The sequence below is a fragment of the Amblyomma maculatum genome, chromosome 4 (assembly GCF_055883805.1).
Source record: "Amblyomma maculatum isolate TAMU_Amacu chromosome 4, ASM5588380v1, whole genome shotgun sequence".
NCBI classification, from domain to species: domain Eukaryota; kingdom Metazoa; phylum Arthropoda; class Arachnida; order Ixodida; family Ixodidae; genus Amblyomma; species Amblyomma maculatum.
In genome coordinates, this window is record NC_139347.1 from 74,870,142 (window position 1) to 74,931,089 (window position 60,948).

Genomic DNA, 60,948 nt, shown 5'->3' on the forward strand with positions numbered 1-60,948 from the left:
ACACAACAAAGGCCCGGAAAGAACAACAGAAAAAAAAATACGGAGGGGGGGATTCACGTATAATGTTTGCCTAAAGATGAAAGCCGTGTTAAAATGAAATCATTTCGATGTTTTTCTTACGGCAAAAGACCTACAAATACGGCCATGTTGTTAGGAAAGTGCAGATTTAATCAGTGGCTGTGAAGTTAGCTTACAAGCAGCTATCCACAAGTACCATTCAAATTTCTTTTTTGCGTGTTTTATAATGGGGAACGTCAGTGGACTTTATGTTAGGACAAAATCCGTGCGGTGGAACCAGCTTCAACCATTACGCCCGTTTGCATAAGAACATGCAACCTTTAAAGCGTGCTTTTCTGTTAGACAATTGTGCCTAAAGACGAAGCCAACCCAAGAACCTCCATCATTCAGCAAAGCAATGAATTAAGCTCGTTCTGTAGGCACACTAGTTTTAAAGCTAACGAACGTGAACTTTAAATCTTGTAAAGTTTACTGCTGTTTCAATGATACAATCTGTATGAATCTGAACCGTTAATCAATGAACACTATTAGGCCTAACATGTTACTTTTCCATTGCGCTCTTTTACAGCCATGGAGACAGGTGGTCTCGATGTGACTGCGCTCCCTCGACGCCCGTTTACGTCAACGAAGGCGGAATAGAGAAGTGTGTCCGACGTGAGTCAGTGATAAGTGAAGAAATAATAACAGAGAACTTCTTGATGTTTCACCCACTTGGATTATGTATAGCATGGCTACCTCAATGCCGCACGCACTTTCACGGCGCGTTGCAGATTTGGCGCGCGTTCATTTCGATTGTTTTTTTCTTTCAGCCAAGGACTTCCACGAAGCTTGCGTCAGTGACCAGGAGTGCAGCTACAATAATCCTAACGTCCGGTGTGTGAACTTTCTATGCAACTGCTCACCGCCCTTTGAAATGACACTGGAGAAGCTCTGCGAGCTACGTGAGTTGACTTCGACCTGTCTCAAACTACTCTGGCCAAAGGAACAACCCCCAGTCCCGTTATTAACTTTACAGAGAACGCCAGAAGCATTGCCTATAAAAACAATTCAGACCAGTTTATTCTTTGTGAAACTAACTTCGATGTCGCAAGCAGCTTCAAGAACCGAAAGTGCCAGTCGTCCTAGTAAAATTCGATTAGCTACAAGTTCGGATATGCAGAAATAGCATAGCAATCCCACTTTTCGGGCATTAAAAAGTGGAATTGACAAAAACAGTTTAACAGCTTTACCATCTCTAGCCAGCTGTGAAGAACTTAAAAGCCCTCTTAAGGCTATGGTATTCATGACATGTTGCCTTGCTGAAAAATGTATATTCGATATATGACTAACCGCCACGCTGTAGAATTCACGCTTGTGTGTTACGGCTACGTTGACTACGAAGAGAAAAAAAAATGAAACAAAGGTGTTGTTATTGCTTTATTGCCCTAATTGTGAAGTAATCAAAGAAGACAACTGTTACCTCCAAATCATTCTAGCTAATATGCCCCAGTACATTCAAAATTCAACACCTAATGTTTTTAAGAACCGCTATATATCTCAAACCCTTAGTCGCCAAGTAGCAGTAGTAATTAGCATTTGGTCCGGTTTGCGCAGCTAGTCCAGACTCTGTGAAAGATGAAATCGAAGGCCTTGAATCAATTCGTAGACTTGACGAGAGTAGACGATTTTTGTCCAGCAAATGCTTTCTAATTTGTCCCGCAAAATTCATGAGAAGACGAAAGACAATTCTTGGACGCTGGGTAAAAAGACGAGCATTTGTTCTACATTTTTCTTCAAACAGACCGACCATTCTAACGAGAAAGCTCTGTCTAATGACAACATGTTATGCAAGTGTTGCATTAATATATGCGCCGTAATTAGTACGTGACGCGCAAACAGTGTGTCACGAATTCACGACACACGGCGCTGAGGTGCTATGATAAATTGTTAAATACCAATTTTATTTTCGAAAATTTAGGATTCTTCGGCGTGCAAAAAAAAAGATACCAAGCGGGCATTTTTGGAATTTCCTCGCAATAAATGCGGTCGCCAGAAACAGAATTTAGCAGTCCGCGAGACACCGCGACTTTAGAAACATATTGTCACGTCTCGGTAGAACACCAAGGAGAGCCTAGCGATAGGTGGTTTGAATGGTCGACCAGAACAAGTCTTGCGTTCAAGCTTCTTTCACTTCCAGGCTCGCGCTTGTCGTCTCAGATGTCATCTTTTGCGTCGTCTTCTATATGCGTCATTTGCCCCCCCTCCTCAGGAAGCATCGTCTCGATGAGGTCAGTCCGAGTTGTACGGCTTCATACGCACAACGTGGACGACATCTCCTTGTTGCTGGCGTCGCTTTGATGTCGACACCTTGTCTGGCACCACCTCATAAGCGAAGTCGGTTAAACGTCGCTGAACAACATAGGGCCCGAAGTATCGCCGCAATAGTTTTTCGGAGAGTCCACGGCGGCGAATAGGAGTCCAGACCCACACTTTGTCGCCAGGTTCGTACATGACATGTCGGTGTCTCTGATTGTAGCGTCGTGCATCTTGCTCTTGCTGATTTTTGATCCGCACACGCGCTAGTTGTCGAGCTTCCTCTGCACGTTGAGCGAATTCCTCGGCGTCCTGATCGAGATCATCGGTGTCAGCATTCGGGAGCAACATTACATCCAGCATAGTTGTTACTGGTCGCCCGTGAAGGAGGCTGAATGGTGTCATACGAGTGGTGTCTTGGCGTGCCGTATTGTAGGCGAACGTGACGTAGGGAAGAATTTCGTCCCAATTCTTGTGGTTCACGACGACGTACATGCAAAGCATGTCTGCGATGGTCTTATTGAGACGTTTCGTCAACCCATTGGTTTGGGGGTGATAGGCTGTAGTTTTACGATGACTGGTGCCACTGAGGCGGAGAACGGTCTCCAAAAGTTCGGCCGTAAATGCAGTTCCTCGGTCTGTTATAATGAGTGCCGGAGCGCCATGCCTCAGGACAATGTTCTCAACGAAGAACCGAGCTGCTTCAGCGGCGGTACCCCTTGGCAGAGCCTTGGTCTCCGCGTAGCGGGTTAGATAATCGGTGGCGACAATTATCCATTTATTCCCGGCTGTGGACGTCGGAAATGGTCCCAGGAGGTCCATGCCGATTTGTTTAAAAGGCGTCGTTGGCACTTGAAGAGGGTGGAGTAGGCCAGCTGGTTTTACAGGAGGTGATTTACGACGCTGGCAGTCTATGCACGTACGTACATAGTGTTTCACTGTCGCCGGCAGTTTTGGCCAGTAGTATCCATGCTGTACTCTAGCCAAAGTGCGGGTGTAGCCTAGGTGACCGGCGGTTGGCTCGTCGTGACACGCTTGCAAAACTTCACTGCGGAGAGCTGATGGGACGACGAGTAAATGACTGTTTCCCCCTGGGCGGAAGTTCTTCTTGTAAAGTACGTTGTTGCGAATAAAGAGCGAAGGCATTACTTGGGCGAAAATCTTAGGCACAACCGTAGTTTGCTTTTCCAAGAAATCAATAAGAGGAAGCAATTGCTGGTCTTCTCGCTGCTGTTGGGAAAGCGTTGCGTCATCTATGACACCTAAAAACGCAGTGCCTTCATCGGTCATAGTGGAAGGTTCGACCGGCGCTCGGGAAAGGCAATCAGCATCCGTGTGCTTCCTTCTAGATTTGTAAATAATGGCCATGTCAAATTCTTGTAATCGAAGGCTCCAACGCGCGAATCTCCCTGAAGGGTCCTTTAGGTTCGTCAGCCAACAAAGAGGGTGATGATCGCTAACGACTTCAAAGGGGCGAGCGTACAAATAAGGGCGGAACTTCATAACCGCCCATACCACTGCGAGGCATTCTTTTTCGGTTGTCGAGTAGTTCGCTTCCGCTTTAGATAGGGTCCTGCTGGCGTAAGCAATTACTTTTTCCACACCATCCTGGCGCTGCACCAGCACAGCACCTAAGCCCACGTTGCTGGCATCCGTATGAAGCAGTGTAGGGGCGTCGTCATCAAAGTGTGCCAGAACAGGTGGTGTCTGTAAACGCCTCCGCAGCTCATTAAAAGCTTGTTGCTGTTCTTCACCCCAGCTAAAGACAGCGTTGTCACGCGTCAACGAAGTTAATGGCCAGGCAATTCGTGAGAAGCCAGCAATAAACCGACGGTAATAGGCGCAAAGACCCAGGAAGCGCCGCAATGTCTTTTTGTCCGTAGGTGTTGGGAACTTGGCGACTGCGGATAGCTTTTCAGGATCAGGCCGCACACCTTCTTGGCTAACGACGTGGCCTAAGAACTGCAGCTCCTTGTAACCGAAGTGGCACTTCTCGGGTTTGAGAGTGAGGCCTGCAGATCGTATGGCCTGAAACACAGCTAGCAAACGGCGTAGATGCTCTTCAAATGTGGCCGAAAATACAATCACGTCGTCAAGATACACCAGGCATGTTTGCCACTTAAGTCCCGAGAGCACAGTGTCCATCAGCCTCTGAAATGTTGCTGGTGCCGAGCACAAACCGAACGGAAGCACCTTGAACTCATACAATCCGTCGGGAGTGACGAATGCTGTCTTCTCCCGATCCCATTCATCTACTTCTATCTGCCAATATCCACTTTTCAAGTCCATTGATGAGAAGTAACGTGCATTTCGTAGGCGATCAAGGGAATCGTCGATGCGAGGAAGAGGGTACACGTCTTTTTTAGTCACTTGGTTAAGCTTTCGGTAGTCTATGCAAAATCGTAAGCTGCCGTCCTTTTTTTTAACAAGCACCACGGGGGAAGCCCAGGGGCTCTGTGACGGCTGGATAACGTCGTCTCTAAGCATTTCGGCCACCTGGCGCTGAATGGCTTCGCGTTCTTTCGGAGCCACACGGTAAGGATTTTGTCGAATCCGGCGAATCGAGTCATCCGTAATGATTCGATGTTTTGTCAAGGGCGTTTGGCCGACCCGTGATTCGGAAGCAAAGCAGTCTCGAAATTGATCTATGAGATCCAAAAGGCGGTCCCGTTCTGAAGAAGACAAATTTGGACTCACATCGACGATGGTTACGGGCGTCTTGCACATTGGCCCTTCCTGTTGCAGTGAGAAGCAGTGCTGCGCATTTAGGATGCTGTCGAAAAAGGCCACAGTTGTGCCTTTCGGAATTTGCTGACGCTCGTCGCTGAAGTTTGTCAGCAGCACTTCGGTCTGTCCATCGGTCAAGTTGACTAGCCCCCGAGCTATAGAAACACCTCGGCTTAGCACCAGGGTGACTGCCCTTTCGGCGACTCCATCGCCGGTATGCGCCACGTCGCACTTCACTTGAACAAGAGAGCATGATCGCGGAGGTAATGTCACCGTCTCCTTGGCGACGCGTAAGGGCATCAGTGGTACTTCCGCATAACCAAGGTCTCCATGATTCTTGGTGAAGGCAACGACGCTATCTCGAATGCTGATTACAGCCCCATGAAGGCGCAGAAAGTCCATGCCCAAGATGAGGTCTTTGCAACAGTCAGGGAGAATAACGAAACTGCCGACAAACACCGCGTTTTCTATTGCTATCCGGGCAGTGCACTTCCCTGTCGGTGCCAGTAGCTGACCCCCAGCACTTCTAATTACTGGCCCAGTCCATTCGGTTCTTACTTTACGCAGCGTATCAGCCAGTTTCTGGCTAATAATTGAAAAATCCGCTCCGGTATCCACTAGAGCATGTACCTCCAGCCCGTCAATAGAAACGGCGAGGTCAGCACTAACAATTTCATCCAGGTTGCTCGTCTTTTTCGGCATTTGCGGCGGAAGTGCAGCAAGTTCGGCGCTGTCAGCTTCGTCGTCGGGGCTGCTCATCTGGTGCGGCATTTTCGGCGGTAATGTAGGCGGCATTTTCGGCGGTAGTGCGGCGATGTCAATGTTAACAGCGGCGTCAGAAGCACAGGTTGCGGCGGTGGTGAGGGGTTTGGCATTTTTCAACTGGTTGCAACCTCCCCTCGCGAGGTTGCGGCTGTTAGTTTACCCGGTGAGGGCTCGGGGACCGCTGTCCGCTAATGTCAGCAATGCTACGGCGCATTGGCGAAGGAAAAAGCTGTGGTGATGGGGAGGAGCGGCGGCGGAAGCTCCGGGACTTGTTTTCCCTACTGACCGGAGGGTCGTCCTCGATTTGGGCAGTGTCGGCATTGAAGTGTTGGCGAGCACAAGCAGGCGGAAAGGCTTGCCCCTCTTCGCGGTAGCGGCAGTACCGATACACGTGGCCAGGTTGTCCGCAGTAGAAACAGAGTGGCCGGCTATCATAACTGCGCCACCTGTCAGTTCGGCGTGGTTGAAAGCGCCTGGAAGGCGCCCACTGAGGTCCATGGAAGAGTCGCGTCTCCTGACGGCTCGATGAGCTCGGTGGGGCGTGGTCTGGAGGCGGGCGACGAAGGACTGCGGCATAGCTCTCATGTTGCTGCTCCTCGTAAGGTGCAGGAACGTCGGCCGTGAAGCTGACCGGTTGTGGAGCGTGGTATGGCTCCGAAATAGCTGCCGCGTTGTCGACGGGGTGAGACTGGTTACATGGCGCAGACGGTGATAAGGCATGCCGAATTTCATTCCTGACGGTTTCCACGAGGGCCTGTGATGACTGAGCCTTCGTAGCCGTAATTCGCTGGAGCTCCTCAAGGACAATTTCTCTAATGAGGTCTCGAAGAGCGGTCCTATCGGTTGCATTCAGCGCCGCCGCAGTCGTCGAAGCACAGTTAACGGGTCGGTTGTACTGGCGGCACCGGTCTTGTAGGGCTCGCTCTATAGCCGTAGCGTCCTTAACGACACCGTTTTAGGTGGGTTGCGTACCAAGCCGGCAAACACCTGTTCTTTGACACCATGCATGAGATGCCGTAGCTTCCTTGGCTCACTCATATCAGGGTCGGCACGGCGAAAAAGGCGAGCCATGTCTTCCGCAAACATAGCCACGCTCTCATTTGGCTTCTGGATGCGCACTTCAAGCAGGCGCAGCGCATTGTCCCGTCGGTCAGTTCTCGCGAAAGTGTCGACCAGCTGGCAGCGGAAGTCATCCCATGTGGATAAGCTGGCCTCGTGGTTTTCAAACCACGTTCTAGCATTATCTTGAAGGGCAAAATAAACATTACAAAGCTTCTGGTCTGCGCTCCACTGGTTTATCTTGGCCACTCGCTCAAACTGGTCGAGCCAGTCCTCCACATCTTCAAACGCTTCCCCGCGAAAGCACTCTGGCACCTTGGTGTTCTGTAGAGTCACCGGCGTAGGGTTGGTATGTGCCATGAATTGGGAGGTATGAGGAACTTGGGCGTTTGAGGAGTCGTTCGGTAGATGACTGTACTACGGCGCTAGGCCTAGAAGGCGGCGGCTAGCACGATGGACAGGCGTGTCGACGTTTGGGAACCGCTGTGGACTGCCGGAAGGAGTCCTATGCATACCCCAGCGCGCTCCACCAGTGTCACGTCTCGGTAGAACACCAAGGAGAACCTAGCGATAGATGGTTTGAATGGTCGACCAGAACAAGTCTTGCGTTCAAGCTTCTTTCACTTCCAGGCTCGCGCTTGTCGTCTCAGATGTCATCTTTTGCGTCGTCTTCTATATGCGTCAATATCGTTAAGCAGACTAAGTTTAAAAATTCATATCCCAGTAGCGAAAACAAGGCATTCCAAAGTTAATACAAAACAATTTTCTTGTGTCGCACGGCTTAATGCATTCTTAATTTATGTACCCAATTGTAACACGGCTATGAATGTAACACTGCAGTCGCTTTGGCAGGGTCGAAACAGAACGCATGATTAAAATATTCAGTAATATCGGTTCAGATGTTAATCGTTATAAAAATGCCTGCCCTATGCGTGAGTAAATACGATAACATAACTAGCGTAGTTATTTATTTATTATTACATACTGCAGCTCCATCCGGAGCTATAGCAGGAGTGCAGTGAAGCAGGGGGGGGGGGGGGGTGCAGATTTCGAAAACAGCAGAAAAATTCAGAATAAATATACAGTGCGAATCAACTAAAGAAGCAAGCCAACATAAATAGAAACAAATTAACAATGAAATGATGTTCATCGAGACAGTGATCAACAGTGGCTGACTGCGTTAAAAACTCATTCAATGGAAGGAAGCAATATGAACCAGTTAGCTTGTTCAATGACTCGATCATATGAGAGAAAAAGCTGTATTTAAATGCGTTCGTTTAGCAAAATAAGGACCGGGGCTCAAGTTCTTGGTAGTGTCTTGTGAATGTGTTACGCGTTTGATTAGTATAACTGGTAGATGATAGACAATAATAAGCACGTACAATACAATGAAAAAATTTCAAAGATTCTGTTTGCCGGCTACTAGACCATGTCGTCAGGTGCAATAAAGAAAGGGCGAAAGTGGGCGAAAATTCCCAGTGATACTGGGGACAAATAAAACGAACCGTTTTTCTTTAACACCTTCGATCTGAGTTATTGTCTATTAGTTTGTGAGGATTCCATATAATACAAGCATAATCAAGTATGGGAAGAATTAACAATTTGTATTGTGCATCCATGACATGGCTTCACATGGAGTTTGAGCTAAAGCACGTCTTGGGTATCGTATTTTCTTAAGGACTTTAGCGCAAATTAAATCAATATGTTTTGGCCAAGATAAGTTTGTAGTTCAAAAACACTTTCCATATAAAATGAAATATGAGCTGGCTACCGCGCTCGCCACGAGACAGCAGACGTTTCTCATTATTGCCTTGTGAATCGCTTTTCCAGCGTCTGGACCGGCCGCGAGCATTGTCCCAACTGCCGTCAGCGTTATGCTGGCTCTGGCACTGCTCGTTGTTGTAGGAGGCTACGTATATCAAAGGTATGTTACCGGTCATTATTGTCTCAAATCTGTCACAAAAGTCATCATAAAGAAACGAAAACCAAAGTTATTTACTCTGATTGAGGCATATCTTTGCAATATTTTTTGTTTCTTTTATCTAGCTCGCCCATGTGCTGCACTGTGTATATTCGCAAATTCGATGTATGTGCACATCACGTATCATCTCTTGCTACACATTCCGGTGATAGAACTATGATATTGCTCGATAAGTCTCAGTGTATTCTGCTATGTCTTTAAGCTCTGCGAAGGAAGTGAAAAATAAAATAAAGCTTGAGGGACGCTTAAGGGCACATTAAATGTGTGACGCGATCCCGTTATAGGGCCGCTTTAGGGTCCCCTGTCGCATCCTATGGCAGACATCGACACGCTTGTTGACATCACATAGTACTGCTTTTTAACCCTACCTAACTACCGTGCCTCAGTGGCGCAAGAATAACGTGTGTAACTTGCGACCCAGGTGACAGAGGTTTGATTTCACGAACCGACAACCTGTTTTCTTTTTATTAATGACCATTACTGTTGCATCTCGACCAATCAAAATTTCCCAGTCATGCCAAGACTGGCTTTTCTGCCGAATAGGATGTTTGACGCTGTCTAGTTAAAGTCATACTCTGCCGTGTATATTAAAGCTATCTTAGCATCGGACAGCTTTAAGGCACGACTGCCAAGAAAACAGAACAACTTTCTTAAAAATTCCCAAATATTTAACAAAGTTTATGACATGTTGTTTAAATGCTAATAGCTGCGAAAGGTAGCTAGGCAATTTTTATTTATGAAGCCACTAGCCGTGCAACTATAAACTTTAACTCATTAGCTACGTGCACTGTGGTTAAAGAAATAAAATCCATGTTTTGTTTTTGTTTTTGTTTTTCAATTCTTCACATCACATTTCATCGTCTCCTCCTACTGCAGTGTAAATATGCAGAAATACAAAGTTTCGCCTCAAACTGCGCTCCTGCTTTGTGGAGTAAAGAAGACCTTTAATCCTTATATGCTCACTGGTGGAGTCAGAGAACTTTCGGCCGATTTCTCTTTGAATCAGTTCTTCACCTGACATCACTTAGTGCCTTCATAGTTTTTCGCAGTCTAGACGAGATGCATCTACCAACGTCCACCAGGTAATAAATTTAGAATGGAGATTCGCCTAGGTAGTCGATAAGAAAGTTGAAGCTTCGACCTCCTGACTTGCAACAATCACGACACAGATGCAGACACGCGGCCCTCAGAATCATTTTATGCTTGGGAGTACTAAAAAATGCAAGTGTAACACGCTCTGGATGCCGAAAAAAATAAGGCTTGAGTTTCACACGAAGTACAATCAATACGACAGCGGCAGCTAGAAAGTTATAGCAAACCTGAGTGTAGAGTGAATATGTAGGCTTTGCAAGTAGCTGTCCACTTCAACCTACTTAATTTTTAACTCTACTTCCTGGTATCAAAGAGGATATTGGTTTCCTTCTCCTCGCTTCCTTTCACCTTTCATTTCTCGTTTTTTTCTCGCATGCGATAATTTGTTTAGCATTTCCCCCAACGCTCTAGACATGACTGCAACTGCTGAATGCAGGATGCAGCGCGAGCGTTCGAGCAGCCTGAGCACAAAGGCGGGTCGCAGCGTGCACGCTGACATCCAGTCTACGTCGTCGACAACGCGCATTCTGGTCCCAGGCCGGCCCTGGGGAGGCAAGGAAGAGTGCGAACAGTGCGAAGTGTATGGAGAAAGCTGGAGGCTGCGAGCGCAAAGCGAGCTGTCCCTCCCTCTCCACCCGCCGCGCTACATCAGCCACAGGGCAGCCAGTAGCGAGGTAGCTCAGGTAGGTATGGTGCCTGCTGCTGTCGTGGGGAAGTAACTCTACACGGGTATAAAGTTACCTATAGTTCTTTTTCTCGGAAGCAGAAACGGGGTGGGGATGCAAACACTGTATTATAAGTAAACAGGGACTCTTGTTCATGTTTTGGAGCAGACAAACAACTGTCATTTCTTCCAGCTGGTACCGTGTAACATTGCTCGTAACTTCAATAAAACAACACCATGTAAAGGTGACCGAATTTGCACAATGGGAGATTGTAGGTTTCATCCTAATCGCTAATATGACCACAAATTTGGGGAAAATCTTGACAAAGTATTTTTCAGCGTAATTTATTCGCATGATACATGAATGCATCATAACAACCGATATATCCATAGATCATCCCTCGTGAGGAATGTAGTTTTTCGCTTTTTATTTCAAAAGCGCGCCAGATTGATCTTGTATTGAAGTCTCAACCCCTTTATTTTTCAGCACTCAGTTTTGGCCGGCAGGTATAAAGATACTATTAATCACAAAGGAAGCACAAAACTAGAATGGCATCAAATATAGCTGTCATGTCACTACTGGGCCGATGAGCAATATTTTTGTAAATTATTGCAGAGTTTCAGTTTTTTTTTCCCCTATATGAAAAGTTATCTTGTCCTATTTGGTGGCACCATAGGTAAACTCTAGGATACACGGGATTGACCTCGCGCTCTGAGCGCAGCACAAAGTTCACGAGCAAACGTTTGTAATGCATCACAACATTAGACCTTTCCGGTGAATGTGCTTATAACTGTGCCTTATGAGATTGCACAACTGCTTCGCAGTTATCTTCAAAAAATGCATACCATTCTTTTTCTATGGCAATGTTTTATTCACTCGGCACGAGCGCTGGAAAAACTTCAAAGAGAAGTTTTTGTTACTCATCGGAAGGTTAGACAGCTCCCATCAATGTGTGGAAACAGTATCTCACAATATACCACAATTCCCTCACAATTATTAGTAGTGCCTCAAAGCTACCTTTGACTTGGTGCGTGTCATCTAAACAAAGCCACAAGTACAAAAATATGTATTTAATAAAAAATATCTGAGCTCCGGTTTTTTTAGAAAGAGAGAATATATCTAGGGGAACGGTTCGATACGTTCTCTGCGAGCGTGAAAATACACCGGCTATCTAAACCTTCCACACTGTTGTCGAACTTTTGCGAGGCGTTTCTGAGCATCTCTAAAGACATTGCGTGGCTATACGAGTAATGCTAACGCTTCCCTGCCTCAGGAGGCGGGGCTTTCGACGGTGCAAGAGTGCTGCTCGGCGGCCGAGAGCATCTCGACGCCCGCCTCACATTGTGCGTCCTCGGGCTCTTCGGAAGAGCGATTAGGGACGAATACCGACACGCCGCTGCCCCGGACGCTCAAGAAGCAGGATTTGGTCGGTCGGGACAAATGCACTAACAGTGAGTCTCTCTGCAAAGCTCGTCGTGTTCTCTGTGGATGAGTTCTCTTTGTCACGACAAAATTATCCAAATCGCTGCGGTAGCATCTGAAGATAGTGATGCATTGAAGTAACGATTAAAGGATTGTTTAGGGCGAATGTAATTTTTATTCGAGCGAACTGAAGATGTCGACACTCAAGAAAATTGTTATGCACAAAAATAAAATGTTGGTTTCAGTTATAACAGCGATCAGAAAAACATGAGACTACATAGTTTGCCTTTTACTCCCATCAAAAATGGCATGAAATGTCAACAAATTTACCTTATTAGAGAGTAAGCCCTACTGCTCGAGGTGAAGCTTCAGATTATGCATCACTGGCTCCGAACGACCTTAACCATTAGGTTTAGGTGTCCATCGAAAAATGAGACAGATTCTGAGCCTTACCCACAAAACCAACTTAAACAAATAATTGTAATAATTGCGGAAAGAAACGGGGTGTTAAAAGCGTTGTGCGCGTCTCGTCAAATCAAACCGTGTACTACAACATTGCTAAACAATGCAAAATCATGCTCAAGAGAGCTTTAGCTCGTATAACTAGGTTCAAGTCATGCTTAAACTTTAACCCCGCGATTTTTAACTTATTCTAACGCGCACATTTTACATATTGCACAATATACTACGACGCAGAGAGAAAGTTTTAGTTGCCTAACGGCCATAACCTCGCCGGAAATATCGCATTAATCGAAAGTCGACAGTGATCAACACTGCTTCACACACCAGCACTCTGAAACGCTTTTCATATAGTCCAAGCGTCCAAGCTTATAACAAGCTGCCAAGTGTATAATGCCGAAATTAGGACTTGTTCTTTTTATTGCATGCCACCCTTCAGAAACATCTTTTCGTTCGTATCTTCGCGTACAAATATTTGTCTCACGTCACACCTACTGCGTCCGAGTTGAGACTTCAGAACTGTGTTTTCATATGATGCAGCTTCCAACCTGGTAACGCAGCTTAGTAAAACTATTCGACAGTGTAGTTTCTTTTTTTCTTTTTTACAGTCAGGTTTGTTTTGTTGTCATTTGCAGTACCGCGGCCTGAATGCAAGGATCCCAGCAGCTCATCTCCCATTCACATGTTCTTGCCCGAGAACGAGCAGATAAGAAGGATTCTCAACAAGGATCAGCAGATCGTTATCACTGTCCAAGCACAAAGGGGAAGGTGCGTGCCCGTTCTCTTCTTGTGTCAAATGCAACTCACTGCAAGCAACTGTACACTAGGCGTCTGCAGAAGAAAGCATTTATTACCGGAAAACGACACAGTGCAGGAAGGTGTGAAATGCAAGTTAGCCAAGTGGAGCAATATTTTATGCTATAATGCATGCCAGTAAGAGCTGACACACACCACACGCAAGAAAAATGGGGATGAGCATTACCCAGTTGGAAAAAAAACTACGTACGATTTTCTGTTGTCACAACAAAATTTTTTTACAGTGAACCTGTTGTGAGAACAAACATTTCTGCAGTAACGTCAGAAATGTCTGTCGTTACCAAAGAAACGTATTATAGACTACAGAAAAATATGATAGAAAGAACTGCAAGCATATAGGAGAATACTACAGAACTACAAAAAAGTCTGACATTTACAAGAGAACTACAGAATATTTTGTCGTATTCTTGACACAGTTTCGCAGGTATTTTTTTTTTTCAACTGGGCAATATTAATGTATTATCTAATAAACTTGCTGCATGCACAGTAACGCTATATGCTCTTTACCACTCCAAGCGATGTGAGGACACAGTGTGCATTCGATCTCGCCTGCAAATTAAAAATTTTCTTTTTCCGAATTTGTTTGTAATAACGAACCTCAGGTCGTTAAGGGCTAGATAAATCCAAAGCGAGCTTGACATGTTTCTTAAAATGGCTTTGCTTTCAATGAGCGAAATTCTAAAAAGCGGTATGAGAAGATCTGCGAAAATACTGTGCCTAATCTGGCAATGGAAGCACCATAAATTACTGCTTTTATTTTCTTCGTCAGGGTGGGTTGTGAAATCGTAAGTGTAATTTTACTCCAAAGCATTTTTGTGAGTTCTTTTTTTTTTTTCAATACCTATCGACGAGAAGCAGAATAGAACTTGATGTTAAACCTTAACATAAACCTTACTGTCGAAGCTGTCAATTTTTGCCCTACAGATAAAACGCAGATTTTGCATCAGATGACAGCTAAAAGGCACGTGATCATTTGGCTACTTAATGAGTGCCACATAGAATTTTCAAAAATTAAGTTCTTCAGAACAAGTAAATACAGGATCCGCAGTATTGGAAGCGCCAGCACCATGTGTCATTTCTTTAAGCGCACACTTCGTAACACTTTCATGCATTTCGCTGGAGATTGTATAGAAAAGGTGCTATACATTTATACTTCACTTTCTTTTCTTTTGAAGACGTACGTAAAAAAAAAGGCAGTCTAAACGTTTATTCACACTGAGCACGTTTACGTTTTGGAGCTCAAAGAAATAATGACAAATTAAATAAAGTTCCCTGCAACAAAATACTGGTTGGTCGCGACTTTCGCAGGCACAACCTCCGCACAGAGCCCAACCTGCCGCCCGTGGTGTCGATACGGAGGCGAGAGCCACCGCCCTCAGAGTCGACGGACGACTCGTTCATGAAGGACCTGAAGCGCAGGCGCCAGCGCCTCCTCATGGGACGCCTCAGCGAAGAGCTCTCCACAGCGGCCGCCACTACGTCAGGGCGCAGGTCGGCCTCCGCCTCAGTTGCTGTTGCCGCCGCGCACAGCAGTGCTTTACTGCGGTCAACGGCCGTGCGACCAGGCAGAGCGCACCAGGTCACCCAGCCATCTGGTACGTCAGCGAATTCTAGTCCACCAAGTAACTTTTCTTAAAGCGCATTTATTGCCCAGAAGTTAAACCAGTTATCGCTTCTCTTTAATCGCATTTACTCGAACAAAGCTTCTGGAACCTCGACGCGTACACTGCATGCCATTCTCATATTTGTCAATCCGAGCACAAGACAGGGAGGTGTTTATTACCGGCCGAAAGAAATCGGACGACTTCGCATTGAGTACGGATCAAACCGAGTGTCTCCTGTACAAAACGCCGCGGATAGAACAGGCATTCACGACACGATAAATATTGCTAAGGTGAAATGCACTACGGCCCGGTTTTGTGTGCTGAGAAAAGTATATTACCAACCTTTGACATTATATCATCAGATTAGGAGGGCATCGCGGTTTCTTGCATCTCACTGGTAATCACAGCAAGGAAAGTCTCCAAATGGTCAGATAAATCTGCCCCAATTCCTATCTGATGCTCTTCTTTCATGTGAACCTTAGCAAATGAAGCTAGCAAATGAATCGTCTTTCGTCAATGAAACCGTATTCGTTAGAGACTTAAGCTTTTTACTGAGTAATCTTGCTATAATTGCAGGGGCTAGACAGAAAGAAGTCAGATGCCGTGGGTGAAGCCGGCTTTCTGCAAGACTCCCTTCCAGAAGACGTTTATTTTTTCAGTGCAAAAATAGGAGACAAGTTGCTTGGACTATAATTTTATCTCCAGCAGAGCAGGCAAGATCATTTAATTTTAGTTCATACAATACGAACCTATCATTTGTTAGGCATTGAGAATCCATAAAGAATGATCAGGTACCCCTTATTGGGTACTCGCTACCATAACTGTGCAGCGAATGTTGAGCATAAAAGACCACGTCGTGGCGAGACCCAAACACTCGAACGGCTTCTGATGCCTCAATACGACGCGCGTGATGTGCAGGCAAGGCTTCCGGAACGGCCATAGCTGTCCACGGCTGCTCATCCGCAAACCAGCCTGCGAAACTACGTAGCGCTACCGTCGAGCCTGTAAAGAACCACCGGGAAATGCCAGAACCTGCCACGAAGACAACAGCAGGTGATCAAACGTCAGGCGTGGCGCAGAAGACCGAAGCCCCTGCGCAGGCAACTGTGCCGCCAACGATTTGCGACGAACGCTCTGGAAAAGATGGGGACCAGGACAGTCCGGCAGAAAGACCACGCGACTCAACAAAACGAACGTCCTCCGTGAGCATAGTTTGCGAGGCCGACACTCCCACCATGGGGTCGCACAGTGTATCTGAAGCACAAGTACGGTATGGGCAGCAGCGCGAGCAGAATTGCAAGGAATCGGACGTTAAGCATGGCACTGTTTCCTTAGAATGTGGCAAAGACATGTCCAGAGCTTGTCCCCAGAACGCCAGAGAAAGCCACGGTAGGATAGTGACGGAGGCAAAGAACGATATCAGCTTGACAGGAGTTGTCGAGTTTCATGAGGCTTCTCCGCAAGCAGATTCAACGCCAGAAATTTGTATGCCAGCTAGTCTGAAGCAGCGACATCTGAAAATCAGCGAAGAGATCTTGAAAGATATCATGGCGAACAAACATCCGAAGGCAGTTAGGGTGCCTGAAGACCCTTGTCCTGTTGTGAATCCATTGCAGCGTATCAGCTGCCCGCGGTTTAACACGATAACACCTGACCATATTCAAGTCGAACGAATCAGGATCGAAGAATTCGGAGAGATAGCCGGTCTTCTTTCTAAGCTGATCGGAAAAGAAGCAGAGAACGAAAATGATCCGACTCTCGAAAACCCGAAAACAGACTCGCAGGTTTCACCGACCCTAGAACGCACATGCAATGGCAGCAACACCCAAGCGAGACCAGCTCCCGTTAACAGCGCCAGGCCTCAGCTCGACCCTGCAGGGAAACCAATCGCCGCGGTCGACTTCAAGCCAGGTTTAAGGCCGCGGGAGATTCGTGCTGGCACCACTTTCCAGACAAGCTTAACTGAGCTGCTCCCGGAACAGGTGACTCAAGACCACCCTTCCGGGGAAACAAGTGCTTCAAACACGAATGCGGCAGATCGCCGGGCTGAATCAAAGCCCGCACTGCCTAACGTTCGTCACAAAAGCTGCCGCTCCATCACAGTCCGAGAAGCCGTCTGGCCGTCTTGGGTTGAAATAATTGACAACACGTATAGCGAAATTCCTTCACCGCAAAACTTCGTCGCTTTGGATCAGCCTTCGCCTGCGTGTGGGTTTAACCGAAAAATTTCCGACGATGCAAAGTGTTCCAACAGGCGTACTAGTATGAAACTGCCAGAGCCGATCACTCTATATTCACCCCAAGATATTAGTGGTTTGGTCCGGCTGGGAACTTCTCGCGCTCCTGAGACAAATTTTGAGAGGACGCTCGCCACCAGAGAGCTCCTGGCCACGGAAAAGGATCAAAGTACAGCAAGCTCACCGACTTTCTCTGTTGCTGACCGTCTCCGAAATTTCTTACTCAAGCAGGTATCATCGTCGTCTGTAGCATCGGAAACGACGCTGTCACTGTACCGGGATTTCATGGCAAAGAAAATGGAGCCACCGCTTCCCTTCACTGAAAGGCCATTCGCAGATGTCCTCGCCAGCTTGGAAAGTGAGATGACGAGTATCACCAAGGACGAACCAAAAGGTCAGTGAATCGTCGTTGTATGCAGAGAAATTTGAAAATGTAAAATCCTTTCGCTTCACGTTTACGGGTCATATACATGTACTGTCAGTCATACATTTTCGCACAGAGCCACAAAAATAACTAGGTTTCGAAGTCGAAGTATAAAGAGTGATTTTGTTTTCCTTGTCCTAAAGTGCGAGCTGCAAATTGTGCACCAAGTTCTCATATGCTTTCTAAGTGAAAAAAATCACCAGGATAATTATACAGGTCGAACCTAACTTAAAATTGGAGTGTCTTTATTTAAGTTCGGTCAGGAGGCCCTCAGAGCTCAAACAAACATTACTCAAATTATAGGCCAGAAATTTGACAAATATAGAAAGACACACTTGACTCTTCACTAGTGAAAAGTAAGACGTGCGTATACTACTTCTCACTAAAACGTGTAGTTTGAGGAAATAACACATGATGCCAGTAAATCAGGGACTACATCCCTGTTTGCGTGAAGGATAGGCCTGTGTTTGAACTGTTTAAAGTCTACCATACCTCTTGTTATCACTGACCGATATGTCAGGCGCGAGTCAGTTTCGGACTCTTACTTCGTACGAAGAACATAAAAAACTCGAACCCTAATTTACTGACAGTAGCTGCGGTCGTGTATTAGTAAAACTGGACATAAGTCATCCTTCTGGACATCCTTCCAGTGCGCAATGGCAACAGCCGTTATTTTATTGACATTTTTATGCAGCTGATACAAAGTATGAAAAAGCAACCAGTCTCGCAGCAACCACACCAGCGGATACGGAGGCGATCCAGAGTTCGAGCCAGCATGATGGGAACTACGAAGACCTTAACGAAGCGATCATCAAACTATTTTCTTTCGATGATGCAGAAAGTGACTCCAGACCAGACGTCGAAAGCGATGAGGCTGTAGAGACGTGCACCAGTGCGAGCTCCGTAAAGACGCCGAACATCGAATGCCTAACCTCCGTGCACGCCACACCGGCAAGAGCGCTGGGAAGCGATGAAGCGTCTAAGGTAGCCCCCAGAACTCGTAAACTCCAGCCTGACTCTGTGGACGTACCTGTACAGCTGCAATATACAAAGCTGAAGACGGTCCTCTCTTCGACCTCTGTTTCACACGCCGCCACCAATGACCGGGCTGAACCGGACACCTCAGAGCAGACCACAACGGCCCCAGCGGACGGGACACGTCACAGCACAGCCATTACAAAGCCACCGCAGACGCACTCCCTGCCCACGGTCCAGGGGGAGAACTTTCAACAGCCGGCGTCTTATAAAATCGACCTCGGCATTCAGGCTCAGCCGTCGACGCCTTATTTATGCACGCCACACCTGTCTCAGCCGAAGAATGACCACCAACATGATAGCGAGCATGGTGTTACCCCAGACCGACAGTGGATCGAGGACGTTGAGAAGGTGCCGATTCTCGGAAACGAGTGCAACCTCAAGCAACACTTGCCGAAGCAGATGGCTTCCGAATCTGCACCTAAGCTCGAACAAACGCAGTGTGCGCTCCCTCCTACGGAGGGCCACAAGCAGCCAGCCATGTCCACTAAGCCACGAACGGCGACATCAGAAAGCTTCACCCTGTTAGGAAGCGACCTGACAACAGGCTGTAACAAATCTACCCTGGAGGAGGTCGCCCTATGCTATGATAAGGCACCGAGCGAAGAGAGGTGCGAGCCTGAGGATGCCAGCTGTGAGTCCCCAGTGATGAGAGACTTCATTGCTGCGCAGTGTCCTGTCGTATCTTCAAAAGACCTTATTACGGTTCACCTTTCCAAGACGTCCAGCCTGCCACCACTACGCACGTTGTGCTCGCAAGTACTTGCATCGGATGATAAATGCGAGGAGGAAGAGCTTCATCGTGGTGGTCTCGCTCAATCTCAGGACACAGTGTCTTCGTGTGCCAGCTTTGAACATGCCGCAGTGACTGCCGCTATACCTTCTGAGACGGCGTGTCGGCAGAAAGGGTCGAACCCGCGGCTCCCTTCAGATGCCTTATCAACGCCTGTGGCAGATGATGAGCCAAGCACTTCATTTGGTGTAGCGGAAGTGCAGATACGCCGTCGGGCCAGGAGCCAGTCGGTAGGCTCAGCCGGCATGTCTCTCAGTAGACCGGACCAAGGCCTTAGCCTTTCCACCAAGGCTAAGGCGACCGCGCCAGGGCCTGCACAAAGGCCCATCAGATTCTTGGGCCCACTGTCTTCTCAAAACTTTGTAGTTTTGCCGGACTCCTCCGTTGCCATCTGTCTTCCGGAAGGTGCCAGCCGTGACGACCTCTGGGCCCCTAAAAGCAGCTCGTCCTTGAGGCAGAGCAACGCAGCAGGCGGTTCCGTCCTCAGACATCGGCACCTGATGTTGGCCAGTGCACTCGAGGACCCCAGCTTCGAGTCCATATATAACGCCATCCTCCTGCCGAACCTCGCCGCCCAAGAGGTGAGTGCTGTGCCTGGAGACGTTCCTTGCCGGCCGACGCGAAGCACGTCGTCGTCTCGTGCCGTCTCGTTCGATAACTCGCCGACCGTGGTGCCACTCGAGCCGCCGCCACAGCCGTTTGCCCAGTGTGATGCATCGAAGACTACGGACGACACTCAGCCAGCGCTCCCTCCGACGGTCTGCCGGCCAAGGCGCCGTTCGAGCCTCTGCCGGTCGTCGTCGGGCTCTCTGCCCCAGGAGATGCTGGAAGCTGCAGACCTGTGCTCACCCAGCGGAGGGCAAAAGGCTGACCCCTTCTGCAGACTGCATCCAATCTTGCTAGAACCTGACGGCGCATGCGATGCCGCTGCCTTAGCGGGCGGTGCTGGCAGTCAGGCGCAAAGCGGTGGCACACCCTTGATCCCAGAGGAGCTCTCGCCGCTGATTTCGCCGTTCTACTCCTTTGAAGACACTACGTCCGAGCACTAGACTCTGTCGAACACATTCCATTTAGACTCATCGGAGCGTTTCTCTGTGCTGCACAAACGCAAAGTGGAGCAGTACTACAGGCATGCCAACTAGGCTGAAAGATACAGCCACATATGGAAAACTTCTGGCCTATCCATGCAATTTTATTTCTGGTATTTGGTTTAATAATTTATTGTGATGTGAATAAGTGCTAAGAAAAACGAGTTATAAATGATCGAAAGTACCATAATCAGATCAATTTTACGTGCCGCTTACATTACTGTCACAATTTTTAGCCCTTCAACGTATCTACATAATACTCAGCGCAGTCGCAAATGGTATTAGCAAGACCAGATTATCCAGTATGTCATATAATGTCAACATCTGGTTACCGAAGATCTGCGAACCTATAAACAACTGTTTGCCGCATATTTATTCCTGGATTCAGCGAATTGCGGCAGTCTCCTTCCTGCATAGGGAATGGCTTCAAACCTTCAGGATTTGTTCCCTGCCTCAATGGGAAGCATCGTTGACCAGGCGGAACCATGACCAGCTTCGGCCAAGGTATCGAGCTCGCAGAGCGGTGCAAACTGCTGGAGCCATGAGCAGCGAGCCTACTTAAGAGCACACATTTCTTACAGTGATAACGAGGCCGTGAAAGCGATAAAACCTGGCGCGCTCAACACCGGCCTCATCATCTTGGGAAAAGGTCGACTGCTCGTTGAAAGTACTGATCATTAATAAAATATTTTCAAGATTCGGAACTGTCTCAGCCGTAGCATTCCATGGCACCTGCCGTGTGTATCAACGAACTTTAAAAATTTCGTAAATATCCCAAAACTTCGAGCTCTCAGCTATGGCAAATGTAAAGCCTTCTCTAAATATATAACTAAAACATAAAACTGACTTTCTAGTTAACCCTACATGTACCAGTGGGTAGCTTCAAGGAACTCTCGGGCCGCAGCCATAAGCAGACGGAAGTAAAGCTGACTCGCAAAGTGCTCCCCCGCAAGCGTTAGCTAATAAGCCAAGCGTAGAGTACTACACCATGGCTGGGCAGACCTGGCCAAATCTCATGCGTAATCAGTCCTTCAAAGGCACTATTATATTTAGTTCCGTGCTAATTGAATAAAAACGTAGAAGTTGCACTATCCTTGAACCAAGTTTCACAAGTGTATAGTCATCAACCGCAGTTGCTGCTGCCGCTTCGATCTAGGCTCGATCCCGCTCTAAGATTCTCGACAACGGGCTAGTCTTGCTTCTCGTTGTTTGACAGTCTCGACAGCCCGTCTGGTACGGCTGCAGTCTGTCTTTAGCAAGATCGCGTGCGTGGATGGGCGAAATGCAGCCGTCAATGAATCAGAAGGCGATGAAGATTTGAGTCTTGACTGCCGTCATCTTTCTCCCCTTTCATCAGGCTGGAATCCCTTGGTATTCAGCGGTGTCCAGGGCCAACAGGATGGCTATATTTTAGTCTTCTTTCTGGATAACCATTAAAGCCTGCCAGGACACAATCTCTCTGATCCTATCTGGCTCGTTGTAGCTAGGACATGTCTACACCTAAATGGCGGTGTATATGCTAGCTTGTCTGATCAAATGAAAGGATTCTCTCTTTGCAGCGTAGCTGTTAAGTACCATTTCTTGAACTCTACGTCGCCGTAACTGCAGAATGAGTACTTGGTTACCGCGTTTACCGAAGAGAGAGGGCGTAGGGTGTATATGACCGGAGTGGATCATTGTGGTAGGCTCTATCTGAGGAAGCTGTTAAGAAGCGCGACTCCCGAGGTGAAGCTGTGCAGCGGCAATGCTGCGCTCTTGAGTGTTACAGACAGGAAAATATTGATAGCCTAATAAGGAGCATGAGTGGGAAACGAGAAAATTAGGACATAACTGTCATGTATCAATTACTTTCTTAAATTTATTGTCCTAATATACCGCGAAATCAGACCACCTTCACAGCTGCGCCAAAATTAGCATTGTCCTTATCGAAACCTCAAAGAAGAACATATTTTCTCCTTTTGTAACGGCCAAGCCAAGCCATAACTGTAAACGCCAATTAGAATGACCAGACTCCTTTAATGCTTGAAGGAAGGAAAGAACTTAGGAGAGGCCCTGACGTCATTTTTCTGAAGCCGGCGCGGCCGCGCCGCGACCGGATGCTGCAACGTCTCTCCTCCTCCTTTACCCTCCGCATTTTCTTTCTCCGCGACGCTCGCGTACCTAGGGCCCTTAGCAACGCTGTTGCTAGTGGCCCGAGTTTTCATAGCAACAGCGTCGCCGTTGCTAATGGCCCGACTTGGCTAGCCCTAAATTTTGACGTCACTTCCGCCACACTTTCTCCAATGCACTGGGAATGGCAAGGGCCTCTCCTAAGTTGTTTCCTTCCTCCATTCTTGAAGGACTCTGCCATGACGGAACACAACGCATCAGCACACTCGGCTAAGCGCAGCACGGTACCAGGAGCTGATCGCGTTACCAATGCAAACCTCGGGAACTTCACCAAGAATTATCTTGAAGCTTTAATGAGGAACTGTGGGGGAAGGAACATTAACGAGGAGCTGTGGTGGGAAGGCCCGAGTCTATACTAATGGCGCCACTTGGAAACCAGTCCCTATCTCTAAGCCAGGAAAAAATTCGCCCATCGAGGTCTTGCGGCAAATCTCGTAGTGGGCTATCAGCCCAAGATGCGTTTCTACGCATACCAGAGTAAGTTCTTTTACACATCCCCAAGCGTATCGAACGCTTCCTACTAGCTGTCGACTGGAAAGAAGCATTTTGACAACGTATCACATGACCCGATACTGGAAGAGCCGAACCATCTCAACTGCGCGAAACGTATTTCCGGCTACGTGAAAGGCTTCATGTCAAAGCGCACAGTTACCATTGTTTGGTCGGTTTATAGGGTTTAACTCACCAAAATGACTCAGCCTGTGAGAGGCGCCTTGGTGAAAGACTCCGGAAATTTTTATCACCTGAGGTTCTTTAACGTGCACTGACATCGCACAGCACATGGGCGCCTTGCTTTTCGTCTCCATTAAAAAGCGCCCGCCGAGGATGGGACAGTTGCCATTGACATGGCAGACATGTGTAGCGATACCACACAGACAATGTCGCAGAAGTTAGATACATCATACGTCCTATATACAATGGACATCACAGTATGGGCACCCGAGGGAACTCTATCACAAGGGCGGAAGCCCTACAGCAAGCGGTCGATCGTGCGGCCGGGTTTGGAAGCGCCAAAGAACTGGGTGCTCAATGGAAAAGTCGGCGGCCCTGCAGACCAGAGACAAATATATCTCTTCTAGCAAAGCGGGCCTCTATCTTGAAAGAAAAAAAGAAAATTCCTGAATAGACGAAACAAAAATCTTATGAATGTGAATCGAAGCGAGCAATCCAATGGACCACGCTATAAAAATGAGCCGTGCTATTATTCAGGCCATCACCAAAATGATGGCTAGAGTAACCTGCCATAAGACGGGTGTAAAGAAGTAAAACGTAATTAACTGGTGAACGTGCAAGCTGAGAGTCGCCTCACTTATAGCCTCCTTTATTTTCAGCGCAGCGGTACAAGCATTATAGTTACTGACTCCCAGGCGGCATGTCGATACCTCACACAGGGCCGAGTGCCGCTGAAGGTTAAAGTGCTGCTAAACAATGCTGATCATAAAAAGTTTCACTACAGCATTTTGTCCCAGGTCACGTGGGGATGAAGTAAAATGATGCGGCGAATAATGTGTATGTTAGAATTCAATACAGCTACGTATGCCCCTGGTGCGGTGCCACGCTTTAACCTTCAGCAGTACTCGGCCGTGTGAGAGGTACCGACATGCCGCCTGGGAGTCACTAACTATAATGTCTGTGATGCCTACAGTCTCGCTGTGCCTGATGGCGAGTGCCCCTATCCCTTGCTTTTTCGTGATTTTTTTTTGTTTGTTTGTTTGTTGTTGTTGTTGTTTTGTTTTTGTTTGCTTTTTTTTAGGGGGGGGGGGGGTACAGCTAAGCCATAGAACCTGACTAGACAGTGCCCTCAAACGAGCGCTGGTAAGCGGCTCTATCCAGTGATGCCTTGGACGTCTAGAAGCAGGTCGTTCAGCTGGCCTCGAGACAGAAAGAGTCAGTGGGGCCCTAGAATAAGGGAACCTACTGGACTACATGTGACATACCAATCCTATTTTCTTTTTTTTCTGAATTTTGTGTTTCTGTTATATTGCAATTGTGGTTTCAGTAATCTCATATTTTCAGAGCTAAAGAAAGATTTGAAACTTTATGCTAGGCTAGCAGTGGAGCAGAAGGAGAATAGGCATAATCAGCACACACACTGTGGACCGTCTAAGGCCTATTTTACATGCAAGTGGAAATGCTTTTGATTTCCGCGGGGACGTAAAAACCTGTTTCCGGCTGTCGCTGAGGCTCTAGCGACCAGAGCGACGCCCCCTTCTAAGCACCATAACATGGTTCCAACCCGTCGGAAATTTTTCGCTGCGTCGCTGCCTCTTGTCGCCGAGTTCACTCATTCGCTTGCAAGTGAACCAGCCTTAAGTGTCCGAAGGCGAAGGTTGACTAGCGCGGTCCACACCCGCGACGGCCACTCCTCGCTCTTCCTTCTTTAGCGCGCGCCACAACATGACTGGTGGCCCGATACCCTCTGTACTATTCCTGCTCCTTTGACGGCGCCGTCTCCCATCATCATCTTAATATGAAGGCACTGCTGCTCTAGGTCACGTGATTTGTTCAGATGATTAAGGCACATACAATTGGCGTCAAAGATAAATATTTGCAAGTTGGTCCAATTTCCAGCTCGCATTCCAAACCTTAAAGGAGGAGCTAGAATTGGCAGCTCCTCACATCCTGGCCATAGATATGGTTTCGCAAAGTCGCACTGCCCGCCGAACAATCACTCTCCGGCCATGTCATCAGCCATCAAATTACTGCCAAAATCATACTCGTGATATGTTTCCCACTACGCCGACGACGCCGGATCCTTCTAGAGAATGGGGCCTTCAAGGCTCCGCGTTAAAAAGGCTTTTTTGAGAACAACGTGTCTTTGTTTTCTTGCTGGGAGAACTAATCTAGAACCGTTCTCTTGGCCTGCGGAACGATTGCGGAGAAATGTAAATGCACGCCTCATGTCCGAATATATGGTCAACAGAAGTGAGAGACAGAAGGGTAACAGAAAACTGAATCGCAAACAACGCTTAATGGGTCGACTTTGAATATGCATAGGCAAAAGAAAACGAAGCTTCCGGTGCGGTGAAAGTGTCGGACTGGGAAAAGAGGAAAAACGCTGCGCGCTCCCGTCTGGGCCTCGCGCCGGCGTGCCTTTGCCATGCCCGGCCCTTGGGAAAAAACAGCTCCGTCGGCAGCAGCAGCAGCAGCAGCCATCTCTCGGCTACACTGGTAAGCCCCGGCGCCCGCCTGCTCAACGACGGCGAGGTGGCCTTTGTACCAGAAACAGGCCCGAGATTAGGCTAGGCCCCGGTGCGCAAGGGACAGCGGCGCGCCAGCAGGCCGATTCTCAGAGGGCCGGGTGCCCTAATCTCCCCACGTTCTGTCCCGCTGCAACTATGGAGCGTTCTGGAAACTACGGTTGGCTCCGCTTCTATATAGGTTCCATTCGTGAAGCTGTATGAAGCAGAGGGAAGCTGGCGATTTGTCCACGCTCGAGCTGGCTAGCCGTACAATGGTTGCCATGTGGGTTATTCACAATACGCTTCCTTTGTCAGCACCGCTAGTAGCTTTTCGCTCAACAAGAATATGCATTTTAGCTTCTACGATGGTGCACGGTTTTAGCGAGACAGGGTGTGCACACCAAACCCATTTGGCACTGCGAAACAATCATATCAGGCCTTGTGAGAAAGAACATATCGTCGATTGAAAAACACAGTTCGGTGCATCCGATTGTTCGACGCATCGCCAAGAAAAAAGAGTATCGAGAGTGATTGACGCGTTTATGCTACTGCCCAGTCTCCGAATTCGATCGCTGACAGCTAACTACAAAGGAGCGTTTTGTCAATATGTATACTGCCGCTGTCAAGACCGGTGTGGGTGACAAAGTTTGGGTATATTTCGCTGAAGATCAATGTCAGTGTAATATAATCTCCTTGAAATAAGCGTAACGCGTTGTTTACACCATATCAGTGTTTACTTCGGCAAAACTGTGGCAGTGCTTTCATCCGAACGTAGTCTCAGATGATGAATTGCCTGGGTGTTAAATTGCGTATGTCTTGTAGTCGTTCGCGGGCGACTACTTCCACGGCGAGTAGGTGAGCGTGGCTGTCTTGTCATTCATACAACATAAAACAGATGTCTAACAGTAAGAAAACAAGAAAGACGCCACATTACATATGACGCGACGATAACCTCGTGTTATCCAAGTGCCTGCATGGCGCAAACGCTCCAACGTTAAGCACATATTTGACTAGAATGCCAAGGCAGCACTTGGTTTAGAGTCAGAACAAGAAAACCAACGAAAGGTGGTGCTTTCATGTTAATGTAGTAATTTGTCTCTACACACCCTCTTCAGTAATATGAGCCTGAGGAAGCTGCTACTGTTGCTTCGTTCACTTATTTTCCTGAGTGTTTTGAAGCTCCTTTCTTTCTTGTCTTGGAAAAGCACTCCAAATGTGCATCTGTCCATGAGATGGTCGCAGTTATGCTATGCCCAAAGCATCCTTTCGAACTCTAACGTTTTGCCCTTCGCACTATTGTAGCCGTTTCTTCGTTTGGAAACACATCTAGACTGCTACTTGCTTTCTAAGGTGCTAGTTGAGAACAGCGCTCAAGTCGAGATGTCTTACAGCTCCGCCTCATACCGTCAGCTAGCCATACTGTTTGGCTCCGTACTTGCTGAGTGTGCCATAGCCCCTCAGAATTCTCATGGTTGATGCCCCATGATCATGGAGACTTTTTTTTCTCAAATATACAATTATATACAATTACTCAAATAGCGTTTGATTGTAATCATTATCGCGTAACTCGAAATTTCGACGCCCAGGCACGTTCAGCAGCGGGTAACGTCATTCTCATGTTATATTGCCTTTATTTCCTCTTTCCTTCCATGTCAATACCAGCGCAAGGAGGCGGCATCTCACGAAGCGGACTTTCGTCGCCTGAGCCCACAACAGCCCATCTTCTGGCATCTACCACGAGGACTCTATACTCCAGGCGAGTCCATCGGAACACAACGTCATGTGACCGAGTGCTAGTTGGTGTGCGGGGTGTGTGACATCATAAGATCACTTTGAGATCGCCGAGTCGGCAGGTGCTCTAGCAGAGGGCTCTGCAATGTTTTAACGTCATTCACAACACACACGACATTACAAAGTACGTCGGGAAAAAAAAAAAAAATTTTCGTGGAAAAGGAAGCAGGAGGTCAAACGGAATAGAACCGCGCTGCCCTTTGGTAGTGACCCGGGCGCGCTGCCTATACACCGCAGAGAAGCTTTTGTTTAAGTCATTGTTTAGAGGCTTTATGCAACTGCATCATGCCGTATACGCAGTGATGCATTACATTGTAGCAAAAGAGTTCAAATACAGACCACTAACTCGCACTACTAAGCAGCCCTCCTGAGTAGCACTAAAACGTAGCTCTACTACTTTGCATTACTAAATAGCACTGCGACTTAGCCTACGAGTTACATTACGAATAGGCACTCTTAATGAATACTATTAATCTGAAACTAATTAAGATCATTATTTAGCAACAATGCACAATATCCATACGTAAAATCTATCGCATAAACATGCTCGTCCTTAAGTTTGTTTGTTTTTTTAGTTGATTTCCTTCTACTTCTGCACTAAATAGGCACGCCACAACTCACCCCTGTCTCTAATTTTAATACAACAAAACTCGCAAGCATCGCCGGATAACGCCTTTGTCTCACTGCGTACATACTTGCGAAATGAAGACACGAACGATGCTCAAAATTATTTCCTCTGAGTTCGTCCTTTTTAAATCTAACAGCGTTCCGTTTTTCTGTGACGGCTTAAACAGCGAATTCCAAGCGTAACCATGCCTTGCTGCCTGTTTTCATGCGCATTATACTTCTGTTTACGTCCTATTTCGGCATATTAATATGAAATCATTGCTGCAGTCAGACAAGCAATGTTTGTTAGGCCTCATACACCCTACATTGTAACGTGTCGCCAACATCATTTTATAATTTATTTCTTTTTGCGATAACTTCTTACGCTTCATCTGCATCGGGCAGGTAGGGGCGATTCACGGGACTAAAAATTTTGTTTGCTAAAACTGAATTGGCAATCAGTCTCTTTTTCTCGTTTGCTTACAAAGGAGGCTCAAGAAAGGCAATGTACAAATGCGACCTCAAGCGGTACAATCCCCTACCTTCTCTAACCATTCTCCATAAATTACTGCCTGCAGGGCAACCCACGTGCTCCAATATCCTGAGGCCATCGTTCCCTCTTTGAACCCTCCCTACAGCTTGATTTTGGTAGTTGATGGTAACTGTGACTACATGATGCATACCAGGTAACAAAGCCGTGAGTTCAGATGCGCATGGTCTTTGGCATTCTGGAAATTCAAGCACAACAAGCTATTCGCGCTGTCTGGCATGAATGTATATCCATATCCGAAAGAACACAGGCGATTACGTCCTTTCATCAAAAGCACATTTGTCGATGCAGCGCAGCGTCTGTTATTTACAGAGCTGCTAAACGTGTATCGCTCGCGAAATCGGCCTCCATTAACCATGCGAAGAAAAAAGAAAAAATAAATCTCATTATGCATCTCAGAATACGGAAAGCCGGCTATTACGACACGAGACGACGACGAAATGATACTGTCGGCAGCAAAATAAACAACAGCCGGTGACTAGGGGGAAATGTCTGGTACCGTAAAAACCCGTCCTTTACGCCGCATTTTTAGGGTAGTGCCGAGATTCGAAAGCAGCGGAAAGCATTATCTGCAGCTGTCAATGGAAACTATAGCGCGCGGGTTTGTTCAGAGTGGACGAGAGATCTCACAGACTCGCCCTGTCCCCTGCACTGCCGTTTTCTTCTGTTACATCAGCATCTAGGAAGGACGCAGAGATTTTCTGCGTAGTCCAATTACGACGCTCAGATGGTTGGTGTAAACAAAAATCATTCCTTTGAGACGAAATCTACTCCATGCAGAGAACGTCTGATCGTCCTTGGAGGCGCCCGAGGTGGTATATCCACTAGACTGGAGAGCGCAGCTGCTGAGCACGAAAGTCATGGTATATTGAACTATATAGGCTAATCTAGTTCACTATATAGTCACGGGTTCGATTCCTCAGCCTTGTTGCCCCACTCTGGAATCAGATAGAATGCTAAAACATTCCTTTACTGAGGGTTCAATGTAATAAATAAAAAAAAAATTAAAAACCATGAGAGGCGTCGGCATTATTCACCGAAATTCTCTCACTTGGACATCTCTCTAATTGAAGATTAAAAGTATGCTTTTTCTTTTTTTCTCGAAAGTATAGCTTACAGATATGAGCCTCGGAGCAACAATCAGCCAATGGCTTACGCGTTAACGCTCTCTGAATGGCTACGCCAGCCTTCATAATGACACACGCTTCTGGCACGACATGGTACATGCAGGAGCGAGACGACACACGATCACGCTGCGCAATAGTGTACGTCACACAGAATGCGGCGGATGAATAGGCGCCTTCCATTTGGTGCTCACTGGTCGGCGGTGACCTTGGATGAAGGCTTCGCGGTTTTCCCTAAACGCCGCGAAACGAAAGTTTAGCCGCGTTCATAGGTGGACGCGTCTCGCTGCAGCCTCGTCGCCGTTCTCGTACGCTCCTTGCGTGGCAGCGAATTGATCGTACGCTCGATTTGTATACCACCCAGCTCGCATGTCACCAACGCTGTATAAGAGAGTGACGGGAACCTGCAATTGGTGCGCTGGCGCCACTGTCCTTGCTACGCGAGAGACATACGAGTGCAGAGAGCCGTTTTCACTGGAACCTATTTTGCGACGGGAGATTACGCCTTCCTCGAAGTCATGAAGAGGCAAATCTTTCGCTACAGCAGTTTGTGCCGTCGGTGCCTAGTTTCGCATGCTACCGTGTTCAAGGATTACTGTGGTTACAGCTGAGGAAAGGTGAGCCACGTCAATGCTTCGTGGTGGACTTCTTTCGCCCAGGTGCGTACCTTCAACGATGCTTCACAGCAAACCAGCTAAATTCTATATCAAAGTTTTTATTTTATTTATTATTTCACTTTTTGACAGCAAACAATTGCGATGCCTGATGCAGGAATAGAAGCTAAGGGCAGCTTCCGCAAAGGGAATTGTGTTTGGAACATCGCGTGTCCCAAACACAGTCGTACATCGGTGTATATACTACCACAGCAGCATAACGTGGAGGCCAATGAAAATCGTTCAACTTAAATTGCATGGGACAACGCAGAAAGCTGTGGAATGCTATAGAACGCTATGGGACGAAAATGGTAGATTTACGGTTAAGAGACGGGTTAACAAGCACGAGTTAATGACAGTCTGGTCGAAATCAAAAGAAATAGGCATGGTCAGTACGTGTAATGCGAAGGTAAGGTAACCGATGGTCGCTGAATTTCGGTAGCAGACTGGATTCTAGTTAGTAAAAGAAACTTAGCAGGGGGAGAAGAAAGGGAGGTGGACGATATTAGAAAGTTCGCGATGATTATGTGTGTGCAGTTCGCACAGGAAAGGAGGGACATGTATGCGTGAGGTCCTTTACCTGCAATATACATGTCATGCTGATGATGATGATGATTATGATGATGACGATGATGATGATGACGATGATGATGATGATGGTGGTGGTGGTGGTGGTGGTGGTGGTGGTGGTGGTGGTGGTGGTGGTGGTGGTATCATTATGGGGATGACGGTGGTGGTGGTGATGTTTATGATGATGATGATGATGATGAACGCCCTAAACTAAAGTAGTAACATAAAGTGCATTATCTCGGCAACTTCAAAGAAGCTCTGGTTCTATAAACGTACCTTGCAACACTGCACAATTGAAACCAAGTTCGTGGCTTACGCATCATTAATAAGACCTTAGCAGCATTATGCCGGCGTCGTTTGAAAGCCACACAATAAATCAGACATTAATTCACTATTAAATGTTCAGAAAAGATCGGTAACTTTATATCTGCAATGCTTAGACCAGGCACACAGCCGGTAATACAATAACAAGAAGCGGCCTTCCAACATGTGAAACGCGACGCATTCATCAGCTGCAAATGATCGACAGTAAAAGATCGAATTTTAACATTTACATGCGGCTTAACACAATCAGATAGAAAAAAACTGTGATGTCACAGGCTTGAAGTAAAGCGCATCACCTTTCCTTCTTCACGCAAACCATAACACAATGGAACCAATTAACGGCCGCCAAATAGTGTGATTATGTTATCGACCTACCCCTAATTGATTTCTGCAAAAAATCATGAGCAATAAGTTAACGACATCTATTAACGCCGCTCATCGTTTTGCCTGCTCAAGCCTTCATTAAAGGCTTCTTACCAGGATGCTACGCATTTGGGTGTGCGTTACTTCGGTTGTAATTTTCCCTTCTTTTTTTCAGTGGGGGTTGTCTAACGCATGTTCACTTTCTCTTGTCCTTGTTAATTCTTTCTGATCTCTTCAGGAGAGAACTAACGTATGTTGCTTAGCCTAATTTAATTTTTTGTTATCTACAATTCTTCAGCTCTATAGGAACATCAATAGTGTTTGGTTTTCCTTGTACAGGCTCTAGCAATTACCGCAATATGGCAGCCGGAACATTTGATAAAAACAAAAATAAAACGTGCACTTTCGTCTCAAACTCCACTTATTCGCCATTTTTGTTCATATACAGAAGTGCCGAGACTGCTCGCGCATTCGCGGGAAAGGTGTACAAAATGAATTTTCAGTTTGTATTCCCAGAACTCTAAACTCTAAAAACTGTAAACTCTAAAAACTATAAACTCTAAAAACTCTAAAATCTAAAAACCTCTAAAACAAAAGTCCCAGAAAACGTTAAACAGTAACAGAATTCCAAGAACTCATTAAACAGTTACAAAATAAAAGTTTATTATTACACTTGGCATAACAATAGAAGAGAAGGCGTATGAGATCAGAGAGACTATATTTTAAAATTTTACCCATTAAAAGGGCACGTTCCACACAATATTGTTACGTACTCAGTACGCAACGGGGGTGTTTATTGGTAGTCTAAAGCACTGCGAGTCACGCAAGGAACACCAGCACACACCACTGTCGTCCGTTTCTTCTTCCCTCTAGCCTCTTCTTCCTTTCCTGACGCCCCGAAGCACGTGACACTTCCCCCCTCGCCGACGAAGCCCCAGGACAAGCAGTTTAAGGAAAGTGCCGGGGATGGAACCTTTTTAGCCGAGCCACATGCACCACCTGGGTCCGGCGTGAGCATCGGCCACTTTCGGTGCGGCGTGAAATTACATAGTTCACGTCACTCAGGAGCTCAAAAACGACAAAAGGGCCGCTATAACGAAACAGCAGCTTCTGGGCTAAACCACGCTTGCGCAGCGGCGTCCACAGCAACACTAAATCGCCGGGCACATAAGAGACATGTGGGCGTCGGTTGTCATAACGCTCCTTCGAACGTTCCTGTGAGTCTAGGATGCGGAGACGGGCAACGCGGCGAGCTTCTTCGGCTCGACATAAAGTGGTGGCGATAGAAGGCTCGTTGTGGAGGGAGAAAGGAAGGACGGTATCAAGACTACTGCGGGGAACTCGAGCATACAGGAGGTAAAACGGACTGTAGCCAGTCGTCTCATGCTGTGCAGTGTTATAAGCGAATGTAATAAAAGGGAGGATTTCATCCCAGTTCTTGTGATCAGAGTCCACGTACATCGCCAACATAGTGGTCAAAGTGCGGTTGGTCCGTTCAACAAGTTCATTCAATTGCCGGTGATACGGCGTTGTATGACGGTAATCGCAGGTGCATAGACGAAGGAGTTCTTCGATAACTTCAGCAGTAAATTGGCGCCCACGGTCACTGATCAGAACTCGAGGAGGGCCATGGCGCAGGACGAGAAATCGCAGAAGAAATAGGAATACTTCGTAAGCAGTGGCCGAGGGTACTGCGGCTGTTTCTTAATATCGAGTGAGATGGTCAACACATACCACTATCCACCGGTTACCGTTAGAAGATCGCGGAAAAGGACCCAAGAGGTCGATGCCCACCTGCTCAAAGGGTGTGGTCGGAGGCGCAATAGGGTGCAGCGGTCCAGGTGGACGGGAAGTAGGGAGCTTGTACTGCTGGCACTTGACGCAACTGGCTACATAGCGCTGAATGGCTTGACGCATTTTCGGCCAGTAAAAGCGTTCCTGTGCGCGATGAAGGGTCCGGGCGACACCCAAGTGGCCCGACGTGGTATCGTCGTGCATCATTTCAAGAACGGGAATGCGGAGGTTTTCCGGCACGACGAGAAGAAATCGTGCACCTCCGGGGTTGAAATTCTTGTAAAGTAGGCCGGCACGAACGCAGAAACGCGCATCTCTTGAATCATGAGCGGCAGAGAAGAGCGGTACCAAAGTCTGATCGTTGCGTTGTTCTGTCTGGAACAGTTGAGGGTCAGGAAACGTTGCCGAGATAGGCGCCAGTTAGTCATCAAAGTTGTCATCATCACTACCAGTTGATGAAAGCGGCAAGTGTGACAGACAGTCAGCGTCAGCATGTTGGCGGCCGCTTTTGTATGCCACAGTGAAGTTAAACTCTTGCAACCGCAATGCCCATCTAGCGAGCCGGCCGCAAGGGTCACGAAGATTTACGAGCCAACAGAGCGAATGGTGGTCAGTGACGATGGTAAAAACATTGCCATATAGGTAGGAACGGAATCGTTGCACCGCAAAAACCACTGCTAGGCACTCTTGTTCAGTAACGGTGTAGTTGCGCTCTGCCTTGCTCAACGAACGACTAGCATAAGCTATCACGTGCTGATCGGTGCCATGACGCTGGATGAGCACAGCACCAACGCCCACGCCACTAGCGTCGGTGTGAACTTCGATGGGGGTAGAAGGACAGAAGTGACGTAGGATAGGTCCTGATGTCAGAAGGAATTTAAGGTGGCGGAAGGCAGAGTCGCAGTCAGTAGTCCAATTGAACGGTGCATCTTTGTGCAAAAGGCACGTGAGCGGGTATGCGATATCAGCGAATCTGGGCACAAAACGACGAAAATAGGAACACAGTCCTAAAAAGCTCCGAAGCTGCTTCACTGATTTCGGTGCTGTGAAGCTGGTTACAGCCGCAATCTTTTGAGGATCCGGCCAAACACCATCCTTAACGACCAAGTAACCAATAACAATTATTTGGCGTTCGCCAAAGTGGCACTTCTTAGAGTTGAGGACGAGGCCTGCTCTCTCAATGCAATCAAGAACGATGGCGAGGCGGCTATTGTGTTCCTGAAAGGTCTTGCCGAAGATCACAACGTCGTCCAAATAGCACAAACAAATTTTCCACTTGAGTCCGCGCAGAATAATGTCCATGAATCGTTCGAACGTGGCAGGCGCATTGCACAATCCAAAAGGCATTACGTTGAACTCATAGAGACCATCGGGGGTCACAAATGCCGTCTTTTCTTTGTCGCTTTGGTTCATCGGTATCTGCCAGTACCCCGATCTCAAGTCTACCGAGGAGAAGTATGACGCCGAATGAAGACAGTCGATTGCATCGTCAATGCGTGGAAGTGGATATACATCTTCTTTGGTGACGGCGTTAAGGCGACGATAGTCCACACGGAAACGCCATGTGTTGTCTTTATTTTTAACGAGAATAACTGGAGCCGCCCAAGGACTTGAAGATTCCTAGATAACACCACGTTGGAGCATGCCATGAACTTGTTCGTCAATAAGCTGACGTTCGGCCGGAGACACACGATAGGGCTTCTGTCTGATCGGGCGAGAAATTCCAGTATCAATCGAATGATGGATGCGAGAATTTGGAATCGGTGGCTGATGATCTCTGGCAAAGTCGAAAACCGAAACATGCTTGGAGAGCAGGTCTGTCAAAATTCGGCGCTCCTGTGCTCCCAATGCTGTGTTTATCATTGCCTGGATTCGAGACTCTGCAAAATGAGATGTTTTCTCTTCAGGAGCATGGTTACTTAGTGCCGCCACGTAATTCGACACACCTTCCTCGTAATGAGCGAGCCTCATGCCACGAGGCAACACGGCTGGCTCGTCTGAATAGTTTACAGTCCACAGCAAGGTGTGGCCTCTGGTGACTGAAACTATGCAACAAGGCACCAAGACACTCTTCTTCGCACAGGCCAGCGTTGTAGGTTCCACTACGGCGTCGAAATTCTCGCACAAATTTGTGGATGAAATAACTTGAATGAATTCTCCGGACATCGCAGGTACAACTGTATCTTCAGACACAGAAAACGCTCCTAAATCGAGCGACGAGGTTTCTACAAGGACCCACATCAACGCAGCATTAAGCGAGATCTGTCCACTACGGCAGTCTAACGTTTCACCACACTGTTGCAAAAAGTCTATACCTAGAATTACTTCATGCGTGGAACGAGGCAACACTGTGAATTCTGTTCGAAACGCTTGGCTCCCAATCACAACTTTCGCATAGCACACACCCAAAGGCACCAATGATTCACCGCCAACACCACGGAATACCACAGCTTGATTCACGCTAAACATCACTTTATGTCCTAATCGATTCTTGAATGCTAAACTCATAACAGAGACTGTTGCGCCAGTGTCAATTAGTGCCATGGTGGGGATGCCGTCAATGGATACTTCGAGTTTGTTCTTTAACATAAACACAGGCAGAGGTATTGGGAACGTTGATTTTCCGGCGACCTCACCCCCATCGGCCGCGTCTTCTAGTTTCCCGAAGGGGAAGAACGGCGCCGAGGAGACGGTGATTGTCGCTGTCTTTGGGTTGGCGGCGTCAAGCTGCGGTTCGAAGCAGGCGATCCGTTTCGCATCTGTGCCGGGCGGTATGTATCCAGAGTCGGTGTCGGATAAAATTCAGTGTCGAAATGATTAGAAACGTTGGGCAGCGGTCGATGATCTTGTGGTAGCAGGCCCCGCCGACGGCAATACCGGAAGATGTGACCGGTCATGCCACAGCTATAACACACGGGTTGCTGGCGCCACCGGTCCGAGTAAATGCGGGCGGAGACTGGTTCTGGTTGGCGGTAGTAATCGGGACGGCGTTGCTGACGAACCACTTGGCGTGTGTAGGTGGTTCTTCGGCCCATCCGTGGCTGAGAAGTACTTAAATCGTTATGCTGTCTGCCCTCGCCAAAGCGTGATGCATTTAAAACCGGAGTCCAGGAAGTTGATGGGGTCGCGGGTTCTGCTTGCAGCGCGCAACCGTCATACTGGTGTTCGTCCCGGCACGCAGAGTCTTTGTCACGCAACAATTCTTCCCACACAATCCGGCGTATCAGATTAGCCATGGGCTCCGGAGCACTGACATCAACGCTCGCAACAGATGAGACGTTGGCCAGTCGCCCAAATTTAGGAGTGATACGGCGCAACTTCAAGGTTTCGAAAGTGCGGCAGTGCCTGATGAAGTCAGCTGTAGAGTTCAAATTGTCTTTGCTGATAAGAAAATTATAGACATCTATAGCGATACCTTTAAGCAAGTGCCCCACTTTATCTTCCTCGGACATCCGAGGGTTTACCACCTTGCACAATTTCACAATATCCTCGATATATGCGGTGCATGTCTCGCCAGGTACCTGGGCCCGCTGCATCAACGTTTGTTCTGCGCGTTTCTTCGCGGATCCGTCGCCAAAGCAGTCCTTCATCTCTTCTGTGAAACAATCCCAGCTAGTAAGCGAGTCTTCATGATTATCAAACCAAACTAGGGCAGTGCCTTCCAAGAAGAACACTACGTTCGCTAGTTTCACGGTCGCGTCCCAACGATTGTACCGGCTCACCCGCTCGTAGTTGGTTAGCCACTCGTCGACGTCCTCGTCAGATTTTCCACCAAATGTGCGCGGCTCGCGGTAGTGCTGCCAGTTGCTCACCGCAGGTATTGTTCGGTCAGCGTCGCCGTCTTGAGCCATGTCAGATGGTAGGGGTAACAAACCAGCGAGCCGGCGGCTTCGTCGAAGAACGGGGATCCGTGTTGATCTACACCGCAAACTCCACAACTGTTACGCACTCAGTACGTAACGGGGGTGTTTATTGGTAGTCTAAAGCGCTGCGAGTCACGCAAGGAACACCAGCACACACCACTGTGTCTTCCGTTTCTTCTTCTCTCTAGCCTCTTCTTCCTTTCCTGATGCCCCGAAGCACGTGACAATATCATAGACTATATATGCAAAACTGAATTGTGAAAACCACAGAATGCTCTAATAAAGACTGTAGACTAAATTCGGGTACTATTAGTGTTGCTTAGTAATGCTGTTAATGCGGAAATGAGCTGCAACAATAAACATGGAATAAAAGATGGGAGACACTCCAGTTCCAAGTCCTAACAGCCATAATACATACGTTGACGTTTAGCCTATCACTAACTAACCGTTCTAACTTGTGAACTGTCTTGCAGAATTTGCCCTTGATAGGATAAAACAGTTCTAGAATTTTTATAACTTTTCACGGTTCTTTTTAATAGTTGGCCCTTGCATTTTCCTTCTGCCAGTGGCATTGTTCTTTTTCTTAACCAGCCATTTGCAGTCTCGCGTTCGAACTAAACATTCCGAGGTCACTGAAGTAAGCAATAAACAAAGCAAAAGCGTTTGTTGCTGATTATTCCTAATCACGTGACACTGCCACGTGGCTTCAATGTGCCGTCATCACTTTTTGCAAGTCATCCTGAAGCACGTGACTTATTTATCACATGACACCAGCGTGGCGTATGTCCTGTATTCGGGCGTTCAAGCGTCCGTGCTCCCACACCAGACCCCAGATGGCGCCGGTGCTTCCCAAGGGTTATATGTCTGTGTGGTGTGTGTTTATATGCCGGATTGCCGCAGCCGGGGTTTCCACAATTTATGTGAGCGTGCGGTAATGAGAGCAGTGGCGCGCCTGTGCGCCGCATCGAGTGATTTGGTGGACCCATTCCCAACGCACGCCACATTCTTCGGATGGCCAGCGTCTCGCCGCCCCGCTGGTCTGCATTCTGGGTGTGTTTCTTCCCAGATCACGCCCGAAGCTGACACATTTCGTCGGGCTCCATCATTATGTAATCGGTTTATAACTAACAAACTCTAATATATAATAACATCACTATTTGCTAGTCATCCTGAATAATGTGACACTTCGTCATCCTGAAACGTGGCACTTCTTATCATGACTTAGTCATGACGCCACACGATTAGTATGAAGTTAAATATAACTCACATGACGCTACATAAACCATTTTCCACATTTATTTTTTTGCGACTCATGACATATAATTACATCACATAAGTAGTCATTCTAGAATTAGAGAAGACGGCCACATAGTATGATAGAGCACTGAACAAGGGCTGAGGGTCCAGACGAAGACAAGTCCCCTTGTCGAAACGTTGGCTCGGTTGGAGAACTAAGGCTCATCCTTAACCTTTGGTTAATGCTCTTTCATAACTAGCCATGGCTACACGAATATAGTTGTAACGTCATATGACTGAATATTGCGCTATATGACTTAGCACTACACTACTAATGGTGATATATGGCTCATGAGGCGACTACAATCTCTTAAAATGTCACGTAACCTTTAGGGATCACGACTTTTCGGTTACACATTCTCCAGACACTTCGGGAGACTGCTTTTCCTTCTCGTGAGAAATTTAAGGTTTTCGCCTAAGAAAATTTGGGGGACCTTAAGCCCTGCCTTTAATGGTATGTCTCTGCAGCGTTAATGACTCCCGTCTGCGGTTTCCCTTGAGGATACTCTTTCCTGTACATGCACTTTGCTACTCGCCTCATCACTAATCCGTTCTTTGCACCTCTGTTATCACACACTGCTGAGTATGCACTGTTAAGCGACGACATTATTTGAGGTACCACTCGACATTGGTATAAAACCCCGCTCCTTCACAAAGCTCTACAAACTTGTCAGCGTGACATACGAGCAGCATGTCTGACTCGGGATATGAGGATCCCAGCTGCAATACCCATCTTACCCTCCGTAAGCATTCTGCCAACTCGGCCACATTGTATGATCTTGTGACGTCACACAACTCACCAGCCAATCAATAGATGGATGACAGGCCACATGGCTGGCAAGCCGCCCCCGTGACTTGTCAAGCACCGCCTGCAGAGGCATATATATGCTCGTGATTCTTCGCTCACAGCGTCGATAACTACTACAACGCCAGCGCCGGGCTTTCCGCTCAACGGGAACCCCTAAGGCTGTCGCGTTAAATATTCTGAACTAAGAAACTCGCCTACTAAAATTCATGACAGTGTTCTAGCCCTCAGCAATGTACATATTAGTATAACCAGACGAAAAGCGAATGCTTGACCAGTACAATCCTATCTTGCACTCATCTCTAATTTTCGAGGAGCTATCACCGCATGCTTCGGACACCTCTACACTATTGAAGTTAATTTAGTCATTGAGTGGTTCTAATAGCCGTAAGAGCTTCAATACAGCAGCCCTGTTGATTTCCCCGGATTGATTTACAGAAAAGAAAGAACACGTGCGTAATTACTATAAGCATATAAGAAATGTCGCCCGTCTTCATTCAACTACGCCGCCTGGTGATTCTTGAACAACTGCTGCCCGCGCAAGGCACTACCCCGCGCAAGTCTCACTCACCGGTAGTGCCTTGCGCAGAGTGACACAGCGGTCTCGACGTCAGTACCCGCGTTGAGCGGCTGCTGCCATGAGCGCTGGCGATGTCGTCGGCCGCTGAGGAAGAGGGGCCCGTGATTCCGCTCTTCTACTTCCCATACGGCCGGCCCCTGTCGCCGCTCGAGGTGGAGATGGCCTGCCGCGAGCTCCGGCTCGCACTCAACGACATCGCCGGGGAAGTGCTGGGGCCCGAGGATTTCGCGCCCCTGGCGAGGGCCTGCTCGCTGCCCGGCTACTTCAAGACGGCCCTTTACCGCGCTGCCGGAGGGGACAAGGACAGGCCCGTCACTAAGGAGCGCTTCTGCAGGTGTGCATGAACCCTGTTACGCCACCGACATTATACGATGATCCGCATCTTGAACAGTGATGCCGATGATGATGACTTTTGTTATCGCAAGAGCAGCTTCGTTCAAAGAATCCCATAGCACGACGTGTATTTTTTTTCTGCCCAATGTGGTATTAAATACCCATTCTTGAAGCATTTCATTTTATAAAAGCCGAGTACAAGGCAAAATGTAAGCTTACATACCAATTGAAAAGCTGGTAGCGCTATAAGGATCGAACTGGGCGCTTCCCGCCTACAGGGCGGATGCTGAGAGGGATGCGGGATGTTTAGCCAGGCTGTTCGTTAAATAATATAGTACTTTGCCGATGGATCTGCGCTGGTATTTCCGAATTGGTCCCACTCAAGGGCAAGTGTTTTATTTCTAATGGCGTGTGGCCGAAACTAGCGTATGTAAACCACTGCAGAAAACGTGTCATCCTAGTGGCTTTGCGGGAAAAAATATCGCCAATTCCGGAACTTTCTTTACCCGCGATACATTATCGGTGCGGGAGGAGTCTGACTTTGGACTCTATTTTATTCAATGTAGGGCCTTAGAGCTTGAACGTACAGTTGTGTGTCGTTTGTGAATCTGTTCCTGTGAGGACGAGAGGGCCTGAGTGGTGTGGCTTATCAAATAGGTCTGCCGAAGGAAAATGCGCGAGCCAAGATAGTGCTTAGTTTTCTTGAGGGAAATAAAAAGGGACCCAGGCCGACATGAGGGAACCGGCAAGTAGAATCGGAAATACCGTTAACGCGCATACTGGGCCCGTTGGGGGACGGTGATATCAACAATATTTGTACAATACGTACAGGACATAGGATTGCGCTCGTCAGAGCTTTTCTCTCTGATATTCTCTGTGCGTACCGCGCAAAGTTTTGCTTTGCACGAGCAGGGAAGTGGAAGGCATTTCTCGGCATATGTGACAGACGTGGAAGCTACGTGGAGTGGACTCACAGGTGCCACTGCTACAAGGAATGGTGATGTTCGTGCTGTAGGTAAACGGCTAAAGTTTATGAATGAGGCAAAAAGAAAACCCAGCAGTGTTCTGCATGGTGGTGGCACATTAGTGAGCTGAAGAGCTTGGATCCTTTCGAAGAGGTCAGAGCACATACGCATGGCGAGCATGTTGCTGAGGGGTGCGAGTTAAGCGTTCTGCCATGCTACTGCAATTCAAGTGTAGTATGCAGATGTGATCAGCCATCTTAAGTGAAAAACAAAATATAGCATGAACCTGCACGTGTTAAGTTCTGTTGGCCATGTCGAGAGGGGAAGGATCACAAGCAAAAAGGTATGCAGAACAAGAATCATAATGTAGAAGTCAGCATATAAGGCTCCAGAGAGAAACCGCACTAAAATTTGCGCGTCCCCATCTGTAAAAGGCAGCACTTTCAAGACATATGATGGAATGATGTCTGTATCATACGTATTGGGATTTTTATATTCAAGGCTGCAGCTTTCAGGACCAAAACGTTGGGACATAAGCCCATCCCTCACAGATTCATCTGATAGCACTAGGTGGTTCCGTGGCAAGAGACACACCGGGGATCGCTACTGTTCCTGATTTTGTTGGGTTCCCCCTCCACAGGTACTACAGCCACTTGGTGGCCAACTTCCCAGAGGAGAGCTCCCGCGCCGTGCACGTCTTGGCGCAGGACCGCGACTACCTGACGCAGGAGGACTTGCGGCCGCTCTTCGAGGACTTCTTCGCCATGCACCCGGACATGCAATTCCTGCAGAAGACGCCGCAGTTCAGCGAGCCGTTCATTGCCACCGCACTCACCAAGTACTTCTTCCACGCGTCCCGCTCCTGGAAGAACATGCTCAGCATCCGCGACTTCAGGTAAATGACAGGCGCAGGAAAATAGCATGTGCGCACATGGTGGCTGTAGGTGCGAGACAGGAGTTTCTCATTGAAAAAGTGGCATCGAGAATGCATGATAACTCAAACATGTGTCAAGTTCATGAAGGCCTGTTTGTGTTTTGCTGCATTTTCCTCCAAATTCAGGCTTAGATCACAGACGAAAAATTAGGCACCTAACGCGATGGTGTTATAAAACGCCTTCTTTATACAGATGGCTCTATTTAGGTTAAAGTTGTAACGAAGTTTTTGATTTCCAAAATGAGTAGTACTCAATGCATGGTATCCCTGTTGAGTGTCCATGATTGCAATGACAAGCATGGTGCAGTTCCATTTAAATGCCTGTGGCATACAAGTAGACAACTTCATTTGGCTGCTGTCAGTGTGTCTGAGATCCACACATGCAGAGAGCAACAACTCGTTCATCATTCAAAAGCAAGGAGCTTGCATCGGTTCGTGCCTATAGCGCCATTTCTAAGTGATATCTCCTTATCTGCACGTGAAAAATACTCCGGGACGACTATGAAGACACCGACGTTTCAGAAGTGCTCAGGTTTATTGATGGTTATACCGTTTTCATTGACCGCGACAAGAATATTTCTGCTAGTGTAAGCAAGCGACTATTGAACTTTCTTGAGCGCCTTGACCCATTAGTACTGACACACAAATTACCGAATAATATTATACCGAATAATAATTACCGAATTATATGCCCCAAACCTTAGTGTACTTTTTTGTTGTGTTACGTCATTGAGCCTTTCATTTTTGCTGTTGTGTTTTGTTGCTTATTATTAATTTGTGGCCTTTGTACTTATTTGTAATATTTGTACTTACCTATTTTCTGTATGCTCACCGTGCGAAAATTCCTTCCTGGGATTGCAGTATTAATAAATAAATATTATGTTGGTTGTTTGGTTGGTTTATGGGGTTCAACGTCCCAAGGCGACTCAGGCTATGAGAGTCGCCGTAGTGGAGGCCTCCGGAAATTTCGACCACCTGGAGTTCAATGTGCACTGACATCGCACAGCACACGGGCGCCTAGGAAAAGCGGCCGCCGCTGCCGGAATTCGATCCTGCATCCTTGGGCACAGGCAGCAAATACTTGCTCCCTTTCCACTCTTCGCACCTCAAGTTGGTCAAGAGGTATTGGGTTATGGTGTTTCAACAGCTTTCCGTAAAATCCTGTTCGCTTAAGGTGGCTGACAGCTTCGCAAATCAGGTGAAGCGCCTTTCAAGTGCAGGATACCAACTCCACTGCTGGCGTCAGTTGCCGGAAGCATCTTAGAAAAGTTGAGCGGACTAGCAAACAAGCCGATTAGAAAAGGCTAAGTAAAGATCCAGAATTAGTTATCCCGCATATTCAAGGGATTTCACACGGCTTAAATAAAAACTGCAACAGGGGGGACGTGGAAGGTTTTTCTCGGCTCCTGAGAAACTATTCATAATCTGCAAGAATGTAAACGCTGAGAGCACGACCAAAGCCTGCTCCAAACGACACCAACAGCGCTACGTTGAAGGCACCCAGACGGTGATTTACTCCATACTACTGGCCTGTGGTAAGCGATACATGTAGGCTTAGCTGGGAAATGTCCTTATGAGAGGCTGAAAGAGCATGCCAGAGATGCGAAAAGATTGAGAGGCCGCAATATGGTTTATCACATTCCGGAATGCAGTGTCTGCAGTCCTGCGCTTCAGAACACTGCAAGTTTAAGCTACTTTCCAGCTTGGAAGGAAATAATATGACCTTTTGAAATTGAAAAATTCGGTAGTGCGTGTAATCAGCGCGTCCTCCGTATCGCTAACAGAGAAAGTATCTTAGAAATCAGTAGCACTGGAAATGGCAGTTTCACCCCTATGCAGAGCAGGTAACCAGGCGATATGATAGGCTTCATGTCACAGTTCCGTTTGTCGTTGGGAAATTCGCTGTATTCAAGCTAGTAGTGCTCTGTACTGTCTTCAGTGTGTCTATTGTCTCTGTTTTCCTGCGCTAATGTTCCGGCAAATTGATGCACCAATGAACCTGCCGTTCTAGTATGAACGGTTGCTGCGCTGTTAACGTGTGTCCATTTTATTTGCTTCAAACGTAATCAACAAAGAGAAAGAAAAATGCGCGTTATCTCAGCTGAAATGCGTCAAACCAAAGCTTCGGAAGGAATGAAAGCCCAAGAATTTTGAAAAATACCACGCACCGAAATAACGCACCATCAGCAGCCGCTAGCGCTTACCTCGGAACCAGCAGCAACGCAAAAGCTTTGTCAGGCAACGCAGAAAGCGCTGATCGGGAAGTGTTTAGCCAAGTAGCGGACGATAGCGCTGTACTAGTGACACGCAGCTGGCGGGCGGAGAACGTTGTCACGTGATATCACTAAATTTCGAGGGATTTAATTTCTGCCGAATAAAAAGGGCTACGCTAAGGCTCAGGGGCGCCTGGGTCAGGCCATTTTCTATGCGGTCGATAAGTTTCCTGTTCACATCACAGCGTATAAGCCAATGTTAAAAAAAAAAGTTGATATCTACTACTCAGGAGGGACGAAAAATAAAATTTTCTAACAAAACTCCTGATTTCAGTTCGAAAGAAAGTTTTTTTTTATTTATTTTGGTCCATTACGATGGCTTGATATGTTCATTGCGTAGCCATGCGCGGTAGCCATAAGCTTCGCACTATCAGGTGATAATGACCACGAAAGGGAAATAATTACAAGAATAAGATTGTGATGGAGTGCACTTGGAAGGTACTCAAACATTATGACTAGCAGCTTATTGGTATCGCTCAAGAAAGAAGTGTATAACAGTTGCATCCTGCCGGTACTCACCTATAGGGCTGAAACATGGAGGTTACCGAAAAGGGTTCTACTTTGAAGACAACGCAGAGGGTTATGGAACGAAAAATGGAACGAAAAATAGGAAGCGTGCAGAGTGGGTCAAATAACTCCAGTTACTGACGTTCTAGTTAAAATTAACGAGAAGAAATGGGCATGGGCAGGATATGTAGTACGAAGAGAGGATAACAGATGGTCGCTTAGGGTAACAAACTGGGTTCCAAGGGAAATTAAGCGTAGCAAGGGCGGCAGAAAATTAGGTGGGTGGATGAGATTACGAACTTCGCAGAGATCAAGTGGATGTAGCTAGCGCAAGACCGGGTCAATATAAGGAAAATGAGAGGCGTTCGTCCTGCAGTGGGTATAATCCGGCTGGTGGTGATGATGATGATGATTATGATGACGACGACGGCGGGAGGAGAAGAAGATAAACACTGCGCCAGTTTACGCAGTTTCGCCAGAAAACGGTGTCCACTTTGGTCGTGCGGTAAGCAGCGGACGACCGGAGAGCTCCCTGTCACCTGCTATAATGATGCTGCATGTCATAGTGATACAGGCACGGAACCATTGTAGGAACTGAGTCGACACGAGGTATATACCGTAACGTTAGGAACGTATGTGGCAGTGCTTTAGCGCGAAAATATTAGCGCGGCATAACGCGGACACATCAGCTTAATTGGACCTATAGATACTGCCGGGCTAAACGTCAACTATTAAGCGCACATTTCATAATTAGCGGGACTTACAGCTCTGTCAAATGCGGCGCTGATGTAGTATGTGTGCTGATAACTCGTCTCCGAGCTGCTGCAAAATAACTGCTGTTTCTTTTATTTTTCCTCGCAACGTTTGCTGCCTAAGTGATGTCTTCTGTGCGCGCAACGGAGGACTTTGCATCTTAATCGTGGCTCGCATGTAGTGGCTTGTAAAGCAGATACATTTCCTCTAGTACACGTAACAGTGTTAGATGAGGCCGTCAAGACTGGCCTGACTGATGCTTTGCGAATATTACACTTACAACAGCGCTTGACAATATCCTGAGTGATCTTCCTAGAAATAATCATTCTTTGTACCCACAAAAAATGTATTCGGTTTAGTATGCCACCCTGGATCTAACAAGTCCAGCTTTCTTGGGCATCCATTAGAATTTTGAGGAAATTGAATAATGCAAGGTGTGATTATGAACATGTTGGGAATAGTTTAACCATCCGATACGTAACAAAATATTCCTTGTAGAGTTTATCCTACGCGCATCGAGTAGTTCAGGCTGCCATAGAAAACTAATTGGGTCTGTATTACAAACAAAATAGCAAAAAAAATGAGTCTCAAGATATATTTTTTGTTATGGTGCAGTATTAAGATACGCTAAAAATTCAATTAGTAAACAATTTACCATTAAAGAAACGTGCTTGTCCAAACGATTTCTGGGATGACTAGCATTGCAGCCGCAAAAGAAAAGGAAGAACTTAATAATTTTTCTAGCAGAACCAGCGACTGAGCCTGTGCCGCGACTTCATTGTTGTCGCCATACTGTTCGTGAAGGAGCTTAACTGAAATAACGGATTATACATAGAGAGCCAACAGTTCCCGACGCAAAGAAGAGCATAGAGAGAGAGTGTGTGTGTGTGTGTGTGTGTGTGTGTGTGTGTGTGTGTGTGTGTGTGTGTGTGTGTGTGTGTGTGTGTGTGTGTGTGTGTGTGTGTGTGTGTGTGTGTGTGCGTGTGCGTGTGCGTGTGCGTGTGCGTGCGCGTGCGCGTGTGCGTGCGCGTGCGCGTGCGCGTGTACGTGCGCGTGCGCGTGCGCGTGCGCGTGCGCGTGCGCGTGTGTGTGTGTGTGTGTGTGTGTGTGTGTGTGTGTGTGTGTGTGTGTGTGTGTGTGTGTGTGTGTGTGTGTGTGTGTGTGTGTGTGTGTGTGTGTGTGTGTGTGTGTGTGTGTGTGTGTGTGTGTGTGTGTGTGTGTGTGTGTGTGAGAGAGAGAGATAATTAATCATGGAAGTAACTGCAAGCAGAACGAACAAATAACCACCTTGCGGCCGGTGGGATCCGAGTTTGAAAACCTGACGTTACTCCCGCAGCCAAGACATTCTGTTTCGGACTACGCAGCGGGACTTTGCTGGTTAAAGCGTAGTTGCAAGAGAAAGGAATTTGTGTACCTTCGAGAGTCCACTGTCTACTATGCAAAAAGAATGAAACCATTGAGAAATTATTTTTTCTTGCACTGCTGGGACGCAATTTTCTTCTCAGACGTGCTCAAAGGAGGTAAAATTTTCCACTTAACCCTCACGGCATCATGTATCTCCCTATTGAAAACGAAGACGGTATAGGATATAATCTTGCAACAGTATTGTTGTTCTGCATAGTATATGGAGAAGTAAGATGGCGGCGGGTCACGCAGACCTTGACGCACGACCAATGAAAGAAAGCATTAAGGAAGGCATTCGAAGGTATTGTAAAGTTATAAAACTTGTGGATCCAGCATCTGACTGGCTTCGCGCACATTGAAATATTAGTCATTCAAAACATTACAGTCGTGTTACCCCTCGGTCAAATACGGTTCAGGGTTCTTATGTAAATATCGTATATTTTAAGTGCAATTAGAAAATATCGCCATAGCTCGTCGCTAAAGCACCGGGCACAAAATTCTACAGTCGTGGGCTTGAATCTCATCAGCGGCATGTGAAGTTGTTTTTATTATACTTTCTAGCCAATTACTCCCATGACTATTTCTCATTTCCAACAGAAATACAGCATTCACTTATACTGCCATTTCATTAGTGGCTGTTGGCTTTATTACGTATCTCATAATGAAACCCCTCATCTTCCCTACATTTGTGTGCTGATTAGTGTAGATATATAAAAGGGAAGCAAAGATGAGATAAACACCAGCACGAGGTAGCACAGATGCCCGCCTGTAATGCCATAGCCGGTGTTAGACGAGGCATCGAGCTTGCGTTTACGGCGCCTTGTTTAACAATTCCATCAATCCATACCTAAGTGTTTTTCTACAATCGCAATGTTTTTTATATGTTTTGCGTATATCGCTTAGCTTCGCAGGCATTCCTTCTCGAACGTCGTCAATACTAGGTAAGTCCGTACAAAATTCTACCGAAGGCAGTACCGTCCTACCGCTGTTAATTTCGTTACAAGTTAATGCTCTCGTGATTCCACAGAGCTGTCATTGTTTTTTGTTTGTCGCTCCATCATTTCAAGTTGGTTTGTCCATTGCTTTAGCAAAACGTGCACCTTTCATTGGAACGGCGTGGTGGACTATCAGCTTTTGCAACAAGCGGTTCGTTATTGAACAGTTAAAGAACCTCTGTTCAACAAAACAATATGCTCATACAGATTAGCATACCTCACCATGGTAAGTACTGGAAAAACATACGTGAGTGCCATGTAACCATACATGCTGTGCCGTCACTTAATACCCGCGTTCAACTAACCAGAAAGTGTGGACGCATACGTTACGCACATATTTCTTGGGTATTTTGCTCAAGCAAGCTTCCTCCCGACCTGTTCCATTCCATTTTTGTATCCAGAGAAAGCCACCTTCTAAGCTCTCTGCGCTGGATGGAGGAATCTTCGGAGCTCGACCAAAGCATGGAGGCGTTCAACTTCGGCTCCTTCTACATGACGTACGCCATGTTCGAGGGACTCGACCGCGACCGGGACGGCATGCTAAGCCCGGAGGAACTGCGCAACTTCCAGGGAGGCGCCTTCACCAACCGCGGCCTTGACAGAATCCTCTGTTCGGCGGTCATCAAAAGGCAAACACACTCACCACTGTATATATCTTCAGCGAGTTGCTTGTCGGCGGTTACAGAGCTGCCAGTTAGACCGCAAAAGTGGAGCAGCACAAGTTTATCTTACTGTGTTGGTGGCACCTTAGTGGCACACAATGACGACTGGTTCAAACACGTACGATTGCATTTATCTGATTCAGGAGTGTTGATTTAGTTCTATAAAAAGCACTTCCGGAGAGCAGGCATACTTCTTATTAGACTCTTCTGTATGCCTGGCTCTGCAAGCGGTGCAAGCGGTGCAAGCGGTAGCACGCGAGCATCAGTTAGCAACCGTTTCAAGAGGTGACGTTTTAACGTGGCATGTACAGTCTTTGTCAAAAATATACAGCCAAAGTGGTTCGCTTCTAAGCCCTGTAACGAGGCTCCTGGAATGTACGGGTAAGCTAGAGAAGAGCGAAGATGAAATTTGTCATCTATGAGGTTTTGAACGCTGCAGATGCTCAACGAGCTCTGTTACGGTGCTTAGAAGCAAAACATTCCGGCTGTATATTTTTGACAAACGCTGTACCAGAGAGTAAGGTCTTATTATGCATGTGCTGTAGATTAATTTCATTCTAAACTTGGGGAGTTACGGCAGTTGCACATCAAACCCTCATAAATTAGTTGTTTAGCCACGACCTGACACGTATAAACCAGGACCATATTCGGTTATACAATGCAGTTATCTGCGTATACTTCCGACAGGACAGGCGCATCATTTGTCAAAAATAAACAGCTTAAAAGTAAGCTCTTGTTGTCAAATAGGTGGCACTACGGTAAATATATCGCATCTATGCATTTGCCGTAGGCTGCGAAGTCGACGGTTCATCGGAAACTACACGTTCTGCACGCTGATTGCTACGAAGTTCTCACTGCGCTCCCGTCTGTGTAGTGCACGGCAAGAATCGGTTAGCCCTCATAAGGAGTTATAGGTTCGTGCTCCCGGTTCTTTCAGATACAACGGCCGCCAGATGATGGCTCTGCAAGACTTCGTAGTCTTTCACGCCGTCGAGTCGAACAAGGGCCTGCCCAAGAGCGTCGAGTTCTGGTTCCACTGCTTGGACTTCGATGGCGACGGCTTCATCACCGTCTACGACATGCAATACCTCTACGAGGACAAGCGCCGCATCGTCGAGGTGCACTTCCCATGCTGCGACTTCTCCGAAGTGGCGCACGAGATCTTCGAACGCGTCAAACCACGGAAGCCCGAGTTCATTGCGTTGTCGGACCTTAAGCGCTGTGAACCGAGTGTGGTGTGCATGATTGTCAACACGTTCATGCTTGTGCCCATGACAGTTAGGTAGCCCGACGAGCATGAAGGCATGTCAACATTTTTGGTTCTTCATAAATACTGGCTGAAGAAGCAGGATGAAGCTCGTTGCTTTCAGGCACGGCGAGCCGTTACCAATGTGTTGGCCGCCGTCATGTGCAAAAGTCTGGAACAACGGGCGTTTCACCCTGGACCCATGACTGTGCAAGCTCGTTGCACTTAGCTACAACGCGACCATTCTGCCATCATTCGTACAGGTCAGGCAGTATGAGAAAGACGACAAAATTTATCCTCTCTTCTTTCCGTTGTGGAGGCGATTGTATAGTGGCAGAGGCACTTTCTTTTTCGCCATGGTGTAAAATCAGTTTGCCGTGGCATGAGCTTGCGTACCTTCCTGCAAAAGGCCACTTTAAGATTAGGAATCGCTTTTGAGCGCTATATGTCGAGGTTTAATTATTTTTCTCCTTGATTTTTGTTTTCTCTTTTGAGATATATGTCCGTGCGAGAGTTGAGAACAGAAGCACTGCCCTTTGCCTTCCTGCATGCGTTCTAGACTCTGTGCTGCACATATGTGGTCGCGGTGAAGCGACGCAACCTGAAATTTCCTCCAAGAGTTCCGATTCGTTGTAGTTTACGTGTTGTCCCTTTGCGCACAGTACCTGCCACCTTGCCAGAAATAAAGCCTGTGCTGCCACTGAGGAAATTTAGTTTCGACAGCTTCTGCTCTGAACGGGCGTGTAACGAGCAAGTGTCATGCAACGTACAGGGTCGTCCAATCTTAAAGAGAACAAGCGAGGAGGTGCTCGCTTTCCTGGAGTACCGTTATGTGCAATACAGCAGCATATCTAAGAAAGTCGAGCCAGCACTGAGGGACTTGGATGTGGTGTTTCTCAGGGCCTGCCACTTAACTTCATTGCATGGCCAGGTCATGCGCAATGGCGCCTTGAAGAAAGCGGGCACTTGCTCGAGTGTTCGCACTAAGACAGAATGACCCTGTACATCCTAAACCTGAACCTGGAAGCGTGGGCTATCCTCTAACGAAAAAGACTATAGGAAAATGAGGGGGAGAGAGCGTGGCAGTGGCAGATATGGGAATTTACTGTAAAACGAAGCCATCTTTTCCTCCTTACTGAATTCAAATTTTTCGACGAAGACTGTGCAATGCATTGCAAAGGGGGCAGGGGTATCAGAGTTCTTCTCAATATGCTAGCACCGTGCCAGTATAATAATGACACTAACACGGGGCGTTGCCGCACGCGTTTGTCCCCGCACCTGAGGTAATGGAATCTACTTTGGCGCTAAACACAAATTAGTCAAGTTCATCTTCAAAGAAGCGATACGCGATAATGCAGGAAGACAGACGAAGGAACACGAGCGCTACAGCTCAAATTCTGGCGTGAAAAAATGCGAGTTTACTGTATTAGAGCGGACCGCCGGGCTAGTTGGATGGCACAGATAATTAGACGTTCGCCGTAAAGTTACGGGTTGTTAGCGTTGTAATCCTGTCTGTAAATATCGAAAAACGTATCAAAATAGTCGAGCATTTTTTGGAACGATTATGGCGCTAGAACTTTCAGTACACATTCCTGTTTCTGCATCATCCAGCGGCAAGAAAGCGAGAGCATCCGGCATTGCCATGGACGTAAGAAATTATCCATGTTTCTGTAAATATCGATTAAACCGAAGTCATGAATTTTTCGCAGTGATGATTGCGCTGCCCAGACGAAGGCAAGTCCACTTGTCGAAACGTTGGCTCGGCTTGCGAGCAGACTCCCCATCTACCCTTGTTCAGTGCTCTTTCACACTGTATAGCCATCTTCTTTCTCTCGTTCTATACGCCAGGTTACAGCACCAGTAGCAAAAACTACCTACAGACAGTATTCATGATCGTCGTTTCAGTCTCACTGACAACAGCGACAAACTGCGCAGTACTTAAATAAAATGGGGACCAGAAATACTGCAGAAACAAAAATTGAAAATGCTGCTGATATAGCTGTCGCACATTCACTCACACTAGACAATGTCAAATCAAACCGTTTATAGTTAATTGTGCTGTGCTTGCGTGGCCTTTTATGGCATTCATTTCAGGTGAACTTTTTTTCTGGATTCGCAAATGGGATTTTTTTTTTCGGGACGTTTTTTCCGTGGACTTTTCTCTGAGATCTTTCTTCAGGGGACGTGTGTTCCATATCTTGCAACCTGTTTAACCGCCCCATTAAACCACCAGGTCAACCTGAAGCACCGTATCCATTTAGGTGGTGGTGGTGGTGGTGGTCTATTAAAACAATCAAAAGAGAAGTAAACGAGTGTTGCCGATCGCGGCAACTGCTATCTAATATCTGAAGCACCCGAGCTGCGAACGGCGGGAAATAAAAGTGATAGGGAGAGGATAGCGAGATCTACGGGTGGGAGCGATAGCAAGAAAGGACGGGAGGAGCTTTGTAGATTGTAATGCTAGGGACTTTTAGCTTACCGCGATCCGCTATCGTGATCCGCCACCGCGCATTCCAATGCGCATGCCCAGACCCCCCTTGACGCCAATAGATGGCGCCACATACTGGATGTCGGCAGGCAGAAGATCGCCGTCCACCAGGCCACATACGTCATGAATTAACAGCACATGAACGTTTAGAACGCGAATGGATTGTGCGGAAACCCAGGTAAGCCAGTGTGCATCGAATTCTGTAGCGAAATGGTTTTCTGCGTCTGTCCGTATGTCCGTTCGTTGTCCTTGGAAGACGCATTCAGACAACTCCCAGTAACTTGGACGTCACGCCTAATTGTGAGGCAATAACTATGGAATATTGCAATATACCATTATGAACATACAGAGGAAAGTGTCGCAATCTTTGAATGTGTAGCAAAATCTTCGGCATCAAAAGACAAATCTGTTGTAAGAAAATCGGACATTAAAGAACATTTTTCTCCCTGCTCCATTCAAACTCATGATGTCAAGACCAAAAAAAAAAAAAAACGAGTGATGCGTAAGGAGCTGGCGGGCTTAGCTGTACATAGATGATGACGTGTGCAGTTATTCTGCCTGTGTCGAGCAGTCGAACAAAAAAAAATACTCCAGGAGGTCAGCGTCTTTTAAGAATTTCAGAGGTAGTATCGCAAGCCTGGTACAGCTCTTGAAAGTTTAGGTAATTCTTTAGCAACGCTCCATTTCCTCCATATCCATATATTCCATCTCCCTAGGCTGCACAGAAATGTGCCGCACTCACTACAAAAACACTTGGCAGACTATATAACTTCCATTCGTAATAACAAAGTTCAAGGGGTCCCACGATTTCTTTGTTATAGCGGTTCTTCATTATAATCGTAAGTGACCTTTACCGCAAATGTCGCATACGGACAGGTTAACGTGCCACGGCACAGACCGAGTACAACCTAGTTGGTGTTAGCATGCAACTTTCAACACGCTCGTCCATTTTAGGGTGTCTTTGAAGGAATACATCATAGACAAAGGGCAGCTGGAGTTTACTGCATGACGAGCAAACTGGGCCAATACTGTACTGCATCACATTAGTATCTCTAGTGGAGAACTGTACGCCAGACTATACATGCCCAAGAAAAGCCATTTCAGAAGTGCTCTTAAATGCTGAGAGGACAAGGAATTTTGATTTCCTTTTACGCGATGTTATCAACGCCGTCGTCCGCATTAATATTTTTTTTTTGCCGACGGCTCTATAGAGACAACATGCTCACAGCAAGAGTCCTTCGCTGCCTGACGTTAGCAGCACTCGACTCAACAGCTTTGATTATGGCCGCCATATCGTCATCGACGTCTCTAATGCTAGGGACTTTTAGCAATTACCGCGATCCGCTACCGTGATCCGCCACCGCGCGTTCCAATGCGCATGCCCAGACCCCCCTTGACGCCAATAGATGGCGCCACATACTGGATGTCGGCACACAGACCTGCCGCGTCGGGACCAATCAGCTTGAGCGCCCCACCCACGTGCGGTAGAGAGTCACGGTGGCGGATCGTGGATCACGGTAAGCTAAATCTCTCTACTGGCCGTATGAAACGAGCGGTACACCGAGACCGTCAGCCACAACAAAACTATGCCAAATGGTTAAATTATGCGACCACGCCGCGAAAACGGAAGCACGAGAGGCATAGCATGTTTGCAGAAAAATGGGTGCAGCGAGGAGGTTGAAGAAGGGAAAACTCCACTGACTTTGGAAACAGGACCTTAAAACCCAAGTACCGACCAAGATGAATGCGCCGACATCAAACTTCCGTAGCGTCGAAGCCAATGCCCGAGAGTCGTTCGTAAAACTCGTACAAAGCAGGTCCCGTTCGGCGAGAGGTAAGTTTTCTGCCCGTTTCATGTGATGTTCGAAAGAGTGGGTTATTTGAGGTAATTTCAGTTTGTAGCATCCAAATGAGTACGGAAGTGTTGAGCGCCGTTACAACAAGACATAATCAAAGCGAAATGGCCAGTGAGGTTTGTTTATTGGGTTCGTTACACAACTAACGCTCGCTTATTATGAGCGTGTGCGATGCTACCATCAAAATGCGCATCAGAGCCATGGCAGTTCTGAGATATAGCTACGTTCGCGCCACTCATTAATGCCGTGAATGTAGTTAAACTCGCTCCAAACGTTAAAAACTAAAGCTTCCAGCAAGCTTAGAGCGATATGGGCATCCTTCCAACACCGCCCCGGATGTCACGACGCCAAGGGGAGGCGAAGGGTGGCGTTCGCCACACCAAAAATTTGTCGGCTTGCACAGAAGAATTTACCGAGCACTGAAAGGAGGAGCACGTTTCCTGAGAATGCATATCAAAGATTTTCTGCAGCATTTCATTGTATTTATTTTAGCTGGATGAAAAGCAACACCACAGAGGAATCATCAGTAACCAAAATCCCCGCACACTGTAAAAAATGTGTGTGAAATTACATGTATTTTTAAAGAAAATTTCTGTCACCGTACAGAGAACATCTGTTCTACTTCATTTACCAAAATACGTTCACAAAAAAAAAAAAACAGCAATTTTCCGAAACCTCAGTTGGAATGCAAACAATTCGATATATATTTTGCCGTCTGTTATATTTTCTACCACAAACTCATTTTTACTTGAATAGTAGGTGAATGCTGAATGGAAAGCGAAATGCTATGACAACCCCGAAGGCGCTGTCCGACGAACGGGTGCGTAACAATTTCGATTCCAAAGATTATAAATAGTGGTGCCACATTGAGGTCCGTTGTTGATTGGCTCCCTGCTACAGTGGTATCTGTTGGGCATTATTCACTAGCCTCTTTTCAGTGGCTAGGGCGCGACTGTTGCGCGGCCATTTTTATGGGTGCCATCGAGTATTGCCAGCGCCACGAGATATTTGTGAGATGGAGTTTGCAGGGATTTCGCCTTAGAAATGGTTGTTATTAAAGAAATTGGCACTTAACGCAATTTTGTTGTTCTTACAAACAGAAAACGTGAAATGAAAGACGAGTAAAAAAAAAAGATATATTTGGATTATACTTTTCACTGCTATAGAAAAATTTAAATAAAAACGCCGTATTCCTAGTGAAAAAAGCTGTATGAGTCACAATAACCTCATACAGATTTCTCATACTAAACTCATACATTTGTCATACAATTTCATATATTTCTCATAGCTTGAATGAGATTTGTATGAGATGATAAGAGATTTGTACGAGTTTAGTATGAGTTTAGTATGAGAATTTCTAGGAGGTTATTGTGACTCATAGGGGTTTTTTTACTAGAGGTATAACAGAAAATTTTTGCCAATTTACAAACATTTTCTATCAGTTGTAAACAGCAAAAAAATTGTAAAATGACAGAAAAAAAAATTAAAACAAAACATAGCAGAACAGAAAATTTCTGGCAGGAGAGCTGCCAGAAAATTTCTGTATTTTTCAACAACAATTTTTTACAATGCACCCTCCCCGTCGTTCTCCGTGCAAAGAGGAGTCACCCTACTATAAGTATCCTGGCACCGTCCAAGCGCCGCGAATAAAAATACCTTGACCTAAATAAGCTAAAAAAGCGGCTTTGAAACTGCAGGTAATTGCCGTCCAAGCTAGCGCCGAAAGCCTATCTACAAGGTATCGCGCTGTCTGGATACAACATCGTCGCGCTTTGGCTGGCACATGTTCTGAAGCAACATGTAAATCATGTATGGGGTTGGTTCTTCAAGAGATTCCTAAGCTGAACGCCGTGCTCAGCTAAACGCGGTCAAAACGTGTCAGCGCACCTTATTAGTCGCTTTTATAGTTATAATGCGAAAGCACATATCCAGCCATTCCTCTCCTGCTAATGCTGATGTGGCCCTTCCCCTTTGTACCGGGGAATAACAGCGCACTGGATCATGCTGTTAAAAAAGAAAAAGAAGGAAACGTTCTCGGGGCCCAATTTGTCACTTTTCTTGTCGGCGAGTCTTCCAGGCGTTGTTTTGTCGCTTCTACCTCATTCGTGTTGACCGTACGCTCCACTCCCAGCGTCATCGCAAGCGCCTCCATGGGCGTCACCCATGATTTTTCGCTTCCTCCGTGGTGGCTGTGGAAACTTCGTTGCTGCGTCATGGGCACGGACCACAACCGGAGGCATTCGTTGACTCCATGCCGTTAAGTCTGCTCCATCACATTGCTTCTGGTGCACTCGATATCGAGTCCCTCTGTATACTTGGCCTGGAGCGACCGTGTCCGTAGCATCCCACTTCTTGCCTCACACAGAAGCCCGCTTCCTCAGGAGTTAACGTGTATGTTTTCCTTCCTGATGTCTCTCTTGATGTTGCAGTACAGCGCCGGAGATGTCTGTTAGTGCTGCGCTGCGCCATCCATTTTCCTCCGCTCCTCTGATTTGTTCCCGCAATGTCTTCGCCCACGTGGGTGACAGGACGTTTGTGAACTTAGCATGTTCTACCTCTTAGCGCTCTCATAGTCTTAGTGTTCGGATTTTCCATTCCGTGTTTGTGTAGCGTAGAATAGTGCACTTATACAGTATACTCTGGTCCATCTGCCGTCAGGCAGTGTTCTCAATCGGTGCTCAAAAGCCAGTTCGGTGATGGCCTAGCTCTAATGCCTTGAAAGACAACCATCACATGCTGCCATGTACTGGTTCATTTGGGGCTCCCCCGTGGACTCTCAGAGCCAGCTGCCCCATTTCGCTTTAACGCGTCTCGAGGGCTTGCCGGGTCCGCGACGAGACACACAGCGCGGCATTGCGAAAGGTCAGTCTGAGCACCACAACCAGTTTCGAGAGCGCATTAACAACCTCGAACCGGTGGAACGTGCATTCTAGAAGTATGAGCGATATATGTTTGTGGATCCTGGAGGTGTAGCCAAGAAACAAGAATTGGAGAGAAAATGTGAAATGCAGCGGGTTTTATGAGCCCCTGAGACACTGGAAGAACACGCTGTGAGGCTGGAGGCTGACCTGTAATCTAAAGTGAGTTACGCGCTTTTCAATCTGAACCTCGTACCACTTTCATATGACCATGATTTAACCATGCTTAAATCTGTCTAGCTTGTTGAATTGAAGAAAAAAAGCGCATTTTCTAAGGCCCTTCGCAGCACAACGAAATCCGGTACTTTTTACCGCACAAAAGCTGAACGATGCTAGATGCGCGGTGGAGAGTCGACATCCGCTGATGACATTTGCACTGACTTTGGCGCCCTATTCGAAACGCATGGGCGCTAATGTGCGTCGCATCATGTCCATGCATTCTTCGTCGCTTGGTGAAAGGAATATGATAGTCATAGTCAACTGCGCGGTCTTTATTTTTTGGAGCAGCGGAAAACAAGAAAGTGCACAGCTGTCATGTCATACGCCACCTGAATGACGCTGAATGAGATGTACAATCTATGACATCCAATGATAAAACACACAACTTACGATATAACCCGAGAGTTGCATGAGATCTGAATCATATGTATCAGAAACTCTGCGACTCATCAGATATTGTGTGATATGTCACAAAAGGCGCGACGCATGATTTTGAATGATGTTGCGATATCACAGAATTCTCGATATGTCATACACCACCTGAATGATGCTGAATGAGATGTACGATCCATGACATCCAACTTATGATATAACCCGCCAGTTGCACGAGATCTGAATCAGATGTATGACATACGATTTTGTATGACCGGCGATATCGATGAGGTTAAATCAGAGAGAAAGAAAGAGAAGGCTCTTTAATGAAACAGATTTTAGCCGGCGTTAATGTTTTCTGACATGCTACTCTGCATGGGTTAGGGGAAACATGGTTAACGAATAAAGATGAAGGGAAACAAACCATATGATATTTGGGTAATATACGAACTAATCTGTGATTCATCAGACAAATATCATCTAGATCATAAATATCAATCCATTATCACCAATTCGTCATACACTGTTTTCAACAGGGATGACATGACACAATAGAGCAGGCATCTGGAATTTGGACCGTAGTCACAGCAGCTCATCATCAGCAAACGTGCCATTTTCCCTTAGCAACACGAGCGTCTAGTGCACTTAGTATTGGTGTGCATCCTTTCTTCAAAAATAAAGCGCCCCATTTCCTCCCTCTGTAGGTCTTTAAAATGACTTTTTTTTTTTTTAAACTGGTATGGATGTGTTCAGATCACCTTGTGTACTAGGAGTTCCCGATGTATTAGAAATATGTGGTTCCTTGAGAAAAGGATAAAAATTAGCTACCTTTGATCATATTCACATAACAAAAATTACCATTTGTACTGATCAGCTAAATATGCTTATTAATCGCTCTTAGTAAATTAGCTATGCAATTATATGAGTTCTTACACTTATTTGCACCCACCGCGGCTGAGAGATTTTTTAGCTTTGATTTCGAATTCACTTTTAGGAATTCTTTAAAGTGTTCACTGAAACAGCTGGTATTCCGTTCAAGTAAAAATTGAAATTCTTAAAAACGAGCAATCAAACATGATCGCATACGGGAACATCGCGACCACTTCCAAGGATAATAGTAATTATTTCAATATACCTATTATTTTATTATAATACATACTAGAGTCTATGGCAGTGCAGACTGACCAGCTGTCGCATAAACCCAGCGATCCGCGCTCAGAACTCTATTTGACGTTACCAAAGTTTTCTCATAGAAATGCCCGATAGGGGCAATATTGAAATTTCATTTGCTGCTTTTTTTTTCTATCTTATGACTTTGTTTTCAGTGAACGCAGCCGCTTTGTCAACGCGAAGCCCGCGGCAGCATATCGATACAGACCGTCTTTTGCGCTCGTATCTCTTCAAACACCGCGCTCTCCCCCGAAACAGAGCTTTCACAGAGCCCACTGCTCATGCACGCGTTTACCAGAAGCAGCCAAGCGCCATCTTGTTGTAGTCTTACGAGGTGTCTTCCGCACAGCAGCACACTACTTTCCTTAGTGTGAAAACCCTATGAGTCACAATAACCTCATGCAGATTCTCATACTAAAGTCATCCAAATCTCATATCATCTCATACAAATATCATTCAACGCATGAGAAATGAGACTGTATGACATTTGTATGAGTTCAGTATGAGAAATCTGTATGATGTTATTGTGACTCGTGTTTTTTCCCTGGGGTTTGCACCTTGAATGGCATTCGAACCGTTCACAGTAGCTTTGTCTTTTATTGCGTTCAGGTAAAAGAAACGTGTCACCGCGGAGTTTAGAGGGTTGTAGTGCTGACCGCAGCAGGCGCGAGCCTGAGAGGGTTTGCATTTGCTGCATATAAAGTTAAGCGACGGCGATGGGGACGGTGCGTTTGTTACTCTAAACTTTCTCCTAAAACTACTGCAAATGACGACAAAAAAAAAAACACTTGACCGTAATTTTAGCTAATTTTTTCAATAGAACGTTTCTGCACAAAACGAGGCACACATTTTAACAACGTAAGACATTGCATTTTTTTTTACTTATTTTGACCTGTTAGCTTCCACGGTATCCATGCATCATTCACTAGATGTGTAACAAAAAGTTTGTTGTATTTATTTATTTATTTATTTATTTATTTATTTATTTATTTATTTATTTATTTATTTATTTATTTCCCCTAGTTTAAAAGCAGACATGTCATTGTTATTGTTGTTCAGATGGACATATAAATATATTCACGAAGTGTTCGCTCGTTTATCAGCAATAAAGCTGATCACATAACAGCGATCGAGTTATGTTTTCCTAAATACAGCTGTGACAAAGTGTAAAGTGAGAAAATTAGCAAATCGGGGACGCTCTGAGTGCGTCAAATTAGGATTGAATAGATTTTAACATTGTGACCGATAAGCTTATTTTTTCATTATTCCAACACAATTGTTGAAGACAGCTGCTGGAAAAGCTCCCGCACGAAGATAGGGTGACGTCACGTGCGCGTATCCTTACTGTCGAAACGATAAAATGCAAACCAATAAAGGGAGATCACTTTCCGGCTGTATTAAAGAAGCAATCAACACAAAAAATCAATTAACAACATCATATGATTAGAGCGTATTGTCATAACGTGCTCTGGAGTACTTTTTGTTTTCTAAAACAAATAAGCAAATGGCGAGTCTGCGTGCACCACCTGAAAAAAATTACATAAAACACATCACATGCAGCAAGCAATCTAAAAAAAAAGCAAATGGCGAGTCTGCGTGCACACCTGAAAAAAATTTACATGAAACACATCACATGCGGCAAGCAAACATATATGCCATGTACTTGGCACGTGCACATAAACGCTGTCAGTAATTTTGCTTGCTTT

The 60,948-nt window shown here is 46.6% G+C and overlaps 1 protein-coding gene across 1 annotated transcript; it reads left to right on the forward strand.

The window, feature by feature from the left end:
• Positions 1-30,106: 30,106 nt before the first annotated feature.
• LOC146191427 (serine/threonine-protein phosphatase 2A regulatory subunit B'' subunit beta-like) lies at positions 30,107-50,918 on the forward strand. The gene is made up of 5 exons (XM_084599945.1): positions 30,107-30,558; positions 40,157-40,481; positions 42,086-42,340; positions 48,713-48,940; positions 49,911-50,918. Exons 2-5 carry the CDS (start codon positions 40,219-40,221, stop codon positions 50,257-50,259), a joined length of 1,095 nt encoding a protein of 364 aa, XP_084456071.1. The 5' UTR covers positions 30,107-30,558; positions 40,157-40,218; the 3' UTR covers positions 50,260-50,918.
• Positions 50,919-60,948: the final 10,030 nt, after the last annotated feature.

Coding starts and splice junctions, on each gene's coding strand:
- LOC146191427 (XM_084599945.1), top strand. CDS start 40,219: ATGTCGTCGGCCGCTGAGGAAGAGGGGCCCGTGATTCCGCTCTTCTAC. Junction 42,341..48,712: donor CTCAGCATCCGCGACTTCAG/GTAAATGACAGG, acceptor TTTTGTATCCAG/AGAAAGCCACCTTCTAAGCT. Junction 48,941..49,910: donor TGTTCGGCGGTCATCAAAAG/GCAAACACACTC, acceptor CGGTTCTTTCAG/ATACAACGGCCGCCAGATGA.